Source organism: Carassius auratus, unplaced genomic scaffold (assembly GCF_003368295.1).
Source record: "Carassius auratus strain Wakin unplaced genomic scaffold, ASM336829v1 scaf_tig00217761, whole genome shotgun sequence".
Classification (NCBI taxonomy): Eukaryota; Metazoa; Chordata; class Actinopteri; order Cypriniformes; family Cyprinidae; genus Carassius; species Carassius auratus.
In genome coordinates, this window is record NW_020529230.1 from 1 (window position 1) to 64,687 (window position 64,687).

The following is a 64,687-nucleotide window of genomic DNA, read 5'->3' on the forward strand; positions in this document are numbered from 1 at the left end:
AAGGTGATCTTATGGTGCATTGCTCGTTAAATGTAGGCTGTTAATATAATATAGAGGAAGATCAATCTTAATTATTTTTACTATATTAAAATGCATTTATTTTTTACATTCCTTAGTCAAAGTTTCAGATCGGGACTTTGGACCCTGTTCGCGACTTGGTTGATTCAGATCGAGACTTCTGAGTCTGTTCGCTACTCAGTTGATTCAGATCGGCACTTATGAGTCTGTTCGCGACTCCGTTGATTCAGATCGGGACTTCGGAGCCTTTCGCGACTCGGTTGATTCAGATCGGCACTTCGGAGCCTGTTCGCGACTCCGTTGATTCAGATCGGCACTTCGGAGTCTGTTCGCGACTCGGTTGATTCAGATCGGCACTTCGGAGCCTGTTCGCGACTCAGTTGATTCAGTTCGGCACTTCGGAGCCTGTTCGCGACTCCGTTGATTCAGTTCGGCACTTCGCAGTCTGTTCGCGACTCGGTTGAATCAGATCGGCACTTCGGAGCCTGTTCGTGACTCCGTTGATTCAGATCGGCACTTCGGAGCCTGTTCGCGACTCGGTTGATTCAGATCGGCACTTCGGAGCCTGTTCGACTCTGTTGATTCAGATCGAGACTCCGGAGACTGTTTGTAATTTTTTTTTTTATTAAAATCTGGACATTGAAGCAGGAAATGTTTGTCAAACAGTTCATTAGTGATAAATGAATATTTGGACCTGAGGCTTTTTTAACCTGTCGATTTGATTTTTTTTATTATTTCAATTACTTTTGGAAGTCAAGGCTTCTTGTACCTCAGTTGCATGTGTTGTGTTTTATGAATTGTGCATGGATTTATCAACTGAGAAATAAAGTTGAACAGAAATTATGAACTCTTAAAGATGATGATGAAAAGAAAAGGTACTATTGCATATAAAATTATAAGTAAGTATGAACTAACTTGCGCAATACAGTAAATATTCTTACTCTACCCTAAATAAGTGAAAATGTTTGGCTCAGTTTACAGAAAAGTGTACGTTACACATCCTTTCATTATGATGCAACATTGTTTCCTCCTTAGATGAGTATTTAACATCTTTATTATTATGGGGATTAGTGTGTAAGTGCTACACACACACACACACACACACACAATCACACACACACACACACACACAAACTGGTCAGAGTTTTGGATCAGAATTATTTCTATGTTTGTTTGTTTTTACATGAGTTTCTTTTACTCATCAAAAATACAAGATTTAAAAATAATATTATTATGAAGTAAAAAAATTTTTCTATTTAATATACATTAAAATCTATTTTATTTCTGTGATTTTCAGCATCATTACTCCATTACTGATTTATTATCACAGTTGTGCTGCTGAACTGTGATACTTCTTTCAGGATTATTTGATGAATGAAATGTTAAAAAGAAGAGCATTTATTTAAAATAGAAGTCTTTTCTAACAATAAACACTAGAGTTCAAAAGTTTATAACTCTTTTAGAATGTATTAAATTGATAAGAAGTGAATCAAAGATTAATATTGTAAGAAGAGATTTATATTTTGAATAAACTCTGTTCTTTAAAAAAAAAATTATACATCGAAGAATCCTGAAAAAGGTATCGAAGATTACAAAATAATATTTGGCATCACAACTATTATTAATTCTAATAATAAATCTTCATATTTTAATGATTTCTGAAGATCATGTGACACTGAAGACTGGAGGAATGATGCTGAAAATACCGCTGCACATCACAGAAATAAATGATATTTTAAAGGATATTAAAATAGAAACTATTTTTATATATTTTATTTTGATAAGTTTGAATTATTACTGATTTTTGACTGTAGCATCACTACCAATAGCCGCGTGTCGACAGCACTTGTATTGTCGAATACAACCTTTTTTTTGTTTCAAACAGTTCATTGAACAATAATAAATGAAGTACCTGAAGCTGACAATGAAGTAAATGTATAATAATTAGCACAGATGATTGATTTAGCGCTGTAAACGCGCGTGTGAGGGGCGGAGACGCGCCGAGCGTCAGACGCGCGTGAGGACCAAACACAGCAGAACGGTAGGAAACTTCACTCCTCTTATTATTTCTCTTTTACTATAGCGATTTATTTTTAGATACGTGATTTGAGTCTTTCATAGAGTTGTTTTATAAACGCAGTAACTTTGAAATCAGCTCTGAAAGTTCCTGTCAAGTGTTTAAAAACTAATTATGATTTAATAACGTGTTGAATGAATTTGGTAAGAACAGTATTGTACATTTTTTTACATAGAAGTTATTAATATAGGCTGAAATATAGTGTTTTGTTTATAGTATAAAGGTGATCTTATGGTGCATTGCTCGTTAAATGTTAGGCTGTTAATATAATATAGAGGAAGATCAATCTTAATTATTTTTACTATATTAAAATGCATTTATTTTTTACATTCCTTAGTCAAAGTTTTCAGATCGGGACTTTGGACCCTGTTCGCGACTTGGTTGATTCAGATCGAGACTTCTGAGTCTGTTCGCTACTCAGTTGATTCAGATCGGCACTTATGAGTCTGTTCGCGACTCCGTTGATTCAGATCGGGACTTCGGAGCCTTTTCGCGACTCGGTTGATTCAGATCGGCACTTCGGAGCCTGTTCGCGACTCCGTTGATTCAGATCGGCACTTCGGAGTCTGTTCGCGACTCGGTTGATTCAGATCGGCACTTCGGAGCCTGTTCGCGACTCAGTTGATTCAGTTCGGCACTTCGGAGTCTGTTCGCGACTCGGTTGATTCAGATCGGCACTTCGCAGTCTGTTCGCGACTCGGTTGAATCAGATCGGCACTTCGGAGCCTGTTCGTGACTCCGTTGATTCAGATCGGCACTTCGGAGCCTGTTCGCGACTCGGTTGATTCAGATCGGCACTTCGGAGCCTGTTCGCGACTCTGTTGATTCAGATCGAGACTCCGGAGACTGTTTGTAATTTTTTTTAAATTAAAATCTGGACATTGAAGCAGGAAATGTTTGTCAAACAGTTCATTAGTGATAAATGAATATTTGGACCTGAGGCTTTTTTTAACCTGTCGATTTGATTTTTTTTTATTATTTCAATTACTTTTGGAAGTCAAGGCTTCTTGTACCTCAGTTGCATGTGTTGTGTTTTATGAATTGTGCATGGATTTATCAACTGAGAAATAAAGTTGAACAGAAATTATGAACTCTTAAAGATGATGATGAAAAGAAAAGGTACTATTGCATATAAAATTATAAGTATGAACTAACTTGCGCAATACAGTAAATATTCTTACTCTACCCTAAATAAGTGAAAATGTTTGGCTCAGTTTACAGAAAAGTGTACGTTACACATCCTTTCATTATGATGCAACATTGTTTCCTCCTTAGATGAGTATTTAACATCTTTATTATTATGGGGATTAGTGTGTAAGTGCTACACACACACACACACACACACACACACACACACACACACACACACACAAACTGGTCAGAGTTTTGGATCAGAATTATTTTTTATGTTTGTTTGTTTTTACATGAGTTTCTTTTACTCATCAAAAATACAAGATTTAAAAAAATATATTATTATGAAGTAAAAAATTTTTCTATTTTAATATACATTAAAATCTATTTTATTTCTGTGATTTTCAGCATCATTACTCCATTACTGATTTATTATCACAGTTGTGCTGCTGAACTGTGATACTTCTTTCAGGATTATTTGATGAATGAAATGTTAAAAAGAAGAGCATTTATTTAAAATAGAAGTCTTTTCTAACAATAAACACTAGAGTTCAAAAGTTTATAACTCTTTTAGAATGTATTAAATTGATAAGAAGTGAATCAAAGATTAATATTGTAAGAAGAGATTTATATTTTGAATAAACTCTGTTCTTTAAAAAAAAAATTATACATCGAAGAATCCTGAAAAAGGTATCGAAGATTACAAAATAATATTTGGCATCACAACTATTATTAATTCTAATAATAAATCTTCATATTTTAATGATTTCTGAAGATCATGTGACACTGAAGACTGGAGGAATGATGCTGAAAATACCGCTGCACATCACAGAAATAAATGATATTTTAAAGGATATTAAAATAGAAACTATTATTTTATATATTTTATTTTGATAAGTTTGAATTATTACTGATTTTTGACTGTAGCATCACTACCAATAGCCGCGTGTCGACAGCACTTGTATTGTCGAATACAACCTTTTTTTTGTTTCAAACAGTTCATTGAACAATAATAAATGAAGTACCTGAAGCTGACAATGAAGTAAATGTATAATAATTAGCACAGATGATTGATTTAGCGCTGTAAACGCGCGTGTGAGGGGCGGAGACGCGCCGCGGAGCGTCAGACGCGCGTGAGGACCAAACACAGCAGAACGGTAGGAAACTTCACTCCTCTTATTATTTCTCTTTTACTATAGCGATTTATTTTTAGATACGTGATTTGAGTCTTTCATAGAGTTGTTTTATAAACGCAGTAACTTTGAAATCAGCTCTGAAAGTTCCTGTCAAGTGTTTAAAAACTAATTATGATTTAATAACGTGTTGAATGGAATTTGGTAAGAAACAGTATTGTACATTTTTTACATAGAAGTTATTAATATAGGCTGAAATATAGTGTTTTGTTTATAGTATAAAGGTTGATCTTATGGTGGCATTGCTCGTTAAATGTTAGGCTGTTAATATAATATAGAGGAAGATCAATCTTAATTATTTTTACTATATTAAAATGCATTTATTTTTACATTCCTTAGTCAAAGTTTTCAGAGTCGGACTTTGGACCCTGTTCGCGACTTGGTTGATTCAGATCGAGACTTCTGAGTCTTGTTCGCTACTAGTTGATTCAGATCGGCACTTATGAGTCTGTTCGCGACTCCGTTGATTCAGATCGGGACTTCGGAGCCTTTTTCGCGACTCGGTTGATTCAGATCGGCACTTCGGAGCCTGTTCGCGACTTCCGTTGATTCAGATCGGCACTTCGGAGTCTGTTCGCCGACTCGGTTGATTCAGATCGGCACTTCGGAGCCTGTTCGCGACTCAGTTGATTCAGTTCGGCACTTCTGAGTCTGTTCGCGACTCGGTTGATTCAGATCGGCACTTCGCAGTCTGTTCGCGACTCGGTTGAATCAGATCGGCACTTCGGAGCCTGTTTCGTGACTCCGTTGATTCAGATCGGCACTTCGGAGCCTGTTCGCGACTCGGTTGATTCAGATCGGCACTTCGGAGCCTGTTCGCGACTCTGTTGATTCAGATCGAGACTCCGGAGACTGTTTGTAATTTTTTTTTAAAAATTAAAATCTGGACATTGAAGCAGGAAATGTTTGTCAAACAGTCATTAGTGATAAATGAATATTTGGACCTGAGGCTTTTTTTAACCTGTCGATTTGATTTTTTTTTAATTATTTCAATTACTTTTGGAAGTCAAGGCTTCTTGTACCTCAGTTGCATGTGTTGTGTTTTTATGAATTGTGCATGGATTTATCAACTGAGAAATAAAGTTGAAACAGAAATTATGAACTCTTAAAGAGGATGATGAAAAGAAAAGGTACTATTGCATATAAAATTATAAGTATGAACTAACTTGCGCAATACAGTAAATATTCTTACTCTAACCCTAAATAAGTGAAAATGTTTTGGCTCAGTTTACAGAAAAGTGTACGTTACACATCCTTTCATTATGATGCCAACATTGTTTCCTCCTTAGATGAGTATTTAACATCTTTATTATTATGGGGATTAGTGTGTAAGTGCTACACACACACACACACACACACACAACACACACTCACACACACACACACACAAACTGGTCAGAGTTTTGGATCAGAATTATTTTTTATGTTTGTTTGTTTTTACAGGAATTTCTTTTACTCATCAAAAATATAAGATTTAAAATATATATATTATTATGAAGTAAAAAAATATTTTTCTATTTAAATTTACATTAAAATCTATTTTATTTCTGTGATTTTCAGCATCATTACTCCATTACTGATTTATTATCAGAGTTGTGCTGCTGAACTGTGATACTTCTTTCAGGATTATTTGATGAATGAAATGTTAAAAAGAAGAGCATTTATTTAAAATAGAAGTCTTTTCTAACAATAAACACTAGAGTTCAAAAGTTTATAACTCTTTTAGAAATGTATTAAATTGATAAGAAGTGAATCAAAGATTAATATTGTAAGAAGAGATTTATATTTTGAATAAACGCTGTTCTTTAAAAAAAAAATTATACATCGAAGAATCCTGAAAAAGGTATCGCAGATTCCAAATAATATTTGGGCATCACAACTATTATTAATTCTAATAATAAATCATCATATTTTAATGATTTCTGAAGATCATGTGACACTGAAGACTGGAGGAATGATGGTGAAAATATAGCTGCACATCACAGAAATAAATGATATTTTAAAGGATATTAAAATAGAAACTATTATTTTATATATTTTATTTTGATAAGTTTGAATTATTACAGATTTTTGACTGTAGCATCACTACCAATAGCCGCGTGTCGACAGCACTACTTGTATTGTCGAATACAACCTTTTTTTTGTTTCAAACAGTTCATTGAACAATAATAAATGAAGTACCTGAAGCTGACAATGAAGTAAATGTATAATAATTAGCACAGATGATTGATTTAGCGCTGTAAACACGCGTGTGAGGGGCGGAGACGCGCCGCGCAGCGTCAGACGCTCGTGAGGACCAAACACAGCAGAACTGTAGGAAACTTCACTCCTCTTATTATTTCTCTTTTACTATAGCGATTTATTTTTAGATACGTGATTTGAGTCTTTCATAGAGTTGTTTTATAAACGCAGTAACTTTGAAATCAGCTCTGAAAGTTCCTGTCAAATGTTTAAAAACTAATTATGATTTAATAACGTGTTGAATGAATTTGGTAAGAAAAGTATTGTACATTTTTTACATAGAAGTTATTAATATAGGCTGAAATATAGTGTTTTGTTTATAGTATAAAGGTGATCTTATGGTGCATTGCTCCTTAAATGTTAGGCTGTTAATATAATATAGAGGAAGATCAATCTTAATTATTTTTACTATATTAAAAATGCATTTATTTTTTACATTCCTTAGTCAAAGTTTTCAGATCGGGACTTTGGACCCTGTTCGCGACTTGGTTGATTCAGATCGAGACTTCTGAGTCTGTTCGCTACTCAGTTGATTCAGATCGGCACTTATGAGTCTGTTCGCGACTTCCGTTGATTCAGATCGGGACTTCGGAGCCTTTTCGCGACTCGGTTGATTCAGATCGGCACTTCGGAGCCTGTTCGCGACTCCGTTGATTCAGATCGGCACTTCGGAGTCTGTTCGCGACTCGGTTGATTCAGATCGGCACTTCGGAGCCTGTTCGCGACTCAGTTGATTCAGTTCGGCACTTCGTAGCCTGTTCGCGACTCCGTTGATTCAGTTCGGCACTTCGGAGTCTGTTCGCGACTCGGTTGATTCAGATCGGCACTTCGCAGTCTGTTCGCGACTCGGTTGAATCAGATCGGCACTTCGGAGCCTGTTCGTGACTCCGTTGATTCAGATCGGCACTTCGGAGCCTGTTCGCGACTCGGTTGATTCAGATCGGCACTTCGGAGCCTGTTCGCGACTCTGTTGATTCAGATCGAGACTCCGGAGACTGTTTGTAATTTTTTTTTTAAATTAAAATCTGGACATTGAAGCAGGAAATGTTTGTCAAACAGTTCATTAGTGATAAATGAATATTTGGACCTGAGGCTTTTTTTAACCTGTCGATTTGATTTTTTTTTATTATTTCAATTACTTTTGGAAGTCAAGGCTTCTTGTACCTCAGTTGCATGTGTTGTGTTTTATGAATTGTGCATGGATTTATCAACTGAGAAATAAAGTTGAACAGAAATTATGAACTCTTAAAGAGGATGATGAAAAGAAAAGGTACTATTGCATATAAAATTATAAGTATGAACTAACTTGCGCAATACAGTAAATATTCTTACTCTACCCTAAATAAGTGAAAATGTTTGGCTCAGTTTACAGAAAAGTGTACGTTACACATCCTTTCATTATGATGCAACATTGTTTTCCTCCTTAGATGAGTATTTAACATCTTTATTATTATGGGGATTAGTGTGTAAGTGCTACACACACACACACACACTCACACACACACACACACAAACTGGTCAGAGTTTTGGATCAGAATTATTTTTTATGTTTGTTTGTTTTTACAGGAATTTCTTTTACTCATCAAAAATATAAGATTTAAAATATATATATTATTATGAAGTAAAAAAATATTTTTCTATTTAAATTTACATTAAAATCTATTTTATTTCTGTGATTTTCAGCATCATTACTCCATTACTGATTTATTATCAGAGTTGTGCTGCTGAACTGTGATACTTCTTTCAGGATTATTTGATGAATGAAATGTTAAAAAGAAGAGCATTTATTTAAAATAGAAGTCTTTTCTAACAATAAACACTAGAGTTCAAAAGTTTATAACTCTTTTAGAATGTATTAAATTGATAAGAAGTGAATCAAAGATTAATATTGTAAGAAGAGATTTATATTTTGAATAAACTCTGTTCTTTAAAAAAAAAATTATACATCGAAGAATCCTGAAAAAGGTATCGAAGATTACAAAATAATATTTGGCATCACAACTATTATTAATTCTAATAATAAATCTTCATATTTTAATGATTTCTGAAGATCATGTGACACTGAAGACTGGAGGAATGATGCTGAAAATACCGCTGCACATCACAGAAATAAATGATATTTTAAAGGATATTAAAATAGAAACTATTATTTTATATATTTTATTTGATAAGTTTGAATTATTACTGATTTTTGACTGTAGCATCACTACCAATAGCCGCGTGTCGACAGCACTTGTATTGTCGAATACAACCTTTTTTTTGTTTCAACGACTCCGTTGATTCAGATCGGGACTTCGGAGCCTTTTCGCGACTCGGTTGATTCAGATCGGCACTTCGGAGCCTGTTCGCGACTCCGTTGATTCAGATCGGCACTTCGGAGTCTGTTCGCGACTCGGTTGATTCAGATCGGCACTTCGGAGCCTGTTCGCGACTCAGTTGATTCAGTTCGGCACTTCGGAGCCTGTTCGCGACTCCGTTGATTCAGTTCGGCACTTCGGAGTCTGTTCGCGACTCGGTTGATTCAGATCGGCACTTCGCAGTCTGTTCGCGACTCGGTTGAATCAGATCGGCACTTCGGAGCCTGTTCGCGACTCCGTTGATTCAGGTCGGCACTTCGGAGCCTGTTCGCGACTCGGTTGATTCAGATCGGCACTTCGGAGCCTGTTCGCGACTCTGTTGATTCAGATCGAGACTCCGGAGACTGTTTGTAATTTTTTTTTAAAATTAAAATCTGGACATTGAAGCAGGACATTTTTGTCAAACAGTTCATTAGTGATAAATGAATATTTGGACCTGAGGCTTTTTTTAACCTGTCGATTTGATTTTTTTTTATGATTTCAATTACTTTTGGAAGTCAAGGCTTCTTGTACCTCAGTTGCATGTGTTGTGTTTTATGAATTGTGCATGGATTTATCAACTGAGAAATAAAGTTGAACAGAAATTATTATGAACTCTTAAAGATGATGATGAAAAGAAAAGGTAATATTGCATATAAAATTATAAGTAAGTATGAACTAACTTGCGCAATACAGTAAATATTCTTACTCTACCCTAAATAAGTGAAAATGTTTGGCTCAGTTTACAGAAAAGTGTACGTTACACATCCTTTCATTATGATGCAACATTGTTTCCTCCTTAGATGAGTATTTAACATCTTTATTATTATGGGGATTAGTGTGTAAGTGCTACACACACACACACACACACACACTCACACACACACACACACACACACACACACACACACAAACTGGTCAGAGTTTTGGATCAGAATTATTTTTTATGTTTGTTTGTTTTTACAGGAATTTCTTTTACTCATCAAAAATATAAGATTTAAAATATATATATTATTATGAAGTAAAAAAATATTTTTCTATTTAAATTTACATTAAAATCTATTTTATTTCTGTGATTTTCAGCATCATTACTCCATTACTGATTTATTATCAGAGTTGTGCTGCTGAACTGTGATACTTCTTTCAGGATTATTTGATGAATGAAATGTTAAAAAGAAGAGCATTTATTTAAAATAGAAGTCTTTTCTAACAATAAACACTAGAGTTCAAAAGTTTATAACTCTTTTAGAATGTATTAAATTGATAAGAAGTGAATCAAAGATTAATATTGTAAGTAGAGATTTATATTTTGAATAAACTCTGTTCTTTAAAAAAAAAATTATACATCGAAGAATCCTGAAAAAGGTATCGAAGATTACAAAATAATATTTGGCATCACAACTATTATTAATTCTAATAATAAATCTTCATATTTTAATGATTTCTGAAGATCATGTGACACTGAAGACTGGAGGAATGATGCTGAAAATACCGCTGCACATCACAGAAATAAATTATATTTTAAAGGATATTAAAATAGAAACTATTATTTTATATATTTTATTTTGATACGTTTGAATTATTACTGATTTTTGACTGTAGCATCACTACCAATAGCCGCGTGTCGACAGCACTTGTATTGTCGAATACAACCTTTTTTTTGTTTCAAACAGTTCATTGAACAATAATAAATGAAGTACCTGAAGCTGACAATGAAGTAAATGTATAATAATTAGCACAGATGATTGATTAAGCGCTGTAAACGCGCGTGTGAGGGGCGGAGACGCGCCGCGCAGCGTCAGACGCTCGTGAGGACCAAACACAGCAGAACGGTAGGAAACTTCACTCCTCTTATTATTTCTCTTTTACTATAGCGATTTATTTTTAGATACGTGATTTGAGTCTTTCATAGAGTTGTTTTATAAACACAGTAACTTTGAAATCAGCTCTGAAAGTTCCTGTCAAATGTTTAAAAACTAATTATGATTTAATAACGTGTTGAATGAATTTGGTAAGAAAAGTATTGTACATTTTTTTACATAGAAGTTATTAATATAGGCTGAAATATAGTGTTTTGTTTATAGTATAAAGGTGATCTTATGGTGCATTGCTCCTTAAATGTTAGGCTGTTAATATAATATAGAGGAAGATCAATCTTAATTATTTTTACTATATTAAAATGCATTTATTTTTTACATTCCTTAGTCAAAGTTTTCAGATCGGGACTTTGGACCCTGTTCGCGACTTGGTTGATTCAGATCGAGACTTCTGAGTCTGTTCGCTATTTAGTTGATTCAGATCGGCACTTATGAGTCTGTTCGCGACTCCGTTGATTCAGATCGGGACTTCGGAGCCTTTTCGCGACTCGGTTGATTCAGATCGGCACTTCGGAGCCTGTTCGCGACTCCGTTGATTCAGATCGGCACTTCGGAGTCTGTTCGCGACTCGGTTGATTCAGATCGGCACTTCGGAGCCTGTTCGCGACTCAGTTGATTCAGTTCGGCACTTCGGAGCCTGTTCGCGACTCCGTTGATTCAGTTCGGCACTTCGGAGTCTGTTCGCGACTCGGTTGATTCAGATCGGCACTTCGCAGTCTGTTCGCGACTCGGTTGAATCAGATCGGCACTTCGGAGCCTGTTCGTGACTCCGTTGATTCAGATCGGCACTTCGGAGCCTGTTCGCGACTCGGTTGATTCAGATCGGCACTTCGGAGCCTGTTCGCGACTCTGTTGATTCAGATCGAGACTCCGGAGACTGTTTGTAATTTTTTTTTTTAAATTAAAATCTGGACATTGAAGCAGGAAATGTTTGTCAAACAGTTCATTAGTGATAAATGAATATTTGGACCTGAGGCTTTTTTTAACCTGTCGATTTGATTTTTTTTTATTATTTCAATTACTTTTGGAAGTCAAGGCTTCTTGTACCTCAGTTGCATGTGTTGTGTTTTATGAATTGTGCATGGATTTATCAACTGAGAAATAAAGTTGAACAGAAATTATGAACTCTTAAAGAGGATGATGAAAAGAAAAGGTACTATTGCATATAAAATTATAAGTATGAACTAACTTGCGCAATACAGTAAATATTCTTACTCTACCCTAAATAAGTGAAAATGTTTGGCTCAGTTTACAGAAAAGTGTACGTTACACATCCTTTCATTATGATGCAACATTGTTTCCTCCTTAGATGAGTATTTAACATCTTTATTATTATGGGGATTAGTGTGTAAGTGCTACACACACACACACACACACACACACACACTCACACACACACACACACAAACTGGTCAGAGTTTTGGATCAGAATTATTTTTTATGTTTGTTTGTTTTTACAGGAATTTCTTTTACTCATCAAAAATATAAGATTTAAAATATATATATTATTATGAAGTAAAAAAATATTTTTCTATTTAAATTTACATTAAAATCTATTTTATTTCTGTGATTTTCAGCATCATTACTCCATTACTGATTTATTATCAGAGTTGTCCTGCTGAACTGTGATACTTCTTTCAGGATTATTTGATGAATGAAATGTTAAAAAGAAGAGCATTTATTTAAAATAGAAGTCTTTTCTAACAATAAACACTAGAGTTCAAAAGTTTATAACTCTTTTAGAATGTATTAAATTGATAAGAAGTGAATCAAAGATTAATATTGTAAGAAGAGATTTATATTTTGAATAAACGCTGTTCTTTAAAAAAAAAATTATACATCGAAGAATCCTGAAAAAGGTATCGCAGATTCCAAAATAATATTTGGCATCACAACTATTATTAATTCTAATAATAAATCATCATATTTTAATGATTTCTGAAGATCATGTGACACTGAAGACTGGAGGAATGATGGTGAAAATATAGCTGCACATCACAGAAATAAATGATATTTTAAAGGATATTAAAATAGAAACTATTATTTTATATATTTTATTTTGATAAGTTTGAATTATTACAGATTTTTGACTGTAGCATCACTACCAATAGCCGCGTGTCGACAGCACTACTTGTATTGTCGAATACAACCTTTTTTTTGTTTCAAACAGTTCATTGAACAATAATAAATGAAGTACCTGAAGCTGACAATGAAGTAAATGTATAATAATTAGCACAGATGATTGATTTAGCGCTGTAAACGCGCGTGTGAGGGGCGGAGACGCGCCGCGGTGCGTCAGACGCGCGTGAGGACCAAACACAGCAGAACGGTAGGAAACTTCACTCCTCTTATTATTTCTCTTTTACTATAGCGATTTATTTTTAGATACGTGATTTGAGTCTTTCATATAGTTGTTTTATAAATGCAGTAACTTTGAAATCAGCTCTGAAAGTTCCTGTCAAGTGTATAAAAACTAATTATGATTTAATAAAGTGTTGAATGAATTTGGTAAGAACAGTATTGTACATTTTTTTTACATAGAAGTTATTAATATAGGCTGAAATATAGTGTTTTGTTTATAGTATAAAGGTGATCTTATGGTGCATTGCTCTTTAAATGTTAGGCTGTTAATATAATATAGAGGAAGATCAATCTTAATTATTTTTACTATATTAAAATGCATTTATTTTTTACATTCCTTAGTCAAAGTTTTCAGATCGGGACTTTGGACCCTGTTCACGACTTGGTTGATTCAGATCGAGACTTCTGAGTCTGTTCGCTACTCAGTTGGCACTTATGAGTCTGTTCGCGACTCCGTTGATTCAGATCGGGACTTCGGAGCCTTTTCGCGACTCGGTTGATTCAGATCGGCACTTCGGAGCCTGTTCGCGACTCCGTTGATTCAGATCGGCATTTCGGAGTCTGTTCGCGACTCGGTTGATTCAGATCGGCACTTCGGAGCCTGTTCGCGACTCAGTTGATTCAGTTCGGCACTTCGGAGCCTGTTCGCGACTCCGTTGATTCAGTTCGGCACTTCGGAGTCTGTTCGCGACTCGGTTGATTCAGATCGGCACTTCGCAGTCTGTTCGCGACTCGATTGAATCAGATCGGCACTTCGGAGCCTGTTCGTGACTCCGTTGATTCAGATCGGCACTTCGGAGCCTGTTCGCGACTCGGTTGATTCAGATCGGCACTTCGGAGCCTGTTCGCGACTCTGTTGATTCAGATCGAGACTCCGGAGACTGTTTGTAATTTTTTTTTTTAATTAAAATCTGGACATTGAAGCAGGAAATGTTTGTCAAACAGTTCATTAGTGATAAATGAATATTTGGACCTGAGGCTTTTTTTAACCTGTCGATTTGATTTTTTTTTATTATTTCAATTACTTTTGGAAGTCAAGGCTTCTTGTACCTCAGTTGCATGTGTTGTGTTTTATGATTTGTGCATGGATTTATCAACTGAGAAATAAAGTTGAACAGAAATTATGAACTCTTAAAGATGATGATGAAAAGAAAAGGTACTATTGCATATAAAATTATAAGTAAGTATGAACTAACTTGCGCAATACAGTAAATATTCTTACTCTACCCTAAATAAGTGAAAATGTTTGGCTCAGTTTACAGAAAAGTGTACGTTACACATCCTTTCATTATGATGCAACATTGTTTCCTCCTTAGATGAGTATTTAACATCTTTATTATTATGGGGATTAGTTTGTAAGTGCTACACACACACACACACACATCACACACACAATCACACACACACACACAAACTGGTCAGAGTTTTGGATCAGAATTATTTTCAATGTTTGTTTGTTTTTACATGAGTTTCTTTTACTCATCAAAAATACAAGATTTAAAAAAATATATTATTATGAAGTAAAAAAATATTTTTCTATTTTAATATACATTAAAATCTATTTTATTTCTGTGATTTTCAGCATCATTACTCCATTACTGATTTATTATCACAGTTGTGCTGCTGAACTGTGATACTTCTTTCAGGATTATTTGATGAATGAAATGTTAAAAAGAAGAGCATTTATTTAAAATAGAAGTCTTTTCTAACAATAAACACTAGAGTTCAAAAGTTTATAACTCTTTTAGAATGTATTAAATTGATAAGAAGTGAATCAAAGATTAATATTGTAAGAAGAGATTTATATTTTGAATAAACTCTGTTCTTTAAAAAAAAAATTATACATCGAAGAATCCTGAAAAAGGTATCGAAGATTACAAAATAATATTTGGCATCACAACTATTATTAATTCTAATAATAAATCTTCATATTTTAATGATTTCTGAAGATCATGTGACACTGAAGACTGGAGGAATGATGCTGAAAATACCGCTGCACATCACAGAAATAAATGATATTTTAAAGGATATTAAAATAGAAACTATTATTTTATATATTTTATTTTGATAAGTTTGAATTATTACTGATTTTTGACTGTAGCATCACTACCAATAGCCGCGTGTCGACAGCACTTGTATTGTCGAATACAACCTTTTTTTTGTTTCAAACAGTTCATTGAACAATAATAAATGAAGTACCTGAAGCTGACAATGAAGTAAATGTATAATAATTAGCACAGATGATTGATTTAGCGCTGTAAACGCGCGTGTGAGGGGCGGAGACGCGCCGCGGACCGTCAGACGCGCGTGAGGACCAAACAAAGCAGAACGGTAGGAAACTTCACTCCTCTTATTATTTCTCTTTTACTATAGCGATTTATTTTTAGATACGTGATTTGAGTCTTTCATAGAGTTGTTTTATAAACGCAGTAACTTTGAAATCAGCTCTGAAAGTTCCTGTCAAGTGTTTAAAAACTAATTATGATTTAATAACGTGTTGAATGAATTTGGTAAGAACAGTATTGTACATTTTTTTACATAGAAGTTATCAATATAGGCTGAAATATAGTGTTTTGTTTATAGTATAAAGGTGATCTTATGGTGCATTGCTCGTTAAATGTTAGGCTGTTAATATAATATAGAGGAAGATCAATCTTAATTATTTTTACTATATTAAAATGCATTTATTTTTTACATTCCTTAGTCAAAGTTTTCAGATCGGGACTTTGGACCCTGTTCGCGACTTGGTTGATTCAGATCGAGACTTCTGAGTCTGTTCGCTACTCAGTTGATTCAGATCGGCACTTATGAGTCTGTTCGCGACTCCGTTGATTCAGATCGGGACTTCGGAGCCTTTTCGCGACTCGGTTGATTCAGATCGGCACTTCGGAGCCTGTTCGCGACTCCGTTGATTCAGATCGGCACTTCGGAGTCTGTTCGCGACTCGGTTGATTCAGATCGGCACTTCGGAGCCTGTTCGCGACTCAGTTGATTCAGTTCGGCACTTCGGAGCCTGTTCGCGACTCCGTTGATTCAGTTCGGCACTTCGCAGTCTGTTCGCGACTCGGTTGAATCAGATCGGCACTTCGGAGCCTGTTCGTGACTCCGTTGATTCAGATCGGCACTTCGGAGCCTGTTCGCGACTCGGTTGATTCAGATCGGCACTTCGGAGCCTGTTTGCGACTCTGTTGATTCAGATCGAGACTCCGGAGACTGTTTGTAATTTTTTTTTTTTTATTAAAATCTGGACATTGAAGCAGGAAATGTTTGTCAAACAGTTCATTAGTGATAAATGAATATTTGGACCTGAGGCTTTTTTTAACCTGTCGATTTGATTTTTTTTTATTATTTCAATTACTTTTGGAAGTCAAGGCTTCTTGTACCTCAGTTGCATGTGTTGTGTTTTATGAATTGTGCATGGATTTATCAACTGAGAAATAAAGTTGAACAGAAATTATGAACTCTTAAAGATGATGATGAAAAGAAAAGGTACTATTGCATATAAAATTATAAGTAAGTATGAACTAACTTGCGCAATACAGTAAATATTCTTACTCTACCCTAAATAAGTGAAAATGTTTGGCTCAGTTTACAGAAAAGTGTACGTTACACATCCTTTCATTATGATGCAACATTGTTTCCTCCTTAGATGAGTATTTAACATCTTTATTATTATGGGGATTAGTGTGTAAGTGCTACACACACACACACACACACACACAATCACACACACACACACACACACACAAACTGGTCAGAGTTTTGGATCAGAATTATTTTCTATGTTTGTTTGTTTTTACATGAGTTTCTTTTACTCATCAAAAATACAAGATTTAAAAAAATATATTATTATGAAGTAAAAAAATATTTTTCTATTTTAATATACATTAAAATCTATTTTATTTCTGTGATTTTCAGCATCATTACTCCATTACTGATTTATTATCACAGTTGTGCTGCTGAACTGTGATACTTCTTTCAGGATTATTTGATGAATGAAATGTTAAAAAGAAGAGCATTTATTTAAAATAGAAGTCTTTTCTAACAATAAACACTAGAGTTCAAAAGTTTATAACTCTTTTAGAATGTATTAAATTGATAAGAAGTGAATCAAAGATTAATATTGTAAGAAGAGATTTATATTTTGAATAAACTCTGTTCTTTAAAAAAAAAATTATACATCGAAGAATCCTGAAAAAGGTATCGAAGAATACAAAATAATATTTGGCATCACAACTATTATTAATTCTAATAATAAATCTTCATATTTTAATGATTTCTGAAGATCATGTGACACTGAAGACTGGAGGAATGATGCTGAAAATACCGCTGCACATCACAGAAATAAATGATATTTTAAAGGATATTAAAATAGAAACTATTATTTTATATATTTTATTTTGATAAGTTTGAATTATTACTGATTTTTGACTGTAGCATCACTAATAGCCGCGTGTCGACAGCACTTGTATTGTCGAATACAACCTTTTTTTTGTTTCAAACAGTTCATTGAACAATAATAAATGAAGTACCTGAAGCTGACAATGAAGTAAATGTATAATAATTAGCACAGATGATTGATTTAGCGCTGTAAACGCGCGTGTGAGGGGCGGAGACGCGCCGCGGAGCGTCAGACGCGCGTGAGGACCAAACAAAGCAGAACGGTAGGAAACTTCACTCCTCTTATTATTTCTCTTTTACTATAGCGATTTATTTTTAGATACGTGATTTGAGTCTTTCATAGAGTTGTTTTATAAACGCAGTAACTTTGAAATCAGCTCTGAAAGTTCCTGTCAAGTGTTTAAAAACTAATTATGATTTAATAACGTGTTGAATGAATTTGGTAAGAACAGTATTGTACATTTTTTTACATAGAAGTTATTAATATAGGCTGAAATATAGTGTTTTGTTTATAGTATAAAGGTGATCTTATGGTGCATTGCTCGTTAAATGTTAGGGCTGTTAATATAATATAGAGGAAGATCAATCTTAATTATTTTTACTATATTAAAATGCATTTATTTTTTACATTCCTTAGTCAAAGTTTTCAGATCGGGACTTTGGACCCTGTTCGCGACTTGGTTGATTCAGATCGAGACTTCTGAGTCTGTTCGCTACTCAGTTGATTCAGATCGGCACTTATGAGTCTGTTCGCGACTCCGTTGATTCAGATCGGGACTTCGGAGCCTTTTCGCGACTCGGTTGATTCAGATCGGCACTTCGGAGCCTGTTCGCGACTCCGTTGATTCAGATCGGCACTTCGGAGTCTGTTCGCGACTCGGTTGATTCAGATCGGCACTTCGGAGCCTGTTCGCGACTCAGTTGATTCAGTTCGGCACTTCGGAGTCTGTTCGCGACTCGGTTGATTCAGATCGGCACTTCGCAGTCTGTTCGCGACTCGGTTGAATCAGATCGGCACTTCGGAGCCTGTTCGTGACTCCGTTGATTCAGATCGGCACTTCGGAGCCTGTTCGCGACTCGGTTGATTCAGATCGGCACTTCGGAGCCTGTTCGCGACTCTGTTGATTCAGATCGAGACTCCGGAGACTGTTTGTAATTTTTTTTTAAAATTAAAATCTGGACATTGAAGCAGGAAATGTTTGTCAAACAGTTTCATTAGTGATAAATGAATATTTGGACCTGAGGCTTTTTTTAACCTGTCGATTTGATTTTTTTTTATTATTTCAATTACTTTTGGAAGTCAAGGCTTCTTGTACCTCAGTTGCATGTGTTGTGTTTTATGAATTGTGCATGGATTTATCAACTGAGAAATAAAGTTGAACAGAAATTATGAACTCTTAAAGATGATGATGAAAAGAAAAGGTACTATTGCATATAAAATTATAAGTAAGTATGAACTAACTTGCGCAATACAGTAAATATTCTTACTCTACCCTAAATAAGTGAAAATGTTTGGCTCAGTTTACAGAAAAGTGTACGTTACACATCCTTTCATTATGATGCAACATTGTTTCCTCCTTAGATGAGTATTTAACATCTTTATTATTATGGGGATTAGTGTGTAAGTGCTACACACACACACACACACACACACACACACACACACACACACACACACACACACACAAACTGGTCAGAGTTTTGGATCAGAATTATTTTTTATGTTTGTTTGTTTTTACAGGAATTTCTTTTACTCATCAAAAATATAAGATTTAAAATATATATATTATTATGAAGTAAAAAAATATTTTTCTATTTAAATTTACATTAAAATCTATTTTATTTCTGTGATTTTCAGCATCATTACTCCATTACTGATTTATTATCAGAGTTGTGCTGCTGAACTGTGATACTTCTTTCAGGATTATTTGATGAATGAAATGTTAAAAAGAAGAGCATTTATTTAAAATAGAAGTCTTTTCTAACAATAAACACTAGAGTTCAAAAGTTTATAACTCTTTTAGAATGTATTAAATTGATAAGAAGTGAATCAAAGATTAATATTGTAAGAAGAGATTTATATTTTGAATAAACTCTGTTCTTTAAAAAAAAAATTATACATCGAAGAATCCTGAAAAAGGTATCGAAGATTACAAAATAATATTTGGCATCACAACTATTATTAATTCTAATAATAAATCTTCATATTTTAATGATTTCTGAAGATCATGTGACACTGAAGACTGGAGGAATGATGCTGAAAATACCGCTGCACATCACAGAAATAAATGATATTTTAAAGGATATTAAAATAGAAACTATTATTTTATATATTTTATTTTGATAAGTTTGAATTATTACTGATTTTTGACTGTAGCATCACTACCAATAGCCGCGTGTCGACAGCACTTGTATTGTCGAATACAACCTTTTTTTTGTTTCAAACAGTTCATTGAACAATAATAAATGAAGTACCTGAAGCTGACAATGAAGTAAATGTATAATAATTAGCACAGATGATTGATTTAGCGCTGTAAACGCGCGTGTGAGGGGCGGAGACGCGCCGCGGAGCGTCAGACGCGCGTGAGGACCAAACACAGCAGAACGGTAGGAAACTTCACTCCTCTTATTATTTCTCTTTTACTATAGCGATTTATTTTTAGATACGTGATTTGAGTCTTTCATAGAGTTGTTTTATAAACGCAGTAACTTTGAAATCAGCTCTGAAAGTTCCTGTCAAGTGTTTAAAAACTAATTATGATTTAATAACGTGTTGAATGAATTTGGTAAGAACAGTATTGTACATTTTTTTACATAGAAGTTATTAATATAGGCTGAAATATAGTGTTTTGTTTATAGTATAAAGGTGATCTTATGGTGCATTGCTCCTTAAATGTTAGGCTGTTAATATAATATAGAGGAAGATCAATCTTAATTATTTTTACTATATTAAAATGCATTTATTTTTTACATTCCTTAGTCAAAGTTTTCAGATCGGGACTTTGGACCCTGTTCGCGACTTGGTTGATTCAGATCGAGACTTCTGAGTCTGTTCGCTACTCAGTTGATTCAGATCGGCACTTATGAGTCTGTTCGCGACTCCGTTGATTCAGATCGGGACTTCGGAGCCTTTTCGCGACTCGGTTGATTCAGATCGGCACTTCGGAGCCTGTTCGCGACTCCGTTGATTCAGATCGGCACTTCGGAGTCTGTTCGCGACTCGGTTGATTCAGATCGGCACTTCGGAGCCTGTTCGCGACTCAGTTGATTCAGTTCGGCACTTCGGAGCCTGTTCGCGACTCCGTTGATTCAGTTCGGCACTTCGCAGTCTGTTCGCGACTCGGTTGAATCAGATCGGCACTCCTCGGTGAAGACCGGCCTGTTCGTGACTCCGTTGATTCAGATCGGCACTTCGGAGCCTGTTCGCGACTCGGTTGATTCAGATCGGCACTTCGGAGCCTGTTCGCGACTCTGTTGATTCAGATCGAGACTCCGGAGACTGTTTGTAATTTTTTTTTTTAAATTAAAATCTGGACATTGAAGCAGGAAATGTTTGTCAAACAGTTCATTAGTGATAAATGAATATTTGGACCTGAGGCTTTTTTTAACCTGTCGATTTGATTTTTTTTTATTATTTCAATTACTTTTGGAAGTCAAGGCTTCTTGTACCTCAGTTGCATGTGTTGTGTTTTATGATTGTGCATGGATTTATCAACTGAGAAATAAAGTTGAACAGAAATTATGAACTCTTAAAGATGATGATGAAAAGAAAAGGTACTATTGCATATAAAATTATAAGTAAGTATGAACTAACTTGCGCAATACAGTAAATATTCTTACTCTACCCTAAATAAGTGAAAATGTTTGGCTCAGTTTACAGAAAAGTGTACGTTACACATCCTTTCATTATGATGCAACATTGTTTCCTCCTTAGATGAGTATTTAACATCTTTATTATTATGGGGATTAGTTTGTAAGTGCTACACACACACACACACATCACACACAATCACACACACACACACAAACTGGTCAGAGTTTTGGATCAGAATTATTTTCAATGTTTGTTTGTTTTTACATGAGTTTCTTTTACTCATCAAAAATACAAGATTTAAAAAAATATATTATTATGAAGTAAAAAATATTTTTCTATTTTAATATACATTAAAATCTATTTTATTTCTGTGATTTTCAGCATCATTACTCCATTACTGATTTATTATCACAGTTGTGCTGCTGAACTGTGATACTTCTTTCAGGATTATTTGATGAATGAAATGTTAAAAAGAAGAGCATTTATTTAAAATAGAAGTCTTTTCTAACAATAAACACTAGAGTTCAAAAGTTTATAACTCTTTTAGAATGTATTAAATTGATAAGAAGTGAATCAAAGATTAATATTGTAAGAAGAGATTTATATTTTGAATAAACTCTGTTCTTTAAAAAAAAATTATACATCGAAGAATCCTGAAAAAGGTATCGAAGATTACAAAATAATATTTGGCATCACAACTATTATTAATTCTAATAATAAATCTTCATATTTTAATGATTTCTGAAGATCATGTGACACTGAAGACTGGAGGAATGATGCTGAAAATACCGCTGCACATCACAGAAATAAATGATATTTTAAAGGATATTAAAATAGAAACTATTATTTTATATATTTTATTTTGATAAGTTTGAATTATTACTGATTTTTGACTGTAGCATCACTACCAATAGCCGCGTGTCGACAGCACTTGTATTGTCGAATACAACCTTTTTTTTGTTTCAAACAGTTCATTGAACAATAATAAATGAAGTACCTGAAGCTGACAATGAAGTAAATGTATAATAATTAGCACAGATGATTGATTTAGCGCTGTAAACGCGCGTGTGAGGGGCGGAGACGCGCCGCGGACCGTCAGACGCGCGTGAGGACCAAACAAAGCAGAACGGTAGGAAACTTCACTCCTCTTATTATTTCTCTTTTACTATAGCGATTTATTTTTAGATACGTGATTTGAGTCTTTCATAGAGTTGTTTTATAAACGCAGTAACTTTGAAATCAGCTCTGAAAGTTCCTGTCAAGTGTTTAAAAACTAATTATGATTTAATAACGTGTTGAATGAATTTGGTAAGAACAGTATTGTACATTTTTTTACATAGAAGTTATCAATATAGGCTGAAATATAGTGTTTTGTTTATAGTATAAAGGTGATCTTATGGTGCATTGCTCGTTAAATGTTAGGCTGTTAATATAATATAGAGGAAGATCAATCTTAATTATTTTTACTATATTAAAATGCATTTATTTTTTACATTCCTTAGTCAAAGTTTTCAGATCGGGACTTTGGACCCTGTTCGCGACTTGGTTGATTCAGATCGAGACTTCTGAGTCTGTTCGCTACTCAGTTGATTCAGATCGGCACTTATGAGTCTGTTCGCGACTCCGTTGATTCAGATCGGGACTTCGGAGCCTTTTCGCGACTCGGTTGATTCAGATCGGCACTTCGGAGCCTGTTCGCGACTCCGTTGATTCAGATCGGCACTTCGGAGTCTGTTCGCGACTCGGTTGATTCAGATCGGCACTTCGGAGCCTGTTCGCGACTCAGTTGATTCAGTTCGGCACTTCGGAGCCTGTTCGCGACTCCGTTGATTCAGTTCGGCACTTCGCAGTCTGTTTGCGACTCGGTTGAATCAGATCGGCACTTCGGAGCCTGTTCGTGACTCCGTTGATTCAGATCGGCACTTCGGAGCCTGTTCGCGACTCGGTTGATTCAGATCGGCACTTCGGAGCCTGTTTGCGACTCTGTTGATTCAGATCGAGACTCCGGAGACTGTTTGTAATTTTTTTTTTTATTAAAATCTGGACATTGAAGCAGGAAATGTTTGTCAAACAGTTCATTAGTGATAAATGAATATTTGGACCTGAGGCTTTTTTTAACCTGTCGATTTGATTTTTTTTTATTATTTCAATTACTTTTGGAAGTCAAGGCTTCTTGTACCTCAGTTGCATGTGTTGTGTTTTATGAATTGTGCATGGATTTATCAACTGAGAAATAAAGTTGAACAGAAATTATGAACTCTTAAAGATGATGATGAAAAGAAAAGGTACTATTGCATATAAAATTATAAGTAAGTATGAACTAACTTGCGCAATACAGTAAATATTCTTACTCTACCCTAAATAAGTGAAAATGTTTGGCTCAGTTTACAGAAAAGTGTACGTTACACATCCTTTCATTATGATGCAACATTGTTTCCTCCTTAGATGAGTATTTAACATCTTTATTATTATGGGGATTAGTGTGTAAGTGCTACACACACACACACACACACACACAATCACACACACACACACACACACAAACTGGTCAGAGTTTTGGATCAGAATTATTTTCTATGTTTGTTTGTTTTTACATGAGTTTCTTTTACTCATCAAAAATACAAGATTTAAAAAATATATTATTATGAAGTAAAAAAATATTTTTCTATTTTAATATACATTAAAATCTATTTTATTTCTGTGATTTTCAGCATCATTACTCCATTACTGATTTATTATCACAGTTGTGCTGCTGAACTGTGATACTTCTTTCAGGATTATTTGATGAATGAAATGTTAAAAAGAAGAGCATTTATTTAAAATAGAAGTCTTTTCTAACAATAAACACTAGAGTTCAAAAGTTTATAACTCTTTTAGAATGTATTAAATTGATAAGAAGTGAATCAAAGATTAATATTGTAAGAAGAGATTTATATTTTGAATAAACTCTGTTCTTTAAAAAAAAAAATTATACATCGAAGAATCCTGAAAAAGGTATCGAAGAATACAAAATAATATTTGGCATCACAACTATTATTAATTCTAATAATAAATCTTCATATTTTAATGATTTCTGAAGATCATGTGACACTGAAGACTGGAGGAATGATGCTGAAAATACCGCTGCACATCACAGAAATAAATGATATTTTAAAGGATATTAAAATAGAAACTATTATTTTATATATTTTATTTTGATAAGTTTGAATTATTACTGATTTTTGACTGTAGCATCACTAATAGCCGCGTGTCGACAGCACTTGTATTGTCGAATACAACCTTTTTTTTGTTTCAAACAGTTCATTGAACAATAATAAATGAAGTACCTGAAGCTGACAATGAAGTAAATGTATAATAATTAGCACAGATGATTGATTTAGCGCTGTAAACGCGCGTGTGAGGGGCGGAGACGCGCCGCGGAGCGTCAGACGCGCGTGAGGACCAAACAAAGCAGAACGGTAGGAAACTTCACTCCTCTTATTATTTCTCTTTTACTATAGCGATTTATTTTTAGATACGTGATTTGAGTCTTTCATAGAGTTGTTTTATAAACGCAGTAACTTTGAAATCAGCTCTGAAAGTTCCTGTCAAGTGTTTAAAAACTAATTATGATTTAATAACGTGTTGAATGAATTTGGTAAGAACAGTATTGTACATTTTTTTACATAGAAGTTATTAATATAGGCTGAAATATAGTGTTTTGTTTATAGTATAAAGGTGATCTTATGGTGCATTGCTCGTTAAATGTTAGGCTGTTAATATAATATAGAGGAAGATCAATCTTAATTATTTTTACTATATTAAAATGCATTTATTTTTTACATTCCTTAGTCAAAGTTTTCAGATCGGGACTTTGGACCCTGTTCGCGACTTGGTTGATTCAGATCGAGACTTCTGAGTCTGTTCGCTACTCAGTTGATTCAGATCGGCACTTATGAGTCTGTTCGCGACTCCGTTGATTCAGATCGGGACTTCGGAGCCTTTTCGCGACTCGGTTGATTCAGATCGGCACTTCGGAGCCTGTTCGCGACTCCGTTGATTCAGATCGGCACTTCGGAGTCTGTTCGCGACTCGGTTGATTCAGATCGGCACTTCGGAGCCTGTTCGCGACTCAGTTGATTCAGTTCGGCACTTCGGAGCCTGTTCGCGACTCCGTTGATTCAGTTCGGCACTTCGCAGTCTGTTTGCGACTCGGTTGAATCAGATCGGCACTTCGGAGCCTGTTCGTGACTCCGTTGATTCAGATCGGCACTTCGGAGCCTGTTCGCGACTCGGTTGATTCAGATCGGCACTTCGGAGCCTGTTCGCGACTCTGTTGATTCAGATCGAGACTCCGGAGACTGTTTGTAATTTTTTTTAAAAATTAAAATCTGGACATTGAAGCAGGAAATGTTTGTCAAACAGTTCATTAGTGATAAATGAATATTTGGACCTGAGGCTTTTTTTAACCTGTCGATTTGATTTTTTTTTATTATTTCAATTACTTTTGGAAGTCAAGGCTTCTTGTACCTCAGTTGCATGTGTTGTGTTTTATGAATTGTGCATGGATTTATCAACTGAGAAATAAAGTTGAACAGAAATTATGAACTCTTAAAGATGATGATGAAAAGAAAAGGTAATATTGCATATAAAATTATAAGTAAGTATGAACTAACTTGCGCAATACAGTAAATATTCTTACTCTACCCTAAATAAGTGAAAATGTTTGGCTCAGTTTACAGAAAAGTGTACGTTACACATCCTTTCATTATGATGCAACATTGTTTCCTCCTTAGATGAGTATTTAACATCTTTATTATTATGGGGATTAGTGTGTAAGTGCTACACACACACACACACACACACACTCACACACACACACACACACACACACACACACAAACTGGTCAGAGTTTTGGATCAGAATTATTTTTTATGTTTGTTTGTTTTTACAGGAATTTCTTTTACTCATCAAAAATATAAGATTTAAAATATATATATTATTATGAAGTAAAAAAATATTTTTCTATTTAAATTTACATTAAAATCTATTTTATTTCTGTGATTTTCAGCATCATTACTCCATTACTGATTTATTATCAGAGTTGTGCTGCTGAACTGTGATACTTCTTTCAGGATTATTTGATGAATGAAATGTTAAAAAGAAGAGCATTTATTTAAAATAGAAGTCTTTTCTAACAATAAACACTAGAGTTCAAAAGTTTATAACTCTTTTAGAATGTATTAAATTGATAAGAAGTGAATCAAAGATTAATATTGTAAGTAGAGATTTATATTTTGAATAAACTCTGTTCTTTAAAAAAAAAATTATACATCGAAGAATCCTGAAAAAGGTATCGAAGATTACAAAATAATATTTGGCATCACAACTATTATTAATTCTAATAATAAATCTTCATATTTTAATGATTTCTGAAGATCATGTGACACTGAAGACTGGAGGAATGATGCTGAAAATACCGCTGCACATCACAGAAATAAATTATATTTTAAAGGATATTAAAATAGAAACTATTATTTTATATATTTTATTTTGATACGTTTGAATTATTACTGATTTTTGACTGTAGCATCACTACCAATAGCCGCGTGTCGACAGCACTTGTATTGTCGAATACAACCTTTTTTTTGTTTCAAACAGTTCATTGAACAATAATAAATGAAGTACCTGAAGCTGACAATGAAGTAAATGTATAATAATTAGCACAGATGATTGATTAAGCGCTGTAAACGCGCGTGTGAGGGGCGGAGACGCGCCGCGCAGCGTCAGACGCTCGTGAGGACCAAACACAGCAGAACGGTAGGAAACTTCACTCCTCTTATTATTTCTCTTTTACTATAGCGATTTATTTTTAGATACGTGATTTGAGTCTTTCATAGAGTTGTTTTATAAACGCAGTAACTTTGAAATCAGCTCTGAAAGTTCCTGTCAAATGTTTAAAAACTAATTATGATTTAATAACGTGTTGAATGAATTTGGTAAGAAAAGTATTGTACATTTTTTTACATAGAAGTTATTAATATAGGCTGAAATATAGTGTTTTGTTTATAGTATAAAGGTGATCTTATGGTGCATTGCTCCTTAAATGTTAGGCTGTTAATATAATATAGAGGAAGATCAATCTTAATTATTTTTACTATATTAAAATGCATTTATTTTTTACATTCCTTAGTCAAAGTTTTCAGATCGGGACTTTGGACCCTGTTCGCGACTTGGTTGATTCAGATCGAGACTTCTGAGTCTGTTCGCTATTTAGTTGATTCAGATCGGCACTTATGAGTCTGTTCGCGACTCCGTTGATTCAGATCGGGACTTCGGAGCCTTTTCGCGACTCGGTTGATTCAGATCGGCACTTCGGAGCCTGTTCGCGACTCCGTTGATTCAGATCGGCACTTCGGAGTCTGTTCGCGACTCGGTTGATTCAGATCGGCACTTCGGAGCCTGTTCGCGACTCAGTTGATTCAGTTCGGCACTTCGGAGCCTGTTCGCGACTCCGTTGATTCAGTTCGGCACTTCGGAGTCTGTTCGCGACTCGGTTGATTCAGATCGGCACTTCGCAGTCTGTTCGCGACTCGGTTGAATCAGATCGGCACTTCGGAGCCTGTTCGTGACTCCGTTGATTCAGATCGGCACTTCGGAGCCTGTTCGCGACTCGGTTGATTCAGATCGGCACTTCGGAGCCTGTTCGCGACTCTGTTGATTCAGATCGAGACTCCGGAGACTGTTTGTAATTTTTTTTTTAAATTAAAATCTGGACATTGAAGCAGGAAATGTTTGTCAAACAGTTCATTAGTGATAAATGAATATTTGGACCTGAGGCTTTTTTTAACCTGTCGATTTGATTTTTTTTTATTATTTCAATTACTTTTGGAAGTCAAGGCTTCTTGTACCTCAGTTGCATGTGTTGTGTTTTATGAATTGTGCATGGATTTATCAACTGAGAAATAAAGTTGAACAGAAATTATGAACTCTTAAAGAGGATGATGAAAAGAAAAGGTACTATTGCATATAAAATTATAAGTAAGTATGAACTAACTTGCGCAATACAGTAAATATTCTTACTCTACCCTAAATAAGTGAAAATGTTTGGCTCAGTTTACAGAAAAGTGTACGTTACACATCCTTTCATTATGATGCAACATTGTTTCCTCCTTAGATGAGTATTTAACATCTTTATTATTATGGGGATTAGTTTGTAAGTGCTACACACACACACACTCACACACACACACACACACACAAACTGGTCAGAGTTTTGGATCAGAATTATTTTCTATGTTTGTTTGTTTTTACATGAGTTTCTTTTACTCATCAAAAATACAAGATTTAAAAAAATATATTATTATGAAGTAAAAAAATATTTTTCTATTTTAATATACATTAAAATCTATTTTATTTCTGTGATTTTCAGCATCATTACTCCATTACTGATTTATTATCACAGTTGTGCTGCTGAACTGTGATACTTCTTTCAGGATTATTTGATGAATGAAATGTTAAAAAGAAGAGCATTTATTTAAAATAGAAGTCTTTTCTAACAATAAACACTAGAGTTCAAAAGTTTATAACTCTTTTAGAATGTATTAAATTGATAAGAAGTGAATCAAAGATTAATATTGTAAGAAGAGATTTATATTTTGAATAAACTCTGTTCTTTAAAAAAAAAATTATACATCGAAGAATCCTGAAAAAGGTATCGAAGATTACAAAATAATATTTGGCATCACAACTATTATTAATTCTAATAATAAATCTTCATATTTTAATGATTTCTGAAGATCATGTGACACTGAAGACTGGAGGAATGATGCTGAAAATACCGCTGCACATCACAGAAATAAATGATATTTTAAAGGATATTAAAATAGAAACTATTATTTTATATATTTTATTTTGATAAGTTTGAATTATTACTGATTTTTGACTGTAGCATCACTACCAATAGCCGCGTGTCGACAGCACTTGTATTGTCGAATACAACCTTTTTTTTGTTTCAAACAGTTCATTGAACAATAATAAATGAAGTACCTGAAGCTGACAATGAAGTAAATGTATAATAATTAGCACAGATGATTGATTTAGCGCTGTAAACGCGCGTGTGAGGGGCGGAGACGCGCCGCGGACCGTCAGACGCGCGTGAGGACCAAACAAAGCAGAACGGTAGGAAACTTCACTCCTCTTATTATTTCTCTTTTACTATAGCGATTTATTTTTAGATACGTGATTTGAGTCTTTCATAGAGTTGTTTTATAAACGCAGTAACTTTGAAATCAGCTCTGAAAGTTCCTGTCAAGTGTTTAAAAACTAATTATGATTTAATAACGTGTTGAATGAATTTGGTAAGAACAGTATTGTACATTTTTTTACATAGAAGTTATCAATATAGGCTGAAATATAGTGTTTTGTTTATAGTATAAAGGTGATCTTATGGTGCATTGCTCGTTAAATGTTAGGCTGTTAATATAATATAGAGGAAGATCAATCTTAATTATTTTTACTATATTAAAATGCATTTATTTTTTACATTCCTTAGTCAAAGTTTTCAGATCGGGACTTTGGACCCTGTTCGCGACTCGGTTGATTCGGCACTTCGGAGCCTGTTCGCGACTCCGTTGATTCAGTTCGGCACTTCGCAGTCTGTTCGCGACTCGGTTGAATCAGATCGGCACTTCGGAGCCTGTTCGTGACTCCGTTGATTCAGATCGGCACTTCGGAGCCTGTTCGCGACTCGGTTGATTCAGATCGGCACTTCGGAGCCTGTTTGCGACTCTGTTGATTCAGATCGAGACTCCGGAGACTGTTTGTAATTTTTTTTTTTTTATTAAAATCTGGACATTGAAGCAGGAAATGTTTGTCAAACAGTTCATTAGTGATAAATGAATATTTGGACCTGAGGCTTTTTTTAACCTGTCGATTTGATTTTTTTTTATTATTTCAATTACTTTTGGAAGTCAAGGCTTCTTGTACCTCAGTTGCATGTGTTGTGTTTTATGAATTGTGCATGGATTTATCAACTGAGAAATAAAGTTGAACAGAAATTATGAACTCTTAAAGATGATGATGAAAAGAAAAGGTAGTATTGCATATAAAATTATAAGTAAGTATGAACTAACTTGCGCAATACAGTAAATATTCTTACTCTACCCTAAATAAGTGAAAATGTTTGGCTCAGTTTACAGAAAAGTGTACGTTACACATCCTTTCATTATGATGCAACATTGTTTCCTCCTTAGATGAGTATTTAACATCTTTATTATTATGGGGATTAGTGTGTAAGTGCTACACACACACACACACACACACACTCACACACACACACACACACACACACACACACACACAAACTGGTCAGAGTTTTGGATCAGAATTATTTTTTATGTTTGTTTGTTTTTACATGAGTTTCTTTTACTCATCAAAAATACAAGATTTAAAAAAATATATTATTCTGAAGTAAAAAGAATTTTTCTATTTTAATATACATTAAAATCTATTTTATTTCTGTGATTTTCAGCATCATTACTCCATTACTGATTTATTATCACAGTTGTGCTGCTGAACTGTGATACTTCTTTCAGGATTATTTGATGAATGAAATGTTAAAAAGAAGAGCATTTATTTAAAATAGAAGTCTTTTCTAACAATAAACACTAGAGTTCAAAAGTTTATAACTCTTTTAGAATGTATTAAATTGATAAGAAGTGAATCAAAGATTAATATTGTAAGAAGAGATTTATATTTTGAATAAACTCTGTTCTTTAAAAAAAAATTATACATCGAAGAATCCTGAAAAAGGTATCGAAGATTACAAAATAATATTTGGCATCACAACTATTATTAATTCTAATAATAAATCTTCATATTTTAATGATTTCTGAAGATCTTGTGACACTGAAGACTGGAGGAATGATGCTGAAAATACCGCTGCACATCACAGAAATAAATGATATTTTAAAGGATATTAAAATAGAAACTATTATTTTATATATTTTATTTTGATAAGTTTGAATTATTACTGATTTTTGACTGTAGCATCACTACCAATAGCCGCGTGTCGACAGCACTTGTATTGTCGAATACAACCTTTTTTTGTTTCAAACAGTTCATTGAACAATAATAAATGAAGTACCTGAAGCTGACAATGAAGTAAATGTATAATAATTAGCACAGATGATTGATTTAGCGCTGTAAACGCGCGTGTGAGGGGCGGAGACGCGCCGCGGAGCGTCAGACGCGCGTGAGGACCAAACACAGCAGAACGGTAGGAAACTTCACTCCTCTTATTATTTCTCTTTTACTATAGCGATTTATTTTTAGATACGTGATTTGAGTCTTTCATAGAGTTGTTTTATAAACGCAGTAACTTTGAAATCAGCTCTGAAAGTTCCTGTCAAGTGTTTAAAAACTAATTATGATTTAATAACGTGTTGAATGAATTTGGTAAGAACAGTATTGTACATTTTTTTACATAGAAGTTATTAATATAGGCTGAAATATAGTGTTTTGTTTATAGTATAAAGGTGATCTTATGGTGCATTGCTCGTTAAATGTTAGGCTGTTAATATAATATAGAGGAAGTTCAATCTTAATTATTTTTACTATATTAAAATGCATATATTTTTTACATTCCTTAGTCAAAGTTTTCAGATCGGGACTTTGGACCCTGTTCGCGACTTGGTTGATTCAGATCGAGACTTCTGAGTCTGTTCGCTACTCGGTTGATTCAGATCGGCACTTCGGAGCCTGTTCGCGACTCCGTTGATTCAGATCGGCACTTCGGAGCCTGTTCGCGACTCAGTTGATTCAGTTCGGCACTTCGGAGCCTGTTCGCGACTCCGTTGATTCAGTTCGGCACTTCGCAGTCTGTTCGCGACTCGGTTGAATCAGATCGGCACTTCGGAGCCTGTTCGTGACTCCGTTGATTCAGATCGGCACTTCGGAGCCTGTTCGCGACTCGGTTGATTCAGATCGGCACTTCGGAGCCTGTTCGCGACTCTGTTGATTCAGATCGAGACTCCGGAGACTGTTTGTAATTTTTTTAAAAAATTAAAATCTGGACATTGAAGCAGGAAATGTTTGTCAAACAGTTCATTAGTGATAAATGAATATTTGGACCTGAGGCTTTTTTTAACCTGTCGATTTGATTTTTTTTTATTATTTCAATTACTTTTGGAAGTCAAGGCTTCTTGTACCTCAGTTGCATGTGTTGTGTTTTATGAATTGTGCATGGATTTATCAACTGAGAAATAAAGTTGAACAGAAATTATGAACTCTTAAAGATGATGATGAAAGAAAAGGTACTATTGCATATAAAATTATAAGTAAGTATGAACTAACTTGCGCAATACAGTAAATATTCTTACTCTACCCTAAATAAGTGAAAATGTTTGGCTCAGTTTACAGAAAAGTGTACGTTACACATCCTTTCATTATGATGCAACATTGTTTCCTCCTTAGATGAGTATTTAACATATTTATTATTATGGGGATTAGTGTGTAAGTGCTACACATACACACACACACAATCACACACACACACACACACACACACACACACAAACTGGTCAGAGTTTTGGATCAGAATTATTTTCTATGTTTGTTTGTTTTTACATGAGTTTCTTTTACTCATCAAAAATACAAGATTTGAAAAAATATATTATTCTGAAGTAAAAAGAATTTTTCTATTTTAATATACATTAAAATCTATTTTATTTCTGTGATTTTCAGCATCATTACTCCATTACTGATTTATTATCACAGTTGTGCTGCTGAACTGTGATACTTCTTTCAGGATTATTTGATGAATGAAATGTTAAAAAGAAGAGCATTTATTTAAAATAGAAGTCTTTTCTAACAATAAACACTAGAGTTCAAAAGTTTATAACTCTTTTAGAATGTATTAAATTGATAAGAAGTGAATCAAAGATTAATATTGTAAGAAGAGATTTATATTTTGAATAAACTCTGTTCTTTAAAAAAAAAAATTATACATCGAAGAATCCTGAAAAAGGTATCGAAGATTACAAAATAATATTTGGCATCACAACTATTATTAATTCTAATAATAAATCTTCATATTTTAATGATTTCTGAAGATCATGTGACACTGAAGACTGGAGGAATGATGCTGAAAATACCGCTGCACATCACAGAAATAAATGATATTTTAAAGGATATTAAAATAGAAACGATTATTTTATATATTTTATTTTGATAAGTTTGAATTATTACTGATTTTTGACTGTAGCATCACTACCAATAGCCGCGTGTCGACAGCACTTGTATTGTCGAATACAACCTTTTTTTTGTTTCAAACAGTTCATTGAACAATAATAAATGAAGTACCTGAAGCTGACAATGAAGTAAATGTATAATAATTAGCACAGATGATTGATTTAGCGCTGTAAACGCGCGTGTGAGGGGCGGAGACGCGCCGCGGAGCGTCAGACGCGCCGCGGAGCGTCAGGCGCGTGAGGACCAAACACAGCAGAACGGTAGGAAACTTCACTCCTCTTATTATTTCTCTTTTACTATAGCGATTTATTTTTAGATACGTGATTTGAGTCTTTCATAGAGTTGTTTTATAAACGCAGTAACTTTGAAATCAGCTCTGAAAGTTCCTGTCAAGTGTTTAAAAACTAATTATGATTTAATAACGTGTTGAATGAATTTGGTAAGAACAGTATTGTACATTTTTTTACATAGAAGTTATTAATATAGGCTGAAATATAGTGTTTTGTTTATAGTATAAAGGTGATCTTATGGTGCATTGCTCGTTAAATGTTAGGCTGTTAATATAATATAGAGGAAGATCAATCTTAATTATTTTTACTATATTAAAATGCATTTATTTTTTACATTCCTTAGTCAAAGTTTTCAGATCGGGACTTTGGACCCTGTTCGCGACTTGGTTGATTCAGATCGAGACTTCTGAGTCTGTTCGCTACTCAGTTGATTCAGATCGGCACTTATGAGTCTGTTCGCGACTCCGTTGATTCAGATCGGGACTTCGGAGCCTTTTCGCGACTCGGTTGATTCAGATCGGCACTTCGGAGCCTGTTCGCGACTCTGTTGATTCAGATCGAGACTCCGGAGACTGTTTGTAATTTTTTTTAAAAATTAAAATCTGGACATTGAAGCAGGAAATGTTTGTCAAACAGTTCATTAGTGATAAATGAATATTTGGACCTGAGGCTTTTTTTAACCTGTCGATTTGATTTTTTTTTTATTATTTCAATTACTTTTGGAAGTCAAGGCTTCTTGTACCTCAGTTGCATGTGTTGTGTTTTATGAATTGTGCATGGATTTATCAACTGAGAAATAAAGTTGAACAGAAATTATGAACTCTTAAAGATGATGATGAAAGAAAAGGTACTATTGCATATAAAATTATAAGTAAGTATGAACTAACTTGCGCAATACAGTAAATATTCTTACTCTACCCTAAATAAGTGAAAATGTTTGGCTCAGTTTACAGAAAAGTGTACGTTACACATCCTTTCATTATGATGCAACATTGTTTCCTCCTTAGATGAGTATTTAACATCTTTATTATTATGGGGATTAGTGTGTAAGTGCTACACATACACACACACACAATCACACACACACACACACACACACACACACACACACAAACTGGTCAGAGTTTTGGATCAGAATTATTTTCTATGTTTGTTTGTTTTTACATGAGTTTCTTTTACTCATCAAAATACAAGATTTGAAAAAATATATTATTCTGAAGTAAAAAGAATTTTTCTATTTTAATATACATTAAAATCTATTTTATTTCTGTGATTTTCAGCATCATTACTCCATTACTGATTTATTATCACAGTTGTGCTGCTGAACTGTGATACTTCTTTCAGGATTATTTGATGAATGAAATGTTAAAAAGAAGAGCATTTATTTAAAATAGAAGTCTTTTCTAACAATAAACACTAGAGTTCAAAAGTTTATAACTCTTTTAGAATGTATTAAATTGATAAGAAGTGAATCAAAGATTAATATTGTAAGAAGAGATTTATATTTTGAATAAACTCTGTTCTTTAAAAAAAAAATTATACATCGAAGAATCCTGAAAAAGGTATCGAAGATTACAAAATAATATTTGGCATCACAACTATTATTAATTCTAATAATAAATCTTCATATTTTAATGATTTCTGAAGATCATGTGACACTGAAGACTGGAGGAATGATGCTGAAAATACCGCTGCACATCACAGAAATAAATGATATTTTAAAGGATATTAAAATAGAAACTATTATTTTATATATTTTATTTTGATAAGTTTGAATTATTACTGATTTTTGACTGTAGCATCACTACCAATAGCCGCGTGTCGACAGCACTTGTATTGTCGAATACAACCTTTTTTTTGTTTCAAACAGTTCATTGAACAATAATAAATGAAGTACCTGAAGCTGACAATGAAGTAAATGTATAATAATTAGCACAGATGATTGATTTAGCGCTGTAAACGCGCGTGTGAGGGGCGGAGACGCGCCGCGGAGCGTCAGGCGCGTGAGGACCAAACACAGCAGAACGGTAGGAAACTTCACTCCTCTTATTATTTCTCTTTTACTATAGCGATTTATTTTTAGATACGTGATTTGAGTCTTTCATAGAGTTGTTTTATAAACGCAGTAACTTTGAAATCAGCTCTGAAAGTTCCTGTCAAGTGTTTAAAAACTAATTATGATTTAATAACGTGTTGAATGAATTTGGTAAGAACAGTATTGTACATTTTTTTACATAGAAGTTATTAATATAGGCTGAAATATAGTGTTTTGTTTATAGTATAAAGGTGATCTTATGGTGCATTGCTCGTTAAATGTTAGGCTGTTAATATAATATAGAGGAAGATCAATCTTAATTATTTTTACTATATTAAAATGCATTTATTTTTTACATTCCTTAGTCAAAGTTTTCAGATCGGGACTTTGGACCCTGTTCGCGACTTGGTTGATTCAGATCGAGACTTCTGAGTCTGTTCGCTACTCAGTTGATTCAGAGCGGCACTTATGAGTCTGTTCGCGACTCCGTTGATTCAGATCGGGACTTCGGAGCCTTTTCGCGACTCGGTTGATTCAGATCGGCACTTCGGAGCCTGTTCGCGACTCCGTTGATTCAGATCGGCACTTCGGAGTCTGTTCGCGACTCGGTTGATTCAGATCGGCACTTCGGAGCCTGTTCGCGACTCAGTTGATTCAGTTCGGCACTTCGGAGCCTGTTCGCGACTCCGTTGATTCAGTTCGGCACTTCGGTGTCTGTTCGCGACTCGGTTGATTCAGATCGGCACTTCGCAGTCTGTTCGTGACTCGGTTGAATCAGATCGGCACTTCGGAGCCTGTTCGTGACTCCGTTGATTCAGATCGGCACTTCGGAGCCTGTTCGCGACTCGGTTGATTCAGATCGGCACTTCGGAGCCTGTTCGCGACTCTGTTGATTCAGATCGAGACTCCGGAGACTGTTTGTAATTTTTTTTTTAAATTAAAATCTGGACATTGAAGCAGGAAATGTTTGTCAAACAGTTCATTAGTGATAAATGAATATTTAGACCTGAGGCTTTTTTTAACCTGTCGATTTGATTTTTTTTTTATTATTTCAATTACTTTTGGAAGTCAAGGCTTCTTGAGGTAGTTGCATGTGTTGTGTTTTATGAATTGTGCATGGATTTATCAACTGAGAAATAAAGTTGAACAGAAATTATGAACTCTTAAAGATGATGATGAAAAGAAACGGTACTATTGCATATAAAATTATAAGTAAGTATGAACTAACTTGCGCAATACAGTAAATATTCTTACTCTACCCTAAATAAGTGAAAATGTTTGGCTCAGTTTACAGAAAAGTGTACGTTACACATCCTTTCATTATGATGCAACATTGTTTCCTCCTTAGATGAGTATTTAACATCTTTATTATTATGGGGATTAGTGTGTAAGTGCTACACACACACACACACACACACACAATCACACACACACACACACACACACAAACTGGTCAGAGTTTTGGATCAGAATTATTTTCTATGTTTGTTTGTTTTTACATGAGTTTCTTTTACTCATCAAAAATACAAGATTTAAAAAAATATATTATTCTGAAGTAAAAAGAATTTTTCTATTTTAATATACATTAAAATCTATTTTATTTCTGTGATTTTCAGCATCATTACTCCATTACTGATTTATTATCACAGTTGTGCTGCTGAACTGTGATACTTCTTTCAGGATTATTTGATGAATGAAATGTTAAAAAGAAGAGCATTTATTTAAAATAGAAGTCTTTTCTAACAATAAACACTAGAGTTCAAAAGTTTATAACTCTTTTAGAATGTATTAAATTGATAAGAAGTGAATCAAAGATTAATATCGTAAGAAGAGATTTATATTTTGAATAAACTCTGTTCTTTAAAAAAAAAATTATACATCGAAGAATCCTGAAAAAGGTATCGAAGATTACAAAATAATATTTGGCATCACAACTATTATTAATTCTAATAATAAATCTTCATATTTTAATGATTTCTGAAGATCTTGTGACACTGAAGACTGGAGGAATGATGCTGAAAATACCGCTGCACATCACAGAAATAAATGATATTTTAAAGGATATTAAAATAGAAACTATTATTTTATATATTTTATTTTGATAAGTTTGAATTATTACTGATTTTTGACTGTAGCATCACTACCAATAGCCGCGTGTCGACAGCACTTGTATTGTCGAATACAACCTTTTTTTTGTTTCAAACAGTTCATTGAACAATAATAAATGAAGTACCTGAAGCTGACAATGAAGTAAATGTATAATAATTAGCACAGATGATTGATTTAGCGCTGTAAACGCGCGTGTGAGGGGCGGAGACGCGCCGCGGAGCGTCAGACGCGCGTGAGGACCAAACACAGCAGAACGGTAGGAAACTTCACTCCTCTTATTATTTCTCTTTTACTATAGCGATTTATTTTTAGATACGTGATTTGAGTCTTTCATAGAGTTGTTTTATAAACGCAGTAACTTTGAAATCAGCTCTGAAAGTTCCTGTCAAGTGTTTAAAAACTAATTATGATTTAATAACGTGTTGAATGAATTTGGTAAGAACAGTATTGTACATTTTTTTACATAGAAGTTATTAATATAGGCTGAAATATAGTGTTTTGTTTATAGTATAAAGGTGATCTTATGGTGCATTGCTCGTTAAATGTTAGGCTGTTAATATAATATAGAGGAAGTTCAATCTTAATTATTTTTACTATATTAAAATGCATATATTTTTTACATTCCTTAGTCAAAGTTTTCAGATCGGGACTTTGGACCCTGTTCGCGACTTGGTTGATTCAGATCGAGACTTCTGAGTCTGTTCGCTACTCGGTTGATTCAGATCGGCACTTCGGAGCCTGTTCGCGACTCCGTTGATTCAGATCGGCACTTCGGAGCCTGTTCGCGACTCAGTTGATTCAGTTCGGCACTTCGGAGCCTGTTCGCGACTCCGTTGATTCAGTTCGGCACTTCGCAGTCTGTTCGCGACTCGGTTGAATCAGATCGGCACTTCGGAGCCTGTTCGTGACTCCGTTGATTCAGATCGGCACTTCGGAGCCTGTTCGCGACTCGGTTGATTCAGATCGGCACTTCGGAGCCTGTTCGCGACTCTGTTGATTCAGATCGAGACTCCGGAGACTGTTTGTAATTTTTAAAAAAAATTAAAATCTGGACATTGAAGCAGGAAATGTTTGTCAAACAGTTCATTAGTGATAAATGAATATTTGGACCTGAGGCTTTTTTTAACCTGTCGATTTGATTTTTTTTTATTATTTCAATTACTTTTGGAAGTCAAGGCTTCTTGTACCTCAGTTGCATGTGTTGTGTTTTATGAATTGTGCATGGATTTATCAACTGAGAAATAAAGTTGAACAGAAATTATGAACTCTTAAAGATGATGATGAAAAGAAAAGGTACTATTGCATATAAAATTATAAGTAAGTATGAACTAACTTGCGCAATACAGTAAATATTCTTACTCTACCCTAAATAAGTGAAAATGTTTGGCTCAGTTTACAGAAAAGTGTACGTTACACATCCTTTCATTATGATGCAACATTGTTTCCTCCTTAGATGAGTATTTAACATATTTATTATTATGGGGATTAGTGTGTAAGTGCTACACATACACACACACACAATCACACACACACACACACACACACACACACACAAACTGGTCAGAGTTTTGGATCAGAATTATTTTCTATGTTTGTTTGTTTTTACATGAGTTTCTTTTACTCATCAAAAATACAAGATTTGAAAAAATATATTATTCTGAAGTAAAAATAATTTTTCTATTTTAATATACATTAAAATCTATTTTATTTCTGTGATTTTCAGCATCATTACTCCATTACTGATTTATTATCACAGTTGTGCTGCTGAACTGTGATACTTCTTTCAGGATTATTTGATGAATGAAATGTTAAAAAGAAGAGCATTTATTTAAAATAGAAGTCTTTTCTAACAATAAACACTAGAGTTCAAAAGTTTATAACTCTTTTAGAATGTATTAAATTGATAAGAAGTGAATCAAAGATTAATATTGTAAGAAGAGATTTATATTTTGAATAAACTCTGTTCTTTAAAAAAAAAATTATACATCGAAGAATCCTGAAAAAGGTATCGAAGATTACAAAATAATATTTGGCATCACAACTATTATTAATTCTAATAATAAATCTTCATATTTTAATGATTTCTGAAGATCATGTGACACTGAAGACTGGAGGAATGATGCTGAAAATACCGCTGCACATCACAGAAATAAATGATATTTTAAAGGATATTAAAATAGAAACGATTATTTTATATATTTTATTTTGATAAGTTTGAATTATTACTGATTTTTGACTGTAGCATCACTACCAATAGCCGCGTGTCGACAGCACTTGTATTGTCGAATACAACCTTTTTTTTGTTTCAAACAGTTCATTGAACAATAATAAATGAAGTACCTGAAGCTGACAATGAAGTAAATGTATAATAATTAGCACAGATGATTGATTTAGCGCTGTAAACGCGCGTGTGAGGGGCGGAGACGCGCCGCGGAGCGTCAGACGCGCCGCGGAGCGTCAGGCGCGTGAGGACCAAACACAGCAGAACGGTAGGAAACTTCACTCCTCTTATTATTTCTCTTTTACTATAGCGATTTATTTTTAGATACGTGATTTGAGTCTTTCATAGAGTTGTTTTATAAACGCAGTAACTTTGAAATCAGCTCTGAAAGTTCCTGTCAAGTGTTTAAAAACTAATTATGATTTAATAACGTGTTGAATGAATTTGGTAAGAACAGTATTGTACATTTTTTTACATAGAAGTTATTAATATAGGCTGAAATATAGTGTTTTGTTTATAGTATAAAGGTGATCTTATGGTGCATTGCTCGTTAAATGTTAGGCTGTTAATATAATATAGAGGAAGATCAATCTTAATTATTTTTACTATATTAAAATGCATTTATTTTTTACATTCCTTAGTCAAAGTTTTCAGATCGGGACTTTGGACCCTGTTCGCGACTTGGTTGATTCAGATCGAGACTTCTGAGTCTGTTCGCTACTCAGTTGATTCAGATCGGCACTTATGAGTCTGTTCGCGACTCCGTTGATTCAGATCGGGACTTCGGAGCCTTTTCGCGACTCGGTTGATTCAGATCGGCACTTCGGAGCCTGTTCGCGACTCTGTTGATTCAGATCGAGACTCCGGAGACTGTTTGTAATTTTTTTTAAAAATTAAAATCTGGACATTGAAGCAGGAAATGTTTGTCAAACAGTTCATTAGTGATAAATGAATATTTGGACCTGAGGCTTTTTTTAACCTGTCGATTTGATTTTTTTTTTATTATTTCAATTACTTTTGGAAGTCAAGGCTTCTTGAGGTAGTTGCATGTGTTGTGTTTTATGAATTGTGCATGGATTTATCCACTGAGAAATAAAGTTGAACAGAAATTATGAACTCTTAAAGATGATGATGAAAAGAAAAGGTACTATTGCATATAAAATTATAAGTAAGTATGAACTAACTTGCGCAATACAGTAAATATTCTTACTCTACCCTAAATAAGTGAAAATGTTTGGCTCAGTTTACAGAAAAGTGTACGTTACACATCCTTTCATTATGATGCAACATTGTTTCCTCCTTAGATGAGTATTTAACATCTTTATTATTATGGGGATTAGTGTGTAAGTGCTACACACACACACACACACACACACACACACAATCACACACACACACACACACACACACAAACTGGTCAGAGTTTTGGATCAGAATTATTTTCTATGTTTGTTTGTTTTTACATGAGTTTCTTTTACTCATCAAAAATACAAGATTTAAAAAAATATATTATTCTGAAGTAAAAAGAATTTTTCTATTTTAATATACATTAAAATCTATTTTATTTCTGTGATTTTCAGCATCATTACTCCATTACTGATTTATTATCACAGTTGTGCTGCTGAACTGTGATACTTCTTTCAGGATTATTTGATGAATGAAATGTTAAAAAGAAGAGCATTTATTTAAAATAGAAGTCTTTTCTAACAATAAACACTAGAGTTCAAAAGTTTATAACTCTTTTAGAATGTATTAAATTGATAAGAAGTGAATCAAAGATTAATATCGTAAGAAGAGATTTATATTTTGAATAAACTCTGTTCTTTAAAAAAAAAATTATACATCGAAGAATCCTGAAAAAGGTATCGAAGATTACAAAATAATATTTGGCATCACAACTATTATTAATTCTAATAATAAATCTTCATATTTTAATGATTTCTGAAGATCATGTGACACTGAAGACTGGAGGAATGATGCTGAAAATACCGCTGCACATCACAGAAATAAATGATATTTTAAAGGATATTAAAATAGAAACTATTATTTTATATATTTTATTTTGATAAGTTTGAATTATTACTGATTTTTGACTCTAGCATCACTACCAATAGCCGCGTGTCGCACCCGATTCGAACGTTATCACTCGATTGAATGGGGCGTTATCAGCGGTTATCAGCCCATAGAAATGGGCCAGGAGGGGCCTCCTGCGCCTACTAGTAGGCTCAGAAGGCCGTGATCATCCATCCAAATGGTTGATCACCCACAAATATACAAGAGAAGACTCCAGATGATCCAATCCCAGAATTCCTGCTCACCTGTAATCGGAAGTCTACTGGACGAAAGCGGCAACGTTGCGATATTTCGTGCTTAATATTTTCAGGTAAGACTATTAAAATTATAAAACTGAGCATTTAAACTGTAATGGAAAACAATACGTACACTCGTATTGCGTGTCATTATTGTTGACATGAGATAACCGTATTGCGATGTGTCTGCAAACGTTATCGCTAGACCATATTACGTTATTAGCGTGTCGTTATGTTAACGTTGCATGCTTTATGTGAGCATTAATGTTGCTAATATGAGTGTGTATTTACGCCTGAAGCTAATGGGGGAATTAAGTTTCGAGTTAAACTGTCAAAATGACTTTTTACACTCTTACAGGCTATTGTGTATGCTCGATAACGCTTCACTGAAGCCAGATCATAGGACTAATGTAGCCCATATTGACTTGAGAGAAATATTAAACAAGATGTATTTTACGGATGTTTGGAAACCTTGCGATCTTGACTAGAGTGTAAAATAAAGTTCTGTGGGTTTGGATCTATCTATCTATATGTCTGTCTGTCTGTCTGTCTCTTTCTCTCTATACTAGCTAGCTAGCTGTGTATATATTTATATAATTTATCTATCTATCTATCTATCTATCTATATATATATATATATATATATATATATATATATATATATATATATATATATATATAGCTAGCTGTCTGTCTGTCTCTCTCTCTTTCTCTCTCTCTATAGCTAGCTAGCTGTGTATATATTTATATAATTTATCTATATATATATTTAGCTGTCTGTCTGTCTGTGTCTATCTGTCCGTCTCTTTCTCTCTCTCTCTCTAAAGCTTGCTAGCTGTGTATATATTTATATAATTTATCTATCTATCTATCTATCTATATATATATATATATATATATATATATATATATATATATATATATATATATATATATATTTATCTATCTATCTTGAACTTGAAAAATAAAACCCAAAGGTCTGTCTGTCTGTTTAGCTGTCTGTCTGCCTGCCTGTGTTACATTAATGTCTCTTTAACTAACTTTTTTGTCTCCCTTTACAGCATACATTTGCAGCTGGTTGCAAGGACTTCTGTGGCAAGTTTGTTTTATTACTTCCATGCTCTATGTCTTTGTTGAACTATCCAAAATTTGGTTTTGGGCTGTTTATAATTTATTGTTCACAAATCTGTCTTGTGCAAGTTTCTCTCTGTCTGTGTTTTAGGTTGTAGATGGCCTAGAGAGATAAGCCGTACAGTTGCTGATCTAGAAGCATTAGGCAAGAGTGTCTGAGAACGATGGTATGATCTGCAACACTGTCTTTTTTTATTACTGATTTATTACTGACTATCTATTTCTTTCTTTGTTGTTATTCAACAAGAGAGAACTCCCATTAATGGGAATAAAAAGGAAACCCTGAAATCATTTTTTGAGGATGGAATGACACGAGTTGGTTCAGAATTAATACCAAGAGCTGCATCAGTTACTGGTTTGGACACCAGTGTCGTAGAAATAAGGTTTACTTTTGTGCCACACTAACAACAACATGTCAAATAAATAAATCATTCTGCTTCATTGGTTGTATAAATGATGTATTTTGTTAACATTCGGTTTAATTGGTGTAATACCCTTTTGCTATTTTTTTGTTTTTCAGAACTGGATAGGTAATTACAAAAGATCACAAATGACCAATGCTGCGTCTGAGCCCCGGCCATCAAAGGCCAAAGTTCACATTAGAGAGCTGTCGCCTTACAATCTTTTTTGGAGGGACATATTCAAAAACAAAGGTGAGAAACAAAATTTAAAGACTGTTTTTATTTTTTATACTAAATTGTTTCTTTCCATGGTGTCCTTTTTGACATAAGGTTTATGAGGGTCATGAAGCGTCATGAAACAGATTTTCATGATAGTATTTGGCAAGTACTTCACTCACACAAATTGCATTCATCAGTTTAAGAATGCTGAGTGTATTGAAAAGAATCATCAGGTCATCTACTTTACACTTTATCTTGTTTTTACAGAGTTGTTACAGATAAATGGTTTTCACAACCCAAGTACCGATTAGATGGAAGGATGATCAACAGCAATTGTGGTGTGAGCAAGACATTGTGTTAGACAACCGGATAATTTATCTCTAGTTTTTATCATAATTTCAAATGAGTTTGTTACAAAAATATTCCAAGGCTATCAACATCAAGTATTCTCACATTGAAGAAATTGTCAAAGACTCATACCACCTTCTCAAACTGGAAGCAGCTGAAGAACAAAGTGGTCATGAGATTTCTTAAATTAAAATTTAGTTACCCCTCTGTCTCAGGTTTGATTTACATCCATTTCTGAAACGAAAAACCCAGAGTTTTCCTAAAGCCGCTTTCTGAAATGGAACCCAGGAAAACCTGCTTTTATCTTATGATTTATTATCAGCAAGATCTGAGATCAATTGATGTGCAATACCCACATATTCCTTTGGCAACAGTTAACAATGAACAAGCTGCTTTTGAGATGTTGCTTTAAATATAGTGAGGAGTATGATTTAAACTAACTGGCTTGACTTTCAAAATATTTGTGTTTTTCCTTTGGTAGATGGAGGCAATTTGTGCTGTGTCTGCCGCGTCCATTTTGATGATAAGAAGAATGCAAGAAAGAAGTGGCATTCATGGTCTCAGTGCACAGTGTGCCAATCATGGTCACACACAGCATGTGGCTTAAAAAAGAACATGTGCGTTCACTGCCAGTGTCAAGACACCATGCAAACACCCTGAAGATGCATCTTGTTACTTGTTTGAGTTGTTTTTACTGTGTTGACGGCCCCCAACCCATCCATACAAACACGCACACACACAATACATACATATGCTGCAAATTCATTGTAATGACCATACTTCAGACGTAAGAAGAAAATTGTGATCTTTTTGTTATTTTCATTCACCCCAATTTTTATTTATTGTTGTTTGTTGGCACCATCAATGTGTTCTCCTTTATACAGGACTTATGTGGGGACCAATAAAGTTATATTGTATTGAATTGAGTCTACATGCTTTTATATATATATATATATATATATATATATATATATATATATATATATATATATAAATACACACACACACACACACACACACCTGTTTCAAAATTGGTTCAGTAGGGCTGGGTTTTAGCAAGGACCTCACCATAATATTCACAACAGTGGGTCAGAGTATGATTTCATGTTATGATTAGATGCTTCACATAACTTTACTTGGCAAAAAATATATTGAAGAGATGGTTACTGGTACTTGTAGAAACTGGTACACAGCTGAACACTACAATTTATTTATTTTAAATTTAAATGGTTTCTATGGCATTGCTTACTTCCCCTCTGAAGTATTTTCTTCACAATTACTGTTATGCTTTTATTTTAATGATAAACATTTAAGAGAAAATGTGAAGGGTATCATTTTATCTGTGTTAAGGATATCAATAGTTTATCCTTGGATTCAGATAAATAAAGTTTATTGTCAGTTTATGTGAGGGAGGACTGGTGTGTTCCACTTTTGTTTGCAGTTGTCTGCCGTGGGTAGACTACATTTAATTCAAAGTGCTGTCGGTCACAATTATGTTTATTATATATAATTAATTATACATTTACAATCTGATTAGTTTATCTGGTTTGCAAATTAGGGTTGTAAAATTATATATTTACTGGACATATAAAATATCTAGTATAGTGTAAGCCAAACTATTAATTACATTGCATCTAGATGAATGCAAAGAAATTAATTGACATGCTTTCAAACATGCTTTTTAAATGACACATGAGTTTTGGTAACATGGACTGAGAAAACATTTAACCATCTTCTGCTCAGAAACCTTGTAAAAACTTTAACTTTTACCAGCAATCTTCAAATTATCTTATTTTATGTACAACATAAGAAAGCAACTCATACAGGTTTGGAAATACATGAGGGTGAGTAAATGATGACAGAATTTTCATTTTTGGGTGAACCATCCCATAATTAGATAGCATATATATATATATATATATATATATATATATATATATATATATATATATATATATATATATATATATAAGCCATGTGTGTACCAAACAGAAATGCAAAATGAGTCTGTGTGTGTGTGCGGACAAGGTATTTGTCATGTTGTGGGTTCATAAATCTGTTTACAAAGTCAGAAACAAACAAACAAGCAAATAGCTTCTTTTTATATAGGCTATGGCTATTTAGCCTTCAAATAGCTCTCTGAAACTACACCCGAGATGGCTTGTGCATGTGAAATGAGAAAATTAAAAATTTGTTGTAGAGCTAAACCACATACATTGTTAGAAAGGTCTTGACCTGGAGAGTAACATATGTAAGTATGAAGATTCTACATGGCTCCTGTTTTGAAATACTGACCTTTGAAACATCAGCTTGGTGCATATTTGAAGGCTTATAATTAAGCAATAAAAAGGGCTACACACATGGGGCCAACTGTTATAGAGAGCTCTTGTCCTCATTTATGATGTAAATATAGTCAACAGCTTGGGATATTGTCAAATCTGGTTAAAAGTTTTTTGAACCCATTTAAAATTTAGACATTTAAAATCTGATTACATAGATATGTTTACAATCCGCCCAAACTCCACACTGTACTCTCAACTCACTATTTGCAATATCCAATTCTAAGAAATACACGATTTTTAAAAAAAAAACTACAATTCCCTGTAGCTACGCAATGCAGCTTGATACAAATCAAGCACTGCAGTTGTAGTTTATCTGATTTGCGAATTAGGGTTGGAAATTAGGGTTGTAAAATGATATATCTACTGAATATATCAAATATCTAGTGCAACCAATCTATTAATTACACTGCATCTAGATGATCTACGTTAAGAAAATCTAAATATATTTGTTTATTTAAGATTTTTTAGCCGAAATGTAGAACCCGCAAACCCCGCCCACAACACAATGCACTTCCGTAACCTTCTGCTACCAAAAAATTTATTTCTCTGAATCGAAGGAGAAATGTGCAAAAGTTATATTAACATATCGTATTGTTGAGTTATCTCTTTGTTGTTGCTTTTTTTTTTGGGACAAATGTTGAATTTATCATTTAAAAAAAGTGTCTTGTGAATAAAATACTTTTGGGCGGAAATACGTTATGCAAGCCACGTGGTTTCAGCGATAGCAGCGTACACCATGGCAACAAACAACGAACAAACTAAATGTAATATACATTCACTGAAAGAAGAAGGTGAAAATAAAACGAAAACAGCCAATGGGAAGAATAGAAAAAAAGTGTTCAATTACATAGGCTTGGATCTTCATTCAATTCAATTCACTGTATGTCATTTTTTAAGTAAATTACTTTTCATTGACTTTAAATGTGCTGTGAATAAGTGCAGAGCACCATGGCTAAAAACATGGCTGTAACTCTAAGAGTCAATACACCTCTATGTTCCCTTTTATTTTATTTTTTTACAAACTCATAGTTGCTTCAGAGGTTTCAAGATCCAATAATGTATTGTCATTTCAACTCAGTCGAAGGGGATTTTGATGGTGAGCTCACAAAAAACAAATCACCTCCCACACATTTGTACATTACAGTAAATAACATATTACATTATGGTAAACACATTTTTTTTAGATTAGATTAGATTCAACTTTATTGTCATTATGCAGAGTACAAGTACAGAGCTAATGAATGCAGTTAGCATCTAACCAGAAGTGCAAGAATATAGTGTTTTATATACATAAAAGTGCAGAGTAAGTAAAGCTATGATATACAGAAAGTACAGTGTAGTTGCTATATACAATATTGATCTGAGTATATACAGAATATAAATATGAATGCAATGTAGGGATTGTATGTACATTATGAACAGAGCAATGAAGGATTATATATATGTTATGAACAGCAGGAACGTGAGAACAGTGGTAATAAATGCAGTTGGATGAATGTGCAAAAATATTGTTGAACAATGTATTCTATGCAAAATAACAGTAGTGCAATATTTTTTATATAAATATTTTACTGTGCTTGTACAGTAACAATTATAGACAGTTTATTTTTAAATTTTGTACTCATACAGACAGACTAGTGGGGATATGTATGCTTAAATACAGTGCCTTTAAAATAGATCAGACCTAGTAAAACAACATGTCTGCACAAGTAATGCAGTAAAGTAATTATTATATTATATTATAATACCTTGAATGAGAGCAGCTTACTGCAGTCCTAAAGATTTAAGGAAAACATAGATTTATGAGAGGAATAGTGATCTTTTTCACAATTTTAATTAATATTTCATGGACTCAGTAACAATGATTAACCTCTTGAGGCTTTGAGCTGTCAAGATGTGATAGCAGGTATTCCTCTAAACATGCGGGTTCTGTGTAATGGATCAACCGCACTTGTCCCAGAGCTTTGATTCCTCACAAGGCCAAAGTTGGCATCCAATGTGACAATCATATCTCCATCCGCCTGGAAAACAAACACTTACAGTAACACTGGTTTTGTACCCGCACCAGGTTTATACATTTATACTATTACTATTCTATTATAATACTACATAAACAAATTAACTTAGTTTGATATTCATTCAGATTTTAATTCTATGCCATTAATTTAATCAAACAAGAACCACGCTAGAACTATAACCAACCGTTGGACATGCTGGGCATATGGTTCCATCATTTAATTGTGGGCAAATATTAACCAAACTTCTTTGTCAGAAGTGGTGATGCCTAAAATGGGATATGGGGTGTTGCAAAAACCCTCAATAGAAACCTGACACTCCAGTGCCAGAGAAACAGAAAGCTCTAGCAGAGGGATGGAGAAGGCTGTCTGTCTGGGGCTTGTGGCTGTTGCTGGTCAGAGCCCATATCTTAGCAGAGTACAGGTTTCTGGTTCACACGCACACATGGTGACTGTAACAGACAGAGCCGTCCTGCCAAATATAAAGAGGAAAATAACATAAAAACATAACCTAGTAGTACTATAGAGACTACCATATCAGTATAAATTAAATTAAATTAAATGTATGCATTTAGCAGACGCTTTTATCCAAAGCGACTTACAGTGGATTCAGGCTATACATTTTTACCCATCATGGTAGTATATAAACTATACATTTAGTTTATATAGTATAGACTAAATCACTTGAGTGTGTCACATATAACTTAATGTTTGTAATTATTAGAATCAACGAACAACTTTTTTTTTTTTTAATGTATGACAAATTTGATTAATTCCTTAAAGGAAATCATTACTGCACATGTAATAGGATTGAATTCCTTAACCTGTCAATAAAATTAAATACATTAAGATTTTGTATCAGGTAAAATGACAAACCTGTGCTGACAATGACCTTCATGTCCTTTGTGTACACAGCATGGGTGCCATGGCCTTCAGGTAAATATAGGAATAACCCCAGGGAGGATGGCTCATAGTAAACACTCTGTAAGAAAGATGGATAGCTCTAATGTTTTTAAAACAACAAACTTGTGACACTAACAGTTGATACTGCATAGTGCTAAAACTATTTGAAGTATCTAATGATTCTGTTGACATTACTGTGAGTTTGCTGTCTGTATGCAAGTATAGCAATAGCAATGTAAGACGGTATGCTATTGTTCTTACATTCCACTTTTCAGGAAGATGCAGTGAATTTCTGTGAATCCTCTTCAGGCAAACCTCACAGAACACTGCAGTGGAGCTGCACTCAATGCACCTATAATCAGCATGTTCTCGGCAGACAACACACTGGGTAGTGATCGGTGCCGAACATTCAAACGTCACCTTAAGGATCTCATCCTTGACTGCATCCCAGGCATGAAGCTCTCTCTTCTTTGCCTTACTGTATGCGCTCTCAGAACAGCTCGGTGTCACATCATCAGGTTCAGCAGGTTGAGATGTAATAGAAGGGTCTGAAGGGTGGGTCTGTTTGTAGCTGGGCTGGGGAAGACCTTGACTGAGGTAAGAAAACTTCGCAGGGCCCACCATAGACCTCCTCACCAACTTAATTTTAACGTTCCTGAAACGTGTGCTCATCTTAAGTGCTTTTCCCATATCTGAAATCAAAATATTTGACAATTATTACATAAAGCAAAGTGCAACCCGTACCGTACTTCTTATCACAGCCTAAAAGACAGAAACACATGAGTGAAAATGGGATGCAGTCAGATGAGGGATATTTGGTGCGATAGTTAGATAGATCCAGCTAGCTAGATAACTAGATATATAGATTGCTAGATAGATAGATAGATAGATAGATAGATAGATAGATAGATAGACATCGAGCTAGATCTATATCTAAAGATAGATTATATAAATAGATACACAGCTAGCTAGCTATATATATAAACTGCTCAAAAAAATAAAGGGAACACTTGTGGGTTATATTGTGTTGTTACGTATTCCCTTTATATTTTTGAGAAGGTATATAGATAGAAAGACAGATCCAAAGCTTCCTGATATAGGATCAAATCCAGCCAAGCTTTGTTCAGACCCACAGAACTTTATTTTACATTCTAGTCAAGATCCCAAGGTTTCCAAACAGCCATAAAATACGTCTTGTGTTTAATATTTCTCTCAAGTCAATATGGGCTACATTAAGCCTATGATCTGGCTTCAGTGAAGCGTTATCGAGCATACACAATATGCAATAAGCCTGTAAGAGTGTAAAAAGTTTTTAAATGTTTACAGTTTAACTTTGCGTTTAACTAGAAACTAAATTCTCCCATTAGCTTCAGACGTAAATACAGCAACGTTAATGCTCACATAAAGCATGCAACGTTAACGTAACGACAGGCTAATAACGTAATATGGCCTAACGTTAGCGATAACGTTTCGCTATACGGTTATCTCATGTCAACAATAATGACACGCAATACGAGTGTACGTATTGTTTTCCGTTACAGTTTAAATGCTCAGTTTTATAATTTTAATAGTCTTACCTGAAAATATTAAGCAGGAAATATCGCAACGTTCCCGCATTCGTCCAGTAGACTTCCGATTACAGGTGAGCAGGAATTCTGGGATTGGATCTGGAGTCTTCTCTTGTATATTTGTGGGTGATCAACCATTTGGATGGATGATCACGGCCTTCTGAGCCTACTAGTAGGCGCAGGAGGCCCCTCCTGGCCCATTTCTATGGGCTGATAACCGCTGATAACGCCCCATTCAATCGAGTGATAACGTTCGAATCGGGTGCGTGTCGACAGCACTTGTATTGTCGAATACAACCTTTTTTTTGTTTCAAACAGTTCATTGAACAATAATAAATGAAGTACCTGAAGCTGACAATGAAGTAAATGTATAATAATTAGCACAGATGATTGATTTAGCGCTGTAAACGCGCGTGTGAGGGGCGGAGACGCGCCGCGGAGCGTCAGACGCGCGTGAGGACCAAACACAGCAGAACGGTAGGAAACTTCACTCCTCTTATTATTTCTCTTTTACTATAGCGATTTATTTTTAGATACGTGATTTGAGTCTTTCATAGAGTTGTTTTATAAACGCAGTAACTTTGAAATCAGCTCTGAAAGTTCCTGTCAAGTGTTTAAAAACTAATTATGATTTAATAACGTGTTGAATGAATTTGGTAAGAACAGTATTGTAAATTTTTTTACATAGAAGTTATTAATATAGGCTGAAATATAGTGTTTTGTTTATAGTATAAAGGTGATCTTATGGTGCATTGCTCCTTAAATGTTAGGCTGTTAATATAATATAGAGGAAGATCAATCTTAATTATTTTTACTATATTAAAATGCATTTATTTTTTACATTCCTTAGTCAAAGTTTTCAGATCGGGACTTTGGACCCTGTTCGCGACTTGGTTGATTCAGATCGAGACTTCTGAGTCTGTTCGCTACTCAGTTGATTCAGATCGGCACTTATGAGTCTGTTCGCGACTCCGTTGATTCAGATCGGGACTTCGGAGCCTTTTCGCGACTCGGTTGATTCAGATCGGCACTTCGGAGCCTGTTCGCGACTCCGTTGATTCAGATCGGCACTTCGGAGTCTGTTCGCGACTCGGTTGATTCAGATCGGCACTTCGGAGCCTGTTCGCGACTCAGTTGATTCAGTTCGGCACTTCGGAGCCTGTTCGCGACTCCGTTGATTCAGTTCGGCACTTCGGAGTCTGTTCGCGACTCGGTTGATTCAGATCGGCACTTCGCAGTCTGTTCGTGACTCGGTTGAATCAGATCGGCACTTCGGAGCCTGTTCGTGACTCCGTTGATTCAGATCGGCACTTCGGAGCCTGTTCGCGACTCGGTTGATTCAGATCGGCACTTCGGAGCCTGTTCGCGACTCTGTTGATTCAGATCGAGACTCCGGAGACTGTTTGTAATTTTTTTTTAAATTAAAATCTGGACATTGAAGCAGGAAATGTTTGTCAAACAGTTCATTAGTGATAAATGAATATTTAGACCTGAGGCTTTTTTTAACCTGTCGATTTGATTTTTTTTTTATTATTTCAATTACTTTTGGAAGTCAAGGCTTCTTGTACCTCAGTTGCATGTGTTGTGTTTTATGAATTGTGCATGGATTTATCAACTGAGAAATAAAGTTGAACAGAAATTATGAACTCTTAAAGATGATGATGAAAAGAAAAGGTACTATTGCATATAAAATTATAAGTAAGTATGAACTAACTTGCGCAATACAGTAAATATTCTTACTCTACCCTAAATAAGTGAAAATGTTTGGCTCAGTTTACAGAAAAGTGTACGTTACACATCGTTTCATTATGATGCAACATTGTTTCCTCCTTAGATGAGTATTTAACATCTTTATTATTATGGGGATTAGTGTGTAAGTGCTGCACACACACACACACACACACACACACACAAACTGGTCAGAGTTTTGGATCAGAATTATTTTTTATGTTTGTTTGTTTTTACAGGAATTTATTTTACTCATCAAAAATATAAGATTTAAAATATATATATTATTATGAAGTAAAAAATATTTTTCTATTTTAATTTACATTAAAATTTAGTTTATTTCTGTGATTTTCAGCATCATTACTCCATTACTGATTTATTATCAGAGTTGTGCTGCTGAACTGTGATACTTCTTTCAGGATTATTTGATGAATGAAATGTTAAAAAGAAGAGCATTTATTTAAAATAGAAGTCTTTTCTAACAATAAACACTAGAGTTCAAAAGTTTATAACTCTTTTAGAATGTATTAAATTGATAAGAAGTAAATCAAAGATTAATATTGTAAGAAGAGATTTATATTTTGAATAAACGCTGTTCTTTAAAAAAAAATTATACATCGAAGAATCCTGAAAAAGGTATCGCAGATTCCAAAATAATATTTGGCATCACAACTATTATTAATTCTAATAATAAATCATCATATTTTAATGATTTCTGAAGATCATGTGACACTGAAGACTGGAGGAATGATGGTGAAAATATAGCTGCACATCACAAAAATAAATGATATTTTAAAGGATATTAAAATAGAAACTATTATTTTATATATTTTATTTTGATAAGTTTGAATTATTACTGATTTTTGACTGTAGCATCACTACCAATAGCCGCGTGTCGACAGCACTACTTGTATTGTCGAATACAACCTTTTTTTTGTTTCAAACAGTTCATTGAACAATAATAAATGAAGTACCTGAAGCTGACAATGAAGTAAATGTATAATAATTAGCACAGATGATTGATTTAGCGCTGTAAACGCGTGTGTGAGGGGCGGAGACGCGTCGCGGAGCGTCAGACGCGCGTGAGGACCAAACACAGCAGAACGGTAGGAAACTTCACTCCTCTAATTATTTCTCTTTTACTATAGCGATTTATTTTTAGATACGTGATTTGAGTCATTCATATAGTTGTTTTATAAACGCAGTAACTTTGAAATCAGCTCTGAAAGTTCCTGTCAAGTGTTTAAAAACTAATTATGATTTAATAACGTGTTGAATGAATTTGGTAAGAACAGTATTGTACATTTTTTTACATAGAAGTTATTAATATAGGCTGAAATATAGTGTTTTGTTTATAGTATAAAGGTGATCTTATGGTGCATTGCTCTTTAAATGTTAGGCTGTTAATATAATATAGAGGAAGATCAATCTTAATTATTTTTACTATATTAAAATGCATTTATTTTTTACATTCCTTAGTCAAAGTTTTCAGATCGGGACTTTGGACCCTGTTCGCGACTTGGTTGATTCAGATCGAGACTTCTGAGTCTGTTCGCTACTCAGTTGATTCAGATCGGCACTTATGAGTCTGTTCGCGACTCCGTTGATTCAGATCGGGACTTCGGAGCCTTTTCGCGACTCGGTTGATTCAGATCGGCACTTCGGAGCCTGTTCGCGACTCCGTTGATTCAGATCGGCACTTCGGAGTCTGTTCGCGACTCGGTTGATTCAGATCGGCACTTCGGAGCCTGTTCGCGACTCAGTTGATTCAGTTCGGCACTTCGGAGCCTGTTCGCGACTCCGTTGATTCAGTTCGGCACTTCGGAGTCTGTTCGCGACTCGGTTGATTCAGATCGGCACTTCGCAGTCTGTTCGTGACTCGGTTGAATCAGATCGGCACTTCGGAGCCTGTTTCGTGACTCCGTTGATTCAGATCGGCACTTCGGAGCCTGTTCGCGACTCGGTTGATTCAGATCGGCACTTCGGAGCCTGTTCGCGACTCTGTTGATTCAGATCGAGACTCCGGAGACTGTTTTGTAATTTTTTTTAAAATTAAAATCTGGACATTGAAGCAGGAAATGTTTGTCAAACAGTTCATTAGTGATAAATGAATATTTAGACCTGAGGCTTTTTTTAACCTGTCGATTTGATTTTTTTTTATTATTTCAATTACTTTTGGAAGTCAAGGCTTCTTGTACCTCAGTTGCATGTGTTGTGTTTTATGAATTGTGCATGGATTTATCAACTGAGAAATAAAGTCGAACAGAAATGATGAACTCCTTAAAGATGATGATGAAAAGAAAAGGTACTATTGCATATAAAATTATAAGTAAGTTAGAACTAACTTGCGCAATACAGTAAATATTCTTACTCTACCCTAAATAAGTGAAAATGTTTGGCTCAGTTTACCAGAAAAGTGTACGTTACACATCCTTTCATTATGATGCAACATTGTTTCCTCCTTAGATGAGTATTTAACATCTTTATTATTATGGGGATTAGTGTGTAAGTGCTGCACACACACACACACACACACACACACACACACACAACACTCACACACACACACACACACAAACTGGTCAGAGTTTTGGATCAGAATTATTTTTTATGTTTGTTTTGTTTTTACAGGAATTTCTTTTACTCATCAAAATATAAGATTTAAAATATATATATTATTATGAAGTAAAAAAATATTTTTCTATTTTAAATTTACATTAAATCTATTTTATTTCTGTGATTATTTCAGCATCATTACTCCATTACTGATTTATTATCAGAGTTGTGCTGCTGAACTGTTGATACTTCTTTCAGGATTATTTGATGAATGAAATGTTAAAAAGAAGAGCATTTATTTAAAATAGAAGTCTTTTCTAACAATAAACACTAGAGTTCAAAAGTTATAACTCTTTTAGAATGTATTAAATTGATAAAAGTGAATCAAAGATTAATAATGTAAGAAGAGATTTATATTTTGAATAAACGCTGTTCTTTAAAAAAAAAATTATACATCGAAGAATCCTGAAAAAGGTATCGCAGATTCCAAAATAATATTTGGCATCACAACTATTATTAATTCTAATAATAAATCATCATATTTTAATAATTTCTGAAGATCATGTGACACTGAAGACTGGAGGAATGATGGTGAAAATATAGCTGCACATCACAGAAATAAATGATATTTTAAAGGATATTAAAATAGAAACTATTATTTTATATATTTTATTTTGATAAGTTTGGAATTATTACTGATTTTTTGACTGTAGCATCACTACCAATAGCCGCGTTGTCGACAGCACTACTTGTATTGTCGAATACAAACCTTTTTTTTTGTTTCAAACAGTTCATTGAACAATAATAAATGAAGTACCTGAAGCTGACAATGAAGTAAATGTATTAATAATTAGCACAGATGATTGATTTAGCGCAGTAAACGCGCGTGTGAGGGGCGGAGACGCGCGTGAGGACCAAACACAGCAGAACGGTAGGAAACTTCACTCCTCTTATTATTTCTCTTTTACTATAGCGATTTATTTTTAGATACGTGATTTGAGTCTTTCATATAGTTGTTTCATAAACGCAGTAACTTTGAAATCAGCTCTGAAAGTTCCTGTCAAGTGTTTAAAACTAATTATGATTTAATAACGTGTTGAATGAATTTGGTAAGAACAGTATTGTACATTTTTTACATAGAAGTTATTAATATAGGCTGAAATATAGTGTTTGTTTATAGTATAAAGGTGATCTTATGGTGCATTGCTCTTTAAATGTTAGGCCGTTAATATAATATAGAGGAAGATCAATCTTAATTATTTTTACTATATTGAAATGCATTTATTTTTTACATTCCTTAGTCAAAGTTTTCAGATCGGGACTTTGGACCCTGTTCGCGGACTTGGTTGATTCAGATCGGCACTTCGGAGCCTGTTCGCGACTCTGTTGATTCAGATCGAGACTCCGGAGACTGTTTGTAATTTTTTTTTTTTATTAAAATCTGGACATTGAAGCAGGAAATGTTTGATCAAACGGTTCATTAGTGATAAATGAATATTTGGACGCTGAGGCTTTTTTTAACCTGTCGATTTGATTTTTTTTATTATTTCAGTTACTTTTGGAAGTCAGGCTTCTTGTACCTCAGTTGCATGTGTTGTGTTTTATGAATTGTGCATGGATTTATCAACTGAGAAATAAAGTTGAACAGAAATTATGAACTCTTAAAGATGATGATGAAAAGAAAAGTACTATTGCATATACAAATTATAAGTATGAACTAACTGCGCAATACAGTAAATATTCTTACTCTACCCTAAATAAGTGAAAATGTTTGGCTCAGTTTACAGAAAAGTGTACGTTACACATCCTTTCATTATGATGGCAACATTGTTCCTCCTTAGATGAGTATTTAACATCTTTATTATTATGGGGGTTAGTGTGTAAGTGCTACACACACACAATCACACACACACAAACTGGTCAGAGTTTTGGATCAGAATTATTTTCTATGTTTGTTTGTTTTTTACATGAGTTTCTTTTACTCATCAAAAATACAAGATTTAAAAAATATATTATTATGAAGTAAAATTTTTTTTTCTATTTTAATATACATTAAAATCTATTTTTATTTCTGTGATTTTCAGCATCATTACTCCATTACTGATTTTATTATCACAGTTGTGCTGCTGAACTGTGATACTTCTTTCAGGATTATTTGATGAATGAAATGTTAAAAAAGAAGAGCATTTATTTAAAATAGAAGTCTTTTCTAACAATAAACACTAGAGTTCAAAAGTTTATAACTCTTTTAGAATGTATTAATTGATAAGAAGTGAATCAAAGATTAATATTGTAAGAAGAGATTTATATTTTGAATAAACTCTGTTCTTTAAAAAAAAAATTATACATCGAAGAATCCTGAAAAAGGTATCGAAGATTTACAAAATAATATTTGGCATCACAACTATTATTAATTCTAATAATAAATCTTCATATTTTAATGATTTCTGAAGATCATGTGACCCACTGAAGACGGAGGAATGATGCTGAAATACCGCTGCACATCACAGAAATAAATTATATTTTAAAGGATATTAAAATAGAAACTATTATTTTATATATTTTATTTTGATAAGTTTGGAATTATTACTGATTTTTGACTGTAGCATCACTACCAATAGCCGCGTGTCGGACAGCACTTGTACTGTCGAATACAACCTTTTTTTTGTTTCAAACAGTTCATTGAACAATAATAAATGAAGTTACCTGAAGCTGACAATGAAGTAAATGTATAAAATTAGCACAGATGATTGATTTAGCGCTTGTAAACGCGCGTGTGAGGGGCGGAGACGCGCCGAGGAGCGTCAGACGCGCGTGAGGACCAAAACACAGGCAGAACGGTAGGAAACTTCACTCCTCTTATTATTTCTCTTTTACTTATAGCGATTTATTTTTTAGATACGTGAATTTGAGTCTTTCATAGAGTTGTTTTATAAACGCAAGTAACTTTGAAATCAGCTCTGAAAGTTTCCTGTCAAGTGTTTAAAAAACTAATTATGAATTTAATAACGTGTTGAATGAATTTGGTAAGAACAGTATTGTACATTTTTTTACATAGAAGTTATTAATATAGGCTGAAATATAGTGTTTTGTTTATAGTATAAAGGTGATCTTATGGTGCCATTGCTCCTTAAATGTTAGGCTGTTAATATAATATAGAGGAAGATCAATCTTAATTATTTTAACTATATTAAAATGCATTTATTTTTTACATTCCTTTAGTCAAAGTTTTCAGATCGGGACTTTGGGACCCTGTTCGCTACTCAGTTGGATTCAGATCGGCACTTATGAGTCTGTTCGCGACTCCGTTGATTCAGATCGGCACTTCGGAGCCTTTTCGCGACTCGGTTGATTCAGATCGGCACTTCGGAGCCTGTTTCGCGACTCCGTTGATTCAGATCGGCACTTTCGGAGTCTGTTCGGCGACTCGGTTGATTCAGATCGGCACTTCGGAGCCTGTTCGCGACTCAGTTGATTCAGTTCGGCACTTCGGAGCCTGTTCGCGACTCCGTTGATTCAGTTCGGACACTATCGGAGTCTGTTCGCCACTCGGTTGATTCAGATCGGCACTTCGCAAGTCCTGTTCGCGACTCGGTTGAATCAGATCGGCACTTCGGAAGCCTGTTCGTGATTCCGTTGATTCAGATCGGGCACTTCGGAGCCTGTTCGCGACTCGGTTGATTCAGATCGGCACTTCGGAGCCTGATGGCGACCCTGTTGATTCAGATCGAGACTCCGGAGACTGTTTGTAATTTTTTTTTTTATTTTATTAAAATATGGACATTGAAAGCAGTAAATGTTTCTCAAAACAGTTCATCTAGTGATAAGATGAATATGTGGACCTGAGGCTTTTTTTAACCTGTCGATTTGATTTTTTTTTATTATTTCAATTACTTTTGGAAGTCAAGGCTTCTTTGTACCTCAGTTGCATGTGTTGTGTTTTATGAATTGTGCCATGGATTTATCAACTGAGAAATAAAGTTGAACAGAAATTATGAACTCTTAAGATGATGATGAAAAAGAAAAGGTACTATTGCATATAAAATTATATAAGTATGAACTAACTTGCGCAATACAGTAAATATTCTTACTCTACCCTAAAATAAGTGAAAATGTTTGGCTTCAGTTTACAGAAAAGTGTACGTTACACATTTTTTCATTATGATGCAACATTGTTTCCTCCTAGATGAGTATTTAACATCTTTATTATTATGGGGATTAGTGTGTAAAGTTGCTACACACACCACACACAAACACACACACAATCACCACACACAACACACACACACACAAACTGGTCAGAGTTTTGGATCAGAATTATTTTCTATGTTTGTTTGTTTTTACATGAGTTTCTTTTACTCATCAAAATACAAGATTTAAAAAAATATATTATTATGAAGTAAAAAGTTTTTTTTCTATTTTAATATACATTTAAAATCTATTTTATTTCTGTGATTTTCAGCATCATTACTCCATTACTGATTTATTATCACAGTTGTGCTGGCTGAACTGTGATACTTCTTTCAGGATTATTTGATGAATGAAATGTTTAAAGAAGAGCATTTATTTAAAATAGAAGTCTTTTCTAACAATAAACACTAGAGTTCAAAGTTTTATAAACTCTTTTAGAATGTATTAAATTGATAAGAAGTGAATCAAAGATTAATATTGTAAGAAGAGATTTATATTTTGAATAAAACTCTGTTCTTTAAAAAAAAAATTATACATCGAAGAATCCTGAGAAGGTATCGAAGATTACAAAATAATATTTGGCATCACAACTATTATTAATTCTAATAATAAATCTTAATATTTTAATGATTTCTGAAGATCATGTGACACTGAAGACTGGAAGGAATGATGCTGAAAATACCGCTGCACATCACAGAAATAAATTGATATTTTAAAGGATATTAAATAGAAACTATTATTTTATATATTTTATTTTGATAAGTTTGAATTATTACTGATTTTTGACTGTAGCATCACTACCAATAGCCGCGTGTCGACAGCACTTGTATTGTCGAATACAACCTTTTTTTTGTTTCAAACAGTTCATTGAACAATAATAAATGAAGTACCTGAAGCTGACAATGAAGTAAATGTATAATAATTAGCACAGATGATTGATTTAGCGCTGTAAACGCGCGTGTGAGGGGCGGAGACGCGCCGCGGAGCGTCAGACGCGCGTGAGGACCAAACACAGCAGAACGGTAGGAAACTTCACTCCTCTTATTATTTCTCTTTTACTATAGCGATTTATTTTTAGATACGTGATTTGAGTCTTTCATAGAGTTTGTTTTATAAACGCAGTAACTTTGAAATCAGCTCTGAAAGTTCCTGTCAAGTGTTTAAAAACTAATTATGATTTAATAACGTGTTGAATGAATTTGGTAAGAACAGTATTGTACATTTTTTTACATAGAAGTTATTAATATAGGCTGAAATATAGTGTTTTGTTTATAGTATAAAGGTGATCTTATGGTGCATTGCTCGTTAAATGTTAGGCTGTTAATATAATATAGAGGAAGATCAATCTTAATTATTTTTACTATATTAAAATGCATTTATTTTTTACATTCCTTAGTCAAAGTTTTCAGATCGGGACTTTGGACCCTGTTCGCGACTTGGTTGATTCAGATCGAGACTTCTGAGTCTGTTCGCTACTCAGTTGATTCAGATCGGCACTTATGAGTCTGTTCGCGACTCCGTTGATTCAGATCGGACTTCGGAGCCTTTTCGCGACTCGGTTGATTCAGATCGGCACTTCGGAGCCTGTTCGCGACTCCGTTGATTCAGATCGGCACTTCGGAGTCTGTTCGCGACTCGGTTGATTCAGATCGGCACTTCGGAGCCTGTTCGCGACTCGTTGATTCAGTTCGGCACTTCGGAGCCTGTTCGCGACTCCGTTGATTCAGATCGGCACTTCGGAGTCTGTTCGCACTCGGTTGATTCAGATCGCACTTCGGAGTCTGTTCGCGACTCGGTTGATTCAGATCGGCACTTCGGAGCCTGTTCGCGACTCCGTTGATTCAGATCGAGACTCCGGAGACTGTTTGTAATTTTTTTTTTATTAAAATCTGGACATTGAAGCAGGAAATGTTTGTCAAACAGTTCATTAGTGATAAATGAATATTTGGACCTGAGGCTTTTTTTAACCTGTCGATTTGATTTTTTTTTATTATTTCAATTACTTTTGGAAGTCAAGGCTTCTTGTACCTCAGTTGCATGTGTTGTGTTTTATGAATTGTGCATGGATTTATCAACTGAGAAATAAAGTTGAACAGAAATTATGAACTCTTAAAGATGATGATGAAAAGAAAAGTACTATTGCATATAAAAATATAGTAAGTATGAACTAACTTGCGCAATACAGTAAATATTCTTACTCTACCCTAAATAAGTGAAAATGTTTGGCTCAGTTTACAGAAAAGTGTACGTTACACATCCTTTCATTATGATGCAACATTGTTTCCTCCTTAGATGAGTATTTAACATCTTTATTATTATGGGGATTAGTGTGTAAGTGCTACACACACACACACACACACACACACACACACACACACACACACACACACACAAACTGGTCAGAGTTTTGGATCAGAATTATTTTCTATTTGTTTGTTTTTACATGAGTTTCTTTTACTCATCAAAAATACAAGATTTAAAAAAATATATTATTATGAAGTAAAAAATATTTTTCTATTTTAATATACATTAAAATCTATTTTTTTCTGTGATTTTCAGCATCATTACTCCATTACTGATTTATTATCACAGTTGTGCTGCTGAACTGTGATACTTCTTTCAGGATTATTTGATGAATGAAATGTTAAAAAGAAGAGCATTTATTTAAAATAGAAGTCTTTTCTAACAATAAACACTAGAGTTCAAAAGTTATAACTCTTTTAGAATGTATTAAATTGATAAGAAGTGAATCAAAGATTAATATTGTAAGAAGAGATTTATATTTTGAATAAACTCTGTTCTTTAAAAAAAAAATTATACATCGAAGAATCCTGAAAAAGGTATCGAAGATTACAAAATAATATTTGGCATCACAACTATTATTAATTCTAATAATAAATCTTCATATTTTAATGATTTCTGAAGATCATGTGACACTGAAGACTGGAGGAATGATGCTGAAAATACCGCTGCACATCACAGAAATAAATGATATTTTAAAGGATATTAAAATAGAAACTATTATTTTATATATTTTATTTTGATAAGTTTGAATTATTACTGATTTTTGACTGTAGCATCACTACCAATAGCCGCGTGTCGACAGCACTTGTATTGTCGAATACAACCTTTTTTTTGTTTCAAACAGTTCATTGAACAATAATAAATGAAGTACCTGAAGCTGACAATGAAGTAAATGTATAATAATTAGCACAGATGATTGATTTAGCGCTGTAAACGCGCGTGTGAGGGCGGAGACGCGCCGCGGAGCGTCAGACGCGCGTGAGGACCAAACACAGCAGAACGGTAGGAAACTTCACTCCTCTTATTATTTCTCTTTTACTATAGCGATTTATTTTTAGATACGTGATTTGAGTCTTTCATAGAGTTGTTTTATAAACGCAGTAACTTTGAAATCAGCTCTGAAAGTTCCTGTCAAGTGTTTAAAAACTAATTATGATTTAATAACGTGTTGAATGAATTTGGTAAGAACAGTATTGTACATTTTTTTACATAGAAGTTATAATATAGGCTGAAATATAGTGTTTTGTTTATAGTATAAAGGTGATCTTATGGTGCATTGCTCGTTAAATGTTAGGCTGTTAATATAATATAGAGGAAGATCAATCTTAATTATTTTTACTATATTAAAATGCATTATATTTTTACATTCCTAGTCAAAGTTTTCAGATCGGGACTTTGGACCCTGTTCGCGACTTGGTTGATTCAGATCGAGACTTCTGAGTCTGTTCGCTACTCCGTTGATTCAGATCGGCACTTCGGAGCCTGTTCGCGACTCCGTTGATTCAGATCGCACTTCGGAGCCTGTTCGCGACTCCGTTGATTCAGATCGGCACTTCGGAGCCTGTTCGCGACTCGGTTGATTCAGATCGGCACTTCGGAGCCTGTTCGCGACTCGGTTGATTCAGATCGGCACTTCGGAGCCTGTGCACTCCGTTGATTCAGATCGGCACTTCGGAGTCTGTCGCGACTCGGTTGATTCAGATCGGCACTTCGGAGTCTGTTCGCGACTCGGTTGATTCAGATCGGCACTTCGGAGCCTGTTCGTGACTCCGGTGATTCAGATCGGCACTTCGGAGCCTGTTCGCGACTCGGTTGATTCAGATCGGCACTTCGGAGCCTGTTCGCGACCCTGTTGATTCAGATCGAGACTCCGGAGACTGTTTGTAATTTTTTTTATTTTATTAAATCTGGACATTGAAGCAGGAAATTTTGTCAAACAGTTCATTAGTGATAAATGAATATGTGACCTGAGCTTTTTTTAACCGTCGATTTATTTTTTTTTATTTATTTCAATTACTTTTGGAAGTCAAGGCTTCTTGTACCTCAGTTGCATGTTTGTGTTTTTATGAATTGTGCATGGATTTATCAACTGAGAAATAAAGTTGAACAGAAAATTATGAACTCTTAAAGATGATGATGAAAAGAAAAGTAATATTGCATATTAAAATTATAAGTATGAACTAAACTTGCGCAATACAGTAAATATTCTTACTCTACCCTAAATAAGTGAAAATGTTTGGCTCAGTTTACAGAAAAGTGTACGTTACACATTTTTTCATTATGATGCAACATTGTTTCCTCCTTAGATGAGTATTTAACATCTTTATTATTATGGG

The 64,687-nt window shown here is 34.2% G+C and overlaps 1 protein-coding gene and 1 long non-coding RNA gene across 2 annotated transcripts; one reads left to right on the forward strand and one right to left on the reverse strand.

Annotated features, from left to right (window-relative positions):
* The first annotated feature begins 43,890 nt into the window (after window positions 1–43,890).
* LOC113102752 (uncharacterized) lies at window positions 43,891–45,666 on the forward strand. Its single transcript, XR_003291130.1, has 3 exons — window positions 43,891–44,159; window positions 44,297–44,429; window positions 45,226–45,666. It is a non-coding gene; the product is annotated as an uncharacterized LOC113102752 (long non-coding RNA).
* A 3,747-nt stretch (window positions 45,667–49,413) lies between these two features.
* Window positions 49,414–51,638, reverse strand: LOC113102751 (uncharacterized). The gene is made up of 4 exons (XM_026265855.1): window positions 51,582–51,638; window positions 50,266–50,696; window positions 49,978–50,083; window positions 49,414–49,573 (listed from the first exon to the last, which is right to left on the reverse strand). Exons 1-4 carry the CDS (start codon window positions 51,619–51,621, stop codon window positions 49,512–49,514), a joined length of 639 nt encoding a protein of 212 aa, XP_026121640.1. The 5' UTR covers window positions 51,622–51,638; the 3' UTR covers window positions 49,414–49,511.
* Between the last annotated feature and the right edge of the window lie 13,049 nt (window positions 51,639–64,687).

Bases quoted from the DNA above. Each gene is read 5' to 3' on its own strand.
- LOC113102751 (XM_026265855.1), bottom strand. From the start codon at position 51,621: ATGCGGGAACGTTGCGATATTTCCTGCTTAATATTTTCAG. The intron at 50,084-50,265 runs GTAAGAACAATA...TCTTTCTTACAG, and splicing joins ATCTTCCTGAAAAGTGGAAT to AGTGTTTACTATGAGCCATC. The intron at 49,574-49,977 runs GTTTGTCATTTT...TATATTTGGCAG, and splicing joins GAAGGTCATTGTCAGCACAG to GACGGCTCTGTCTGTTACAG.